Here is a 71,570-nt window from a genome sequence, read left to right as displayed (position 1 = left end):
AGATGGGCCTGGTGGCTGTGGTGAGATCGGTGGCCCTAATACTCCCACTGCCCATTCTCCTGAAAAGGTTCCAGTACTGTCGAGATAATGTCCTCTCCCATTCCTACTGCCTGCACCAGGACATCATGAAGGCGGCTTGTTCAGACACCTCAGTGAACAGCATCTATGGCTTGTTTGTTAAAGTCATGACAGATGGATTGGACTCCTTCCTCATCTTCCTCTCTTATGTGATGATCCTCAAAACAGTGCTGAGTATCGCATCCCACAGAGAGTGCCTCAGGGCCCTGAACACCTGTGTCTCCCATCTCTGCGCTGTCGTGCTCTTCTACATATCAGACATTGGCCTGTCTTTGACACACAGATTTGGAAATAGCTCTACTTACTTGCTTCAGATTATCCTGGGTTACATCTACCTGCTGGTCCCACCCCTGATGAACCCAATTGTGTACAGTGTGAAAAGCAAACACCTGCGTGAGAGGATAATCAGGGCATTTGTCAAGTGAAGGGTCAGTTCATCACCTGGCTCCAGTGCTGGTGACATGGGGGAGGAAAAAGTTGAGCGATGGGCATGGCCACGAATTCCATCCTGGATCCTCTTCCCACGAAGCCCTTTCCTCTGCCCCATCTCTTCTCCGAAGACCACACCTCTCCTATTCCCCTTTACCCGAGACTCTGCCCCCTTAGCCAGAGTCAGGCCTTGCTTAGAGTTGCACAGGGAACCAGAGTCACTGTGAATTGCCCTACACCCTCTACATTTTATCCCCCAGGATGTACAAGTCAGGGAATGTGGAGAGTCTTGGGCTCCCCACAGCAACCTTTGGACCCAGGGCAGCTCTTACAATGGCCCGACTCTGGCCTGGCTCAGAGGCAGAGCCTTGGGGAAAGTGGAGGAGCAAGAGGGTGGGCTTCGTGAGAAGATATAGGTCAGAGGATAGGGCTTCAGGGGAAAAAGGAGAGTAGGGTCTGAACCAATGCTGACTGTAGTAATCAGGACCGTGGGGGTGATCCTGAGTGCAGGAGAAGGCTGGGGCTGGAGGGTAAGAGACCTTGTGTTTTGGAGAAGACTAAATAAATGCAACCCCACAAAGGGGGCTCTTGTTTTAAGTGTCCGAGGCTGACAGTAAGTGATTGCAAGGACCATATAGGGATGGGCAGGGTTCCTTCAGGGCCACCTCAGACCCCAAGAGGCACTCTGGGAAGGTTCCATCCGCAGGGCTTGGCCATAGTGGGCTGTGCTCTTCGAAGTTGTTACCAATGGGCAGATGTCATCCCAGTCCCTAGGCTGCTCTAAACTCTGCTGATGGAGGGAGAAAACAGGCCAGTGAATAAAACCCCTGTAACTGGCCCATGGCCATCCACACTCTATACAGCGCAGGGGGGAGGTCTGCTGGTGCAGCAGAGAATGCAACCAGGCCTGTCACCACTCAGGTGTCTGAAAGGCTGGTCCTGTTCTCTGGGCACGGCTCTGCAACTCCAGACAGCTGCGTTTGATTCCCAGGCCGTGACTGTGGACAAGCCATTGGATATCTCTGCACAGGTGGATAATAGCCTTGCCCTGCCTCACAACGGTGGTGGGAGGATAAATACATTCAGTGCAGTTCGATACTCTGAGACCCTAAGATCAGGTCTGTGTCAGGGTTCCACAGAGCAACACCTCTGACATTTGTCTATAAAAGGCCTCTTACCACAACCTCCTGTGACAGCTGTCTTCTGGGAAGCCCCATGACTCCAGCCCCTTAGTATCTGTGGCAGATGTGGGGGCGACAGTGAAGGTTAAGTAGTGGATTTCTGAGGGAAATGTTGGAGTGTCCCAGGGAGGTTCAGCACAGTCACAGAACCAGTGGTTGTAAGCCATTGAGGCTAAATGGGTCTCACTACCAAACTATGGATCAATGGCCTTGGGGGCCTCCTCTTTGATTGTCTGGTTGAGAGAAAGCAGTCTGAGGGCAAAGGTCAGCTTCACACCTAGGCCCTGTAACACAGACGCGGCTGAGCACTATGGTGGCTGCGCCTAGGCTCACACAGGTTTCAGCAAAGGCTGCTTCCAACTGAAAAGGAAAGACAGATGGGACGATGCTCTAAGAGCCACAGGGAAACTAGGCTGGGTCCCAAGAGCTTCTTGTCTTCCCAAAAGAATGTAAGTTGGGCCAGTTCTGTTTGCTACTAAAGCTCCTCATTTCAAGGAGGCTGGGGGTGACTATGTAGCTCTGGTCACAAGTAAGAGTCTCAAGTGTCCATTCAGTGCTGCTGGGTGATAAGCTTTTATCATCGATGGGATGTTGTTCCTAGCTCACACAGTGGGACAATTAAAAACATCAGGATCCAAGAACAGCCATAGTGGGTCAGACAAATGTTCCATCTAACCCAGTGTCCTTTCTTCCAATAGTGGCCAATGCCAGGTGCCCCAGAGGGAATGAACAGAATAGGGAATCATCAAGTGATCCTTCTCCTGTCGTCCATTGCCAGCCTCTGGGAAACATAAGCGAGATATACCATCCCTTCCCATCCTGGCTAATAGGCATTGAAGGGCCTTTCCTCCACTAATTTATCTAGTTCTTTTTTGATCCCTGTTATAATCGTGGCCTTCACTAAATCCTCTGGCAAGGAGTTCCATAGGGTGGCTGCGTTGTATAAAGAGATACTTCCTTTTGTTGTTTTAAACCTTCTCCCTATTAGTTTCATTTGGTGACCCTAGTTCTCGTGTTATGAGAAGAAGTAAATAACATATCCCTATGTACTTTCTCCACACCTGTTATTATTACATTGTGAGATTCCTCTCATGACAGGAAAGGATCTGGTTTACAGCATAAAGAGTCCATAAGTAATGGTTTCACTGTGAAAGTCTTGAGCCTTCTAGGCCAGCATATATTCTTGTTGAGTGATTGGAAGCATTCAGAATAGCAACTTTCTTCAGTTGCATCCAAAATAGAAATTCACTCAAGACAATAAATGATAGGTTTCTAGAAGTTAAGGAAAGAAGGGACCATTAGATTATCGAATCTGACCTCCTGGAGACTTTCTCCCAGTTTACTCCCATATTGAGCCCAATGACTTGTATCTGACTAAAGCATCACTTCTGTTCCTCTAAAGCGTATCTTTTAGGAAGGCATGTAATATTGGTTTGGAGACATCAGGAGAATCCACAACGTCCTTTGAGAGTTTGTTCCCCTGGTTAATGACCAACACAGTCAAAAATATGTATGCCAGTGTGCTGCAGGAGTGAACAAAGCAAATGAGACCCTAGAATGTGTGAGGCGAGATAGGGAAGTAGTAGGTTCCTTATAACAGACACTGGTCAGACTTCCTCTGGCAAACTATGTAAAATTCTGGTCATGCGTATTACAGAAAGAAGAATTCAGACTGGAACAGGTGCAAAGAAGGGCTCCTAGGATGGTCAGGGCAATGGAGGTCCCAGCTTTTGGAGGAGACTGGAAGAATTTGGCTGGTTCAGCATAAGACAATGCAGGCTGCATGGGGATCAGATTGCTCTATAAATACATCTGGTCGGGAAAGGGGGAAACACCAGGAAGGGAGCCAAGCTCCTGAAGCTAAAGGACAGCATTCGCACAAGAACAAATGAGAAGAAACTGGCCAAAAGCAAACTGAGGCTGGAAATGAGAAGTTGGTTTCTGAGCATTAGAGTAGGGAGGTTCTGAAACAGCTGCCCAACAGAAAGGTGGGGAAACAACGTTTGAAGATAGAGTTTGACAGGTTTATGCACTGGGTTAATTGGCAGGCTCGCCTGCCATAAAAGGGGACTGGGCTCATTGACCCAGGAGGTCCCTTCCAGTCTCATGTCCCTATGGATCACATTAGCCCATTCTGAGTCCCACTGGGAGCTCCTGTGGAATTGCTTGTCCACTAAGACCCTGCTCTGTGCCCTGGCCAATGGATCTGTCCCTCAGGAGATTCAGGAGAAAGCATGACTCAGCCTTATTGTCTGGAAAAGGAATTGTTCTTGGGTTCCTGTTTAGTGTTGTCCCAGGAGTGTAATTGCGTGAGTTTCTGGTAATCGCAGCATTCTGAGCTGCCAGCTGCCCCCACTCAGTCACTTGCCCCAGAGAGGAAGGATGGTTCAGGGTTAAAGTGCGAACCTGGGGCTCCTAAGAAGTGGCTTCAGTTCCATGCTCTTACAAAAGACTTCTTCTGTGACTTTGGGCAACTCACTTAGTCCATCTGGTCCTCTGCAATATGAGTTTTAATCCGGCTCAATGTAAAGGTGTACATCTAGGAAGAAGGGATGCTACCCATCCCTCTTAGATGGGGGTTTCATAACTGGGAAGCAGTGATCCTCAAAAAGACTTGGGGGGTCACAGTGGTTAATCAGCTGAACATGAGCTCCTACTGTGACACTAAGAATGAAAAAGCTAGTGCAATCCAGGATGTACAAGCAAGGGAATCTCGAGTTTGAGCAAAGGTTATTTTTCCTCTATATTTGGCACTGTTGCAACCACTGCTGTAATGTTGTGTCCAGTTCATTTGTCTCCAGTTCAAGAAAGACATTGATAAATTGAAGACAGTTCAGAGAAGAACCATGCGAATGAACTGAAAGCAATGGCAGACAATTGTTTCACGCCTTTTTTCCTGAGTTACCTGTGCAGACGCCAGACTACGGCAAGCATGGAGCCCGCTCAGATCACTTTGGCAATTAGGAGCACATTAAACACCACGCGTATTATCCAGCAGTATATGCAGCACCAGAACCTGCCAAAGCGAAACCGGGCGAATAGGTGACATCAGCACGGTGACGAGAGTGATGCGGACATGGACACAGACTTCTCTCAAAACATGGGCCCTGGCAATGCAGTCATCACGGTGCTAATGGGGCAGGTTCATGCCCTGGAACGCCGATTCTGGGCCTGGGAAACAAGCACAGACTGGTGGGAACGCATGGGGTTGCAGGTCTGGGATGATTCCCAGTGGCTATGAAACTTTTGCATGCATAAGGCACTTTCATGGAACTTTGTGACTTGCTTTCCCCTGCGCGGAAGTGCATGAATACCAAGATGAGAGCAGCCCTCACAGTTGAGAAGCTGGAGTGGGCAAATCTACTGTGGGGTCTGCTGTGATGCAAGAAGCCAACACAATCAAAGATCTGCTGATATCAAGGGTAGTGACCATGGCAAATGTGCAGGTCATAGAGGATGGCTTTGCTGCAATGGGATTCCCTAACGGTGGTAGGGCGATAGACGGAACCCATATCCCTATCTTGGCACCAGATCACCAAGCTGGCGAGTACATGAACCACAAGGGGTACTTTTCAATGGTGCTGTAAGCACTGGTGGATCACAAGGGACGTTTCATCAACATCAACGTGGGTTGGCCGGGAAAGGTACATGACGTTTGCATCTTCAAGAACTCTGGTCTGTTTCAAAAGCTGCAGGAAGGGACTTTCTTCCCAGACCAGAAAATAACCGTTGGGGATGTTGAAATGCCTATAGTTATCCTTGGGGACCCAGCTTACCCCTTAATGCCCTGGCTCATGAAGCTGTACACAGGCAGCCTGGACAATAGTCAGGAGCTGTTCAACTACAGGCTGAGCAAGTGCAAAATGGTGGTAGAATGTTTAAAAGCGCGCTGGCGCAGTTTACTGACTGGGTTAGACCTCAGAGAAACCAATCTTCCCACTGTTACTACTGCTTACTGTGTGCTCCACAATATCTGTTAGAGTAAGGGGGAGACATTTATGGTGGAGTGGAACGTTGAGGCAAATCGTCTGGCTGCTGGTTACACGCAGCCAGACACCAGAGCGGTTCGAAGAGCACAGGAGGGTGCGGTGCACATCAGAGAAGCTTTGAAAACCAGTTTTATGACTGTCCAGGCTGTGGTGTGAAAGTTCTGTTTGTTTCTCCTTGATGAAACCCCCTGCTCCTTGGTTCACTCTTCTTCGCTGTAAGCTAACCACCCTGCCCTCCTTCGTTCGATCACCGCTTCCAGAGGCAATAAAGAAATTGTTGCTTCACTTTCATGCATTCTTTATTAATTCATCACACAAATAGGGGGAACACTGCCAAGGTAGCCTGGGATGGGTGGTGGAGGAGGGAAGGACAAGGCCACACAGCACTTTAAAAGTATAAAACTTTAAAACTTATTGAATGCCAGGCTTCTGTTGCTTGGGCAATCCTCTGGGGTGGAGTGGCTGGGTGGCCGGAGGCTCCCCCACCGCATTCTTCGGCATCTGGATGAGGAGGCTATGGAACTTGGGGAGGAGGGCGGTTGGTTACAGAGGGGCTGTAGTGGCGGTCTGTGCTCCTGCTGCCTTTCCTGCAGCTCAGCCATACGCTGGAGCATATAGGTTTGATCCTCCAGCAGCCTCAGCATTGAATCCTGCCTCCTCTCGTCATGCTGCTGCCACCTTTCAGCTTCAGCCCTCTCTTCAGGCAGCCACTTACTCTCCTCAGCCCGCCATCTCTCCTCCTGGTCATATTGTGCTTTCCTGCACTCTGACATCGTCTGCCTCCACGCATTCGTCTGTGCTCTGTCAGTGTGGAAGGACAGCATGAGCTCACAGAACATTTCATTACAAGTGTTTTTTTTTCACCTTCTACTCTTCACTAGCCTCTGGGAAGCAGAAGATCCTGTGATCCTTGAAACACATGCAGCTGGTGGAGAAAAAAAAAGGGACAGTGGTATTGAAAAAGACACATTTTATAGAACAATGGGTACACTCTTTCAGGGTAAACCTTGCTGTTAACATTACATGCACAGCACATGTGCTTCCGTTCCAAGGTCGAATTTTGCCTCCCACCAGTGCGTGGCTAGCCGCTTCCCCTGCCCCCCTCCCGTGGCTAACAGCGGGGAACATTTCTGTTCGGGCACAGGCAAACAGCCCAGCAGAAACGGGCACCTCTGAATGTCCCCTTAAGAAATGCACCCTATTTCAACCAGGTGATCATGAATGATATCACTCTCCTGAGGATAACACAGAGAGATAAAGAACGGATGTTGTTTGAAATGCCAGCAAACATACCCTGCAATGCTTTGTTCTACAATGATTCCGGAGTAGGTGCTACTGGCTTGGTGTGGTAAAGTGTCCTACCATGGTGGACGGAATAAGGCTGCCCTCCCCAGAAACCTTTTGCAAAGGCTTTGGGAGTACATCCAGGAGAGCCGAAAAGACCAGGGCAAATTAATCATTCAACATGCTTGCTTTTAAACCATGAATAGTAGTTTAAAAGGTACACTCACCAGAGGTCCCTTCTGTGCCTGGCGGCTCTGGGAGGCAGCCTTTAGTGGGTTCGGGGGCTACTGGCTCCAGGTCCAGGGTGAGAAACTGTTCCTGGCTGTCGGGAAAACCGGTTTCTCCGCTTGCTTGCTGTGAGCTATCTACAACTTCATCATCATCATCATCTTTCTTGTCCCCAAAACCCGATTTTGTGTTGCCTCCATCTCCTTTGAAGGAGTCAAACAACAAGGCTGGGGTAGTGGAGTCTGAACCCCCTAAAATGGCATGCAGCTCATCATAGAAGTGGCATGTTTGGGGCTCTGACCCTGAGCGGCTGTTTGCCTCTCTGGTTTTCTGTTAGGCTTGCCTCAGCTCCTTAAGTTTCACGCGGCACTGCTTCGGGCCCTTGTTATGTCCTCTGTCCTTCATGCCCTGGGAGATTTTGACAAATGTTTTGGCTTTTCAAAAACTGGAACGGAGTTCTGATAGCACAGATTCCTCTCCCGATACAGCAATCAGATCCCGTACCTCCCGTTCGGTCCATGCTGGAGCTCTTTTGCAATTCTGGGACTCCATCGTGGTCACCTCTGCTGATGAGCTCTGCATGGTCACCTCTGCTGATGAGCTCTGTACTCACATGCAGCTTGCCATGCTGTCCAAACCGGAAATTGAAATTCCAATGTTTGCGGGCCTTTTCCTGTCTACATGGCCAGTGCATCTGAGTTGAGAGTGCTGTCCACAGCGGACACAATGGAGCACTCTGGGGTAGCTCCCAGAGGCCAATGCCTTCTAATTGCATGCACAATATGCCAAATTCGACCCAGTAAGGCCGATTTCAGCACTAATCCCCTTGTCAGTGGTGGAGTAAGGAAATCATTTTTAAGAGCCCTTTAAGTGGAAAAAAAGGGCTTCATTGTGTGGACGGTGCAGGGTTAAATCCAATTAATGCTGCTAAATTTGACCTCAACTCCTAGTTTAGACCAGGGCTTAGAGTGATAGACTGAAGGAGCTCAATGTATTTAGCATAAGGAAGAGTAGGTTAAGGGGTGATTTAATCACCATCTGTAAGTGCCTGCATGTGGACCATATACTTAACATTGGGCTCTTCAATCTACCAGAGAAAGTTATAACAGGATCCAGTGGCTGGAAGTTGAAGCTAGACACATTCAAACTGGAACTTAGGTGTAATATTTTCTAACAATGAGAGTAGTTAAGCATTGGATGAATTTACCGAGGGCTGTAGTAGATTTGCCATCGCTGACAATTGTTACATCAAGTCAGGATGTAGTTCTAACAGCTCTGCTCAAGGACTTAGAATCATAGAATCATAGAATCATAGAATATCAGGGTTGGAAGGGACCCCTGAAGGTCATCTAGTCCAACCCCCTGCTCGAAGCAGGACCAATTCCCAGTTAAATCATCCCAGCCAGGGCTTTGTCAAGCCTGACCTTAAAAACTTCCAAGGAAGGAGATTCCACCACCTCCCTAGGCAGCGCATTCCAGTGTTTCACCACCCTCCTAGTGAAAAAGTTTTTCCTAATATCCAATCTAAACCTCCCCCACTGCAACTTGAGGCCATTACTCCTCGTTCTGTCATCTGCTACCATTGAGAACAGTCTAGAGCCATCCTCTTTGGAACCCCCTTTCAGGTAGTTGAAAGCAGCTATCAAATCCCCCCTCATTCTTCTCTTCTGCAGGCTAAACAATCCCAGCTCCCTCAGCCTCTCCTCATAAGTCATGTGTTCTAGACCCCTAATCATTTTTGTTGCCCTTCGCTGGACTCTCTCCAATTTATCCACATCCTTCTTGTAGTGTGGGGTCCAAAACTGGACACAGTACTCCAGATGAGGCCTCACCAATGTCGAATAGAGGGGGATGATCACGTCCCTCGATCTGCTCGCTATGCCCCTACTTATACATCCCAAAATGCCATTGGCCTTCTTGGCAACAAGGGCACACTGCTGACTCATATCCAGCTTCTCGTCCACTGTCACCCCTAGGTCCTTTTCCGCAGAACTGTTGCCTAGCCATTCGGTCCCTAGTCTGTAGCGGTGCATTGGATTCTTCCATCCTAAGTGCAGGACCCTGCACTTATCCTTATTGAACCTCATCAGATTTCTTTTGGCCCAATCCTCCAATTTGTCTAGGTCCTTCTGTATCCTATCCCTCCCCTCCAGCGTATCTACCACTCCTCCCAGTTTAGTATCATCCGCAAATTTGCTGAGAGTGCAATCCACACCATCCTCCAGATCATTTATGAAGATATTGAACAAAACCGGCCCCAGGACCGACCCCTGGGGCACTCCACTTGACACCGGCTGCCAACTAGACATGGAGCCATTGATCACTACCCGTTGAGCCCGACAATCTAGACAGCTTTCTACCCACCCTATAGTGCATTCATCCAGCCCATACTTCCTTAACTTGCTGACAAGAATACTGTGGGAGACCGTGTCAAAAGCTTTGCTAAAGTCAAGAAACAATACATCCACTGCTTTCCCTTCATCCACAGAACCAGTAATCTCATGATAAAAGGCGATTAGATTAGTCAGGCATGACCTTCCCTTGGTGAATCCATGCTGGCTGTTCCTGATCACTTTCCTCTCATGCAAGTACTTCAAGATTGATTCTTTGAGGACCTGCTCCATGATTTTTCCAGGGACTGAGGTGAGGCTGACTGGCCTGTAGTTCCCAGGATCCTCCTTCTTCCCTTTTTTAAAGATTGGCACTACATTAGCCTTTTTCCAGTCATCCGGGACTTCCCCGGTTCGCCACGAGTTTTCAAAGATAATGGCCAATGGCTCTGCAATCACAGCGCCAATTCCTTCAGCACTCTCGGATGCAACTCGTCCGGCCCCATGGACTTGTGCACGTTCAGCTTTTCTAAATAGTCCCTAACCACCTCTATCTCCACAGAGGGCTGGCCATCTCTTCCCCATTTTGTGATGCCCAGCGTAGCAGTCTGGGAGCTGACCTTGTTAGTGAAGACAGAGGCAAAAAAAGCATTGAGTACATTAGCTTTTTCCACATCCTCTGTCACTAGGTTGCCTCCCTCATTCAGTAAGGGGCCCACACTTTCCTTGGCTTTCTTCTTGTTGCCAACATACCTGAAGAAACCCTTCTTGTTACTCTTGACATCTCTCGCTAGCTGCAGCTCCAGGTGCAGACTTATTTTGGTACAGGTCTCTGCCATGTGCTATAAAGGCGCTCAGACTACGAGATAGCAGTGGTGCCTTCTGGCTTTGGGATCTGCCCAGTGGTGTTAGTAGCTCCGCCCTGCCGCATGGGGTGTTGTACTGATAAATATGTCACAGATTGACAGGTGCTCGGATGCTACAATAATTGGGGCCGGAGCTAAGAGGTTTAGAGAGATTTCAGCTCTATGCCTCCTAAGGACGATTTGGAGTATTGGGTGGAGAACCTGAACTCTTCCCAACACCCCGTGGTGATGAGGCCTGTCATTAGCACAGCACCTGTTGATGAGGGAGATCTGGGCCCCTCCTGCAGCTCGGCAGTAAGAGGGAGAATCAGGACGTGGTTTCAGAGAGTGAAGGATGTGGAGAGTGTTGCCTGGGCAAACAGAGCCCTGCGCGGCTGCCCCTCACTTTGTTCCTGACCCCCACCTGCTCCATGATCAGTGAGAGCCGCTCTAGTGCTGGTGATAGACCTCACACTCTGCCTCCAAATTTCCATTATCACCCAGTTTGGGGGTAGCTGGATCAGGGGGAGGGGGTTGTTTGGGTCCAACAGAGAGTTGTAGCTGGATTTGGGTCATGCCTCTTTCTATTCAGAATGTACATAGCCTTGCTTACCCAGTGTTTGTATGTCTCATGGATGAAGAAGGGGAGAGACTGAGTTGTGTATCAGGTACCAAGTGGCTCTGCGAGCTAGTCACTGTTATGTCTGGAGGTCTGTGGCGTAATGGTGGTCTCATAACTATACTTCTAAATCTCATTATTGTGAACCATGTGATGATTTTCTGGGGTGTGGCTCATAGTTTTTGAATTGGGCTCAGCAAAACTGCGCAAGTAGTTCAAAAAATGTGAAGGGAAACTTGGAAAAGTCATAAAAATTAGGAACAATTTTTTAAAGTACCTCAGAAGCAGGAAGCCTGCCAAAGAATGAGTGGGGCCACTGGATGACTGAGGTGCTAAAGGAACACTCAAGGAAGATGAGGCCATTGTGGAGAGGCTAAATGAATTCTTTGCATTGGTGTTCACTGCAGAGGATGTGAGGGAGTTTCCCACACCCGAGTCCCTCTTTTTAGGAGACAAATTGAGTCCCACATCAAGGGGTCAATAAAGGAGGTTGTGACACTACATCCCATATGATGATAGTGGTATGATTATGACATGATTATGACATAATTATGTTGCATCTGGTATAAGATATGTCTTGTGATGTGTCACTGGAAAAGTTAGGATTTGCTGAATATTATTATCCTACTTGTGTGCATGTTTCATTTTTGTACCTGAAGTTATCAACATGGACTATATATCTGTATTTCAAATACCCCCCCCACCAGGTATTAATACATAATCTGGGTTAATTAATAAGTTAACAGTGGATTTATGAAATACAGAATGTAGGATTTAAGTGGTTCCAAGTAATAACAGAGAGAACAAAGTGAATTACCAAGCAAAATATAATAAAGCACGCAAGTCTAAACCTAGTACAATAAGAAAATGATTAAGGATGAAATCTCAACCTCAGAGATATTCCAGTAAGTTTCTTTGACAGACTAGCCTCCTTCTAGTCTGGGTCCAGCCATCACTCACACCCCTGTGGTTCCTGTCCTTTGTTGCAGTTTCAGGTATTCTTTTGGGGGTGGAAAGGCTATCTCTTGAGCCAGCTGAAGACAAAATGGAGTGGTCTCCCCCAGGCTTAAATAGATTTTCTCTCGTGGGTGGAATCCCCTTCTCTCTCCTATGCAGAATCCAGCTAAAAGCTGCAGTTTTCGCGTCAAATGGGCAAGTCACATGTCCATGCATGACTCAGAACTTTACAGGTGGCAGCCATTGTTCACATGCTACCTTGAACGTCACAAGTAGACTTCTTATGTGGATTGGAGTCTTCCAAGGTTCCATTGTCAATTAAGTGTTTCTTGATTGGGCTCTTGCAAATTCCTTTCTTAAGAAGCTGACCAAATGCCTTACGAAGGCTACTTAAAATCAAACAAGTACACAGCCACTATTCATAACTTCAAACACAATAATGACACATGCACACAAATAGGATGAATATATTCAGGAGATCACAACCTTTACAGGGATATGTTTCATGTCATAGGTAAAACCAAACATATTCCAGTTATGTCATATTTACATTCATGAGCATATTTCCAAAAAGCATTATAAGGTGCAACATCAGAATGATAGGTTTCAGAGTAACAGCCTTGTTAGTCTGTATTTGCAAAAAGAAAAGGAGTACTTGCGGCACCTTAGAGACTAACCAATTTATTTGAGCATAAGCTTTCGTGAGCTACAGCTCACGTGAGCTGCAGCTCATGAAAGCTTATGCTCAAATAAATTGGTTAGGCTCTAAGGTGCCACAAGTACTCCTTTTCTTTTAAGGTCAGAATGGTGTCACCAGGCACTGTGGGATACATACTCACAATGCATCGCCCCCGACAATGGTGCCCCGAATGTGGACACAATCTGTTGACAGAGGGATCAAATGTAGACTTGCTTTGGTGACTTTGCTTTTGTCGATTTTTTCATGTTGACATAAGTTTCATTGACAAAACTTGGCAGTGTAGAAAAGCCCTTTGTAAATGCTGCTGACTGCCTTGGTCTCCATCCTGCAGTGAGCTGTCCTTCCTCAACAGCCCCTCTCCCATTGCTCCAGACCTTAAACACTGTCTGAACCTCTCTCTACAGACTGGAGATCAGTAGCTCATGTCGTCACAGATGTAAGGGTCCAACAAGGAATAGATGGCCCATGTTTTTCATCTCCCAGGTCATCAGCATGGGAGCCAGCATTGACCTTTCACTTGACGAACACTCTGATTATCCTCCCACGAAGGTGTTTGCTTGTCACACTGTACACGATTGGGTTGATCAGGGGCGGGACGAGGAGGTAGATGTAGCCCAGGACAATCTGTAGTAAGGGAGAAGAGCCCTTCCCCAATCTGTGTATCAAAGCTAAGCCAATATCTGGTGTGTAGAAGAGCAGGACGGCACAGAGGTGGGAGACACAGGTGTTCAGGGCCCTGAGGCACTCTGTGTGGGATGCAACACCCAGCACCGTTTTGAGGATCATCACATAAGAGAGGAAGATGGGCAGTGAATCCAACCCCACCATGGAGACTGTAAGAAACAAGCCATAGATGTAGTTGACTGTGATATCTGAACAAGCCAGCTTCATGACATCCTGGTGCAGGCAGTAGGAATGGGAGAGGACATTGACTCGATAGTATTGGAACCGTTTCAGGAGAAAGGGGAATGGGAATGATACGGCCACCCCTCTTAGCACGCATACCAGTCCCATCTTGAATATTCTCGGCAGGGTTAAGATGGAAGCATATCTCAGTGGGTTAGAGATTGCGACAAAGCGGTCTAACGCCATCAACAAGAGTATGGAGGATTCAATCATTGCAAATGAGTGGATGAAGAACAGCTGGGCAAAACAGGCATCGAGGCTGATCTCCCTAGAGTTAAACAAGTATATACCCAGTATTGTTGGTATGGTGGATATCGATAAGCCAAGATCTGTGACTGCCAACATAGAAAGGAAAATGTACATGGGCTCATGAAGGCTTGGATCTATTTTTATAATGAACAGAATGGTTGAATTTCCCAATATTGAAAAAACATAAATGAAGCAGAAGGGGATAGAGATCCAGAGATGGACCTCTTCCTGCCCAGGTATCCCGGTGAGAAGGAACATTGCAGAGTTGAGTTTGGTGTCATTGACAACTGACATAATGTACAGGACAGGTCCCAAGAGTTTTGGACTTTCCTTCCTGAAAGGAAAAAGAACAGGTGACAAGGTGATATTTAATGAGACATCATTCTGCTCTCTGTGCAAACCTAGAGTGTTCCAGGATCTCAAGGAAGATCATCAAAAACATAGTCTTGGATTTACACCATGGATTAGAAGATTGGCACTGCCAGACTGGACCTGCAGTCCATCTAGCTCAGTATCCAGTGACCAGTTCTCGATGCTTCAGTGGAAGGTGGAAGAAGCCCTATAATAGGCAGCTATGAGACAACCTGCTCCCAGGAAAAGGTTCCCTCAACACCCACTAGTAAGACATATTTTGTGGTATAAATCAGGAAGGTTGTGTGCCCTTCCAAGACTTTTTAAAACAATCCTCAACACTGGAATTGTATATTCTGGTTACCCATATACACACCCAGTCACTCTTTGAAAGGGTCTAAGCTCTTGGCCCCACTGATATCTTGTGGCTTTGAGTTCCACAGCCTACTTGAATGCTGTTATTTTACAATTGTGACCTTCGCAGAGACACCCTTTCTGGCTCTTAACTTCTGAGTATGGCCCATTGTATCATGACATTTGTGTAAACACATGGCAAGTGCATGGTGAAAAAGGTCATTGTATTTATCTGCCCTGCATAGAAGCCATTCATAAACGTGTTTCATTGCCTCATTATCTATCTATCTATCTATCTATCTATCTATCTATCTATCTATCTATCTATCTATGTAAGCACAGTCAGAATGAGCTCTACCCTGACATCTGGTGGCGAGTCATGGTGTGTTGTGGAAAAGAACTTCAGTGGCTGATCTCATTTGCATTGGCACACCCACCCTGCCTAGTGGTCACTTTGGCTGCTCTAAGAGCCCCAATTTCTCTGTTATTGGGGCAGGAATAAACTGTTATTATCCTGATTATGTGAATCAAGGACAGTGGAACTGTACTTGGCCTTTGGTTATGATGGAGGGACTCTCCATCAACTCAGCAGCACTCGCTAGGCAAGGGTCATGGGTTCCAAAACCCAGTGACTGGAGAGAGGATTGGGACAGGTGTTAATACTTGGTTGTATGGGTCTTCCTAGTGAGGGTATTACATGCTGATTGTGCCTCCTTTTCTGTCTATTGTGGACTATCAGAGCTAATTATGATTCTATTAGGTGTTTAGTTACAGGCTGTTAAGCTGAATTCGTTTTGGACTAATGGTGTACAAGCATTGAGGTTCCCCTACTACAAGCTGAAATCACAAAAGAGCTAAACTTACAAAGAGCTGAAATCACTGAGTGTTGCGTTAAGTAGTGGGGGAGCCTGAAAATATATCGCAAAGCAGTTTGCGGGACGGTTGGTTGGCAGAGCAGAGCAGCTGATGGAGTGGAGCAGGTTGTCAGATGCCTGGAGCAGCTCATAGGGGCGGCTGGCAGAGCGGAGCCCCATGGAGAGGTGGGGCAATCAGCTTTGGACTACTTAAGGTGCCTCTTAACCCCCCTCCCACCCACGTCTCCACCCAGGTTAGGAGGTAAAAATCTGCAGATAAACTTTCAAACTCTGGGACTGCCCTCACCAGGGACAGAGACTTTTGGGTTCTTGGACTTTTGGGACTTTGGGTGATTTTGGGTTGCTGGACTCAAGAACCAAACGGAAAGGACACGCCCCAATTTGCTTGGGGTGGGTTTTTTGTTCATGGGTTGTGTTACGAATCTTATTGGTGGTGTTTGCCCAACATAATGCCACTTTATTTCTCTCTGTTATTAAAAGGCTTTTTGCTACACTCAGACTCTGTGCTTGCTAGAGGGGGTGGTATATATTTGTCCCAGGTCACTGGGTGGGGCTTGAGCCGGTTTTGCATTGTGTTATTGGAATGGAAACCCTAGATACTGAACCTGGCCCTTGTTGTTGCCAACTCTGATTGGCAGAAGGGTGAGATTATATATAATTTTTTTTACCTCCTGAGAGTCCAAATTATGCCACTGTCTCTTAAGGTACATGGGATAAATTCTTAGGGCCAGGTTCTTAATTCAATAATAGAGACTTCAACTGCATCATTCCAGATTTAAATGTGTAAATTTGATCAGAACTGGGATCTATTAACTTTCCCTTACCAAATGCTCCCGGTGATACAATGTGAGCCCTAAGAATCCCTCCAAGAGAAGCTGAAGTGCTTTGCCTGAATAGTGTTGACTGAATCCAGAGATTTGGATCATCCTACAGCCTTCTCTTAATCCTCATAGGACCTGCATCCTCTCCCCATGCAAGGGATTGTAGTTATCTGGCAAGTTATAAGCTAACATGGACAGTTACTTCAGCTGGATGGGGGAGGAGTTGGCGTCACCCACGTCTGATGCCGTGCAAACACTAGGTTTTCCCTCATATCCAGACGAGTGTCCAAGTTACTTCTGCCATGCTCATGTAAGAGGTGATATTTTTAAATTTCATACAACCCCTATAACACTCCTCTTTCCTGCACCTCAGCTCTCTACTGCTGGAACAGAGATTTGCAGAGCCATTGTGTTCATGACCCTGAATGTAAGTGTTAGAAACATCTTTTGGTCAGTTACCAGGAGACACTGTCAGACAACTGTTCACTGAACAAGGAGTCCATAGCAGAAACCCATTGCAAACAGTATGTGGAGTATTTCCAAAATACTTTCTAAAGCAAAAGCCATTAAGCAGTAAAGTTTCCACTACTCTTTCCTGTAGAGATTCCAAAAACTCTACTGCTGGCTTTCAATACACAGGAATGTCATGAAAGTTTGATTTGTAATATTTGTATTACAATGAGAAGTTTTGGCATAACGTTTACACATCTGTACTTTCATACACACAATGTTTCACGAGGAGGGTGGTAAAGCACTGGCATGGGTTACCTAGGGAGGTGGTGGAATCTCCTTCCTTAGAGGTTTTAAAGGTCAGGCTTGACAAAGCCCTGGCTGGCATGATTTAGTTGGGGATTGGTCCGCTTTGAGGAGGGGATTGGACTAGATGACCTCCTGAGGTCTCTTCCAATCCTAATATTCTTTGATTTCTCAGGATACAGTGGGACTTAAAATGGAGCGTCTGTCATCTGGATTTCTTCAGAATCTGAAAAGATCGCAGTGTCTCAACCCTCATTCAGTCGCTTGTCAGCAAACAAAAGTCTAGTAGCTCCCCTGTCCCTAGGTTAATAGCTGACTGGGTCTCTTCAGGTTCTGTTTTGTCAGTCTGCAGCCTGTGCACGGAGAATCTGCAGCTCTGAATTCCTGCATTCACAATTGAGCCAGAGAGTAAAATCTTTGAAAATGGCACTAGAAAACCAGAGAGAGGACAGAGATGCTGCGAGCCCTGTAACTCTGAGGGGTTTCTACAGGGCAGAGATTCTATAGCCCTCAGCCATTCAGGAAACAGACATACACCCTATCGGACCTGTTACCACAGAGCAACGCAGCTCTGAATTCCGGCTTTCACAATCGAGCCAGACAATAAAACCTTTCAAAATGCATTTGCTGAATAAAATTCCAGGAGCAAAGAAACCTGAGGCGATTTGGGAACTAGTCACTGATAATCCGTGGGATTTCCTCTCGCTCAGCCACTGGCAGGATCGCGCCCAGAGCACATGGCACCTCTAGAAATAGCATCCACTGAGAAATCCTGATGCAGGGCATGGGAATTGTTATAGTCTGAGCTCACCGTGAATGTCAGATTTCTGTGTAGCTTGAACAGCCCACCGTGGAGCACGGTTCCCAAGCTGCCTAATGCTGCCTGTCTTCCAAACCCCTCACTGAGTCACCCGACAGCCCCGCTGTTTCCTCTGCCACTGCACAGAACATCTGCCAATGGTAACAGTTTCCAGCCTTTCCCCTTCACTTCACATTTTAAAGACAGTGAAACCTGCCAACGTACCCAATTCCTGCTAGAAGGGGAGCCGCTGACACCAGAGGTCTTCACCCTAAAGAACAAGGAGTCATCGGAGCGGTTGCATCAGCAGCAGGCAGTCTCTGTTCAGAGAGGGAGGCAACTGTCTTTATGAAGCCTGCCGGCACAGTCCCTCGGGGGCCTCTTGGCCATCAGGGAATGTCAGCTGCCTGGCTTTGTACGCACCAGCTTTAACCCCTGGCGTGACCAATGGCAAACTGCCGGAGGCCAATTCACAGGGGACGCCCGGTGATGCTGCCCAACTGGACGGCAGCTCCAGCCCTGCCACAGGCTCTATTCCTGGAATCCGGGCTTGTCGTTACCAGTGGGGGATTTAGAGTTAGTGGGACCCCCCATGCATCGCTTTATTTTTGGGTCCTCCCCCCCTTTGGGACCCAGCCAAGAAAAGAACATTCTCTCTTATCTGCCCCTCCCATTTTTCATTCTGTTTTTCTTCCTCCTCCTCCTCTATTATAAGTAATAGGAAGTAAATGAAAATAAAGTGAGGTACCTTGATTGGCGCAGGGAGGGGGTGAGGTACCTTGATTGGTGTGGGAGGGGGTGTGGGTGCAGGGTGAAGGCTCTGGCCTAGGGAAGGGGATTGGGGTATGGGAGGGGGTGTGGGGAGTCAGGTTCTGGGAAAAAGTTTGGGTGCAGTTTCTGGGCTGAGGCAGGGGGTTGGGGTGTGGGAAAGGGTGTGGGGGTTGAGCTCCGGGCGGGCCTTTGGGTGCGGGGTGCAGGTTCTGGGCTGAGGCAGGGGGTTGGGGTGTGGGAAGGGGTGTGGGGGTTGGGCTCCGGGAGGTCGTTTGGGTGCGGGGTGCAGTTTCTGGGCTGAGGCAGAGAGTTGGGGTGTGGGGGTTAGGCTCTGGGAGGACCTTTGGGTGCAGGGTCCAGGCTCTGACCTGGAAAGGGGGTTGGGGTGTGGGAAGGGGTGTGGGGGTTGGGCTCCGGGAGGTTGTTTGGGTGCGGGGTGCAGGCTTTGGCCTGGGGCAGAGGGTTGGGGTATGGGAGGGGTGTGAGGGGTCAGGTTCTGGGAGCACATTCCAGTGCGTAGTGCAGGCTCTGGCCTGGGGCAGGGGGTTGGGCTATGGGAGGGGTTGTGGGGAGACAGGTTCTAGGAGGAAGTTTGGGTGTGGGTTCTGGGCTGGGGCAGGGGGTTGGGGTGTGGGAGGCCGTGAGGGGGTCAGGCTCTGGGAGGAAGTTTGAGGGGGTCAGGCTCTGGGGAACGGGGTTGTGGTGTGGAATGGGGTGGGGGGACGGGCTCTGGGAGGAAGTTTGGGTGACGGGTGTGGGTTCTGGTCTGGGCCAGGGCCTTGCGGTGCCGGAGGGTGTCAGGGGCGTAGCACTTACCTCGGGTGGCGCAGCTCCCAAAGTGACTGGTATTCACACCCCTCTGGCAGCAGCTTGTAGGCCAGGCGGGGGGGGGGGCAGCTGGCGGCAGGCGCCACCCCAGTAGCTTCCACTGGCAGATGTTCCTGGCCAATAGGAGCTGTGGAGTTTGCGCTCGGGGTGAGGGCAGCACAGAGTGACACCCCCCGCAGGGGCTAGAGGGACATGCCCGCCACTTCTCGGAGTGGGGTAGAGAGAGGGAAGCAGAGTGGGGAAGGAGCCGCCATCGCCCTTTGTGATATTATTGACATAAACTGTGACCGTATAGATCATTGTTGCAACCACTGTTATATATTTGCAGCAAATATTGTCCAAAAGTTGACATATGAGGTGTCTATGAAAAGGTTATGATTTGTTGGTTAGGATTATGCTATCTGTATGTGTGTATCATTTTGTAGTTGAAGTTATGAATATTGTCTATGTACTTGTGTCTCAATGTGTCGCATAAGTGAAGCATTTGGTCAGCTTCTTGAGAAGGGACTCTGCAGATTAAGTGCCCAATCAAGAAACACTTAACTCACAATTGACTTTGAGAGACTCCGAAGCACATCTGAATTTTGCTGGGAACGTTCAAACTATCATGGAAACAATGGCATTGGCCTGCAAAGAACTGAGTCATGCATGGATATGTGTCTCCAAACTCCATCTTGCTGCTGTGATTTCCACAGTAAGAACAAAGGGGTGTCCTTCCACATGGCAGAGAATATAAAAGGCCTTGGAAGTTCCTCCATTTTGTCTTCAATCCTGCTTCTTGCCTCTGCAGGAACTGTGCTACAAACTGAAGCTCTGAAGAATGGACTGAAAGACCCATCCCAGCTGTGGATGGACTCCAGAGACTTGATGTGAACCTGCAGTTTATTCCATCACTGCTGCAAGCCTGAACCAAGAACTGTCTGTAATTGATTCCATTTAACCAATTTTAGCTCTTATCTATGAATTTCTTTCTTTTTATGCATAAATCTTTAGGTTTTAGATTCAAAAGGATTGGCAACAGCGTGGTTTGTGGGTAAGATCTGATTTGCATATTGACCTGGGTCTGGGGCTTGTTCCTTTGGGGTCGGGGGAACCTTTTTTCTTTTACTGGGGCATTGGTTTTCATAACCATTCACCCTCATAACGAGTGGCACTGGAGGTGAAACTGGGAAACTGGAGTGTCTAAGGGAATTGCTTGTGTGACTTCAGGTTAGCCAGTGGGGTAAAACCAAAGTCCTCTCTGTTTGCTGGTTTGGCGTGCCTTAGATGTAAAGGACCCCCAGATTTGGACTGTGACTGCTCTGCTCGAAGCAATTTGTCCCGAATTCACACTCTCGGTTGAGTCCCGGCAGAGACAACATCGTTACACCCCGGCCTGCTGTGCGGCTGCTGGAAATCTCTGTGTGCCCCTGGAGGGGAGCGGGGGAGTGGGTCTGTGGGGCAGGGGAGCACATAGAAATGCCTCCTGTGGCAGGTTGGATCTCAGAAACCCCCTGAGAGCTGTCACCTGATGTGCCAAGATGACTTCTGCTCCTGCTTTCCTGCCCTGGCAGCTGAGGGCTTCAGTGCCCTGCCTGGTTTGAGCCAAACCTGATAGCCAGCTGCAAACCCAGACCCAGGCCTGAACCACGTCCCCTGACAGCTGGACGCCTAACTGAATGAAGCTTACAGAAGTGTTCCTGCCTTTAACACTCAGATGCCCACCATTTATGATTTTACAGTGTAAACTCATAAATTGTTTGCCCTCTATAACACTGATAGAGAGATATGCGCATCTGTTTGCTCCCCGCCCCCCAGGTATTAATACATACTCTGGGTTAATTAATAAGTAAAAAGTGATCTTATTAAATACAGAAAGTAGGATTTAAGTGGTTCCAAGTAGTAACAGACAGAACAAAGTGAATTACCAAGCAAAATAAAATAAAATAGGCAAGTCTGTGTCGAATCAAACAGAATACAGACAAAAACCTCAGCAGTTCCCATAAGCTCTCTTTTACAGACCAGCCTCCTTCTCGTCTGGGTCCAGGAAGCTCTCACAGCCCCTGTAGTTACTGTCCTTTGTTCCAGTTTCATACAAGTATCCTTGGGGGTGGAGACGCTATGTCCTTAGCCAGCTGAATACAAAATGGAGGAGTCTCCCATGGGCTTAACTAGACTTTCTCTTGTGGGTGGAGACCCCCTCCTCTAGCATATGCACAGTCCAGCTCCAAGATGGAGTTCTGGAGTCACCTGGGCCACTCACATGTCCATGCGTGACTCTCAGTTTTTACAGGCAGTAGCCGTTGCCCACATGGCATCTTGAATATCTCCAGGAAGACTTCTTATTTGGACTGGAGCCTTCCAAGATGCATTGTTCCTTAAATGCTTCTTGATTGGGCACTTAAGTTTGCGAATTCCTTTCTCCAGGGACTGACCAAATGCTCTACTAAGGTTATTTAGAAATCAAGCCAGTACAAGGCCAATATTGATAACTTCGAATACAGAAATGAGACATGAATACAAATAGGATTAATAGATTCAGTAGATCATAACCTTTATGTAGATATATTACACGGCATACGTAGCATAGAATATATTCAAGTTATGTCATATATATTTATAAGCATATTTCCATGAAGCCTTATGGGGGGCACCGTCACACCTCCCACCCTACTTCAGGGGTGCACAGAGACGTGCCAGCAGTCGGCTGCTACTGGGCGTGGCATGGGACCACCAGCCATAGCATGCAAGCAGGCTGCCTGCCTGAGCCCTGCTACGCCACCAGCCAGGACTTGGGGACACGTTGTTAGATGAGATTTCTCCTGCATTTTGTGAGCCCCTCCTGTTGTTGGGGGACCCATGTCACCACACGGTTTGTTCCGTGGTTAATCCACTCCTGGTCATCACTCTTCATATGGTTCCGATTAGTCACATGGCTACCTCGGGGTGGCCAAGTGGCACTGATGATGCTGCCAGAGGTGTGATGGTGCTGAAATAAACTAAAATAGAATAATAATATGGGACCTGATTTCTCCCCGGCAGCCCCCTTTCCTGCATTACAAACCCAGGGTGCAGGCCATGGACGGGAGATTCCACAAGGCTCAGTACAGGGAATTTTCCCTCAGATTGGTCTGTGGAGGGTTTTCCTTCCCTTCTCCCCGAGGAATGAAAAGGAGGACCCAGCCTCCAGGGATCCCCAAAGTTAGGCACAGATCTCAGTGATCCACTGGTAGACAGGCCCACCCACCCCAGTCTCTGGGCCTCCACAACTGCTCTAGGACCCTCTTCAGCTCCCTGCTAGCACAGGTTCATCAGAGATCTGCTACCAGGCCTGTCACAGCAGCCACTGCCCACAGAATCTGCTGAAGGGGTATGGTACAGGGTGGAGGGGACTGCACAGAGATGGGTTGGCTGGGGAGAGTAGCTGAGGGGCACAATACCCCAGCCACAGACTGGTCAGAAGGTTCTGACATTTCCATACCCAGAGTGCAGCCCGAGACTCTGTCAGTGCAACCTTCATTGACGTTATAAGGACCAGGCAGATGAAAAGCCTCCAATTTCTCTTGGGGTTCCAGGAAGCTGCAGCTGGGCAGCACCATGACAGCTGAGCTTTCAGAGAAAAATGATCTGTTTCCTATGAAAACTCCTCCTGAATAAATGGGTGAAAGGGGAACATTTCAGTTTGAATCTCAGTTATTTACGGTGTCTGTTTTCCAGCCCAGCATCAGCCTCTGTCCCTTGTGCTATAGGATACACCCCTGGGTGGCAGCACTCCCACATTGGGCAGTCCTTTAGGGTGACCCTATTTCCTAAGGAGAAAACAGCAGACACCCAGCTGCTCGCCAGAGGCCACACCTGTCCCCTCCTGTGCAAGGCTGTCTCCTGTGGCTGGAACCCTGTCTCGTCAGCGGTGGCTGGAACCCTGCCTCCAGCCCTACCCATACGGGGAGCTGGCATCTCCATTCGTCTCCAACGAACATTCCTCTGCTCCCCACCGTTTTGACCGGAACGGACGTTTCTCCTGTTAGCGCTTACGAAGTCAGCAAGAGCATATGGGACAAAAGCCTCTTTTGGAAAAAAAATGTCAGGTCAGCTGTGACAGGACTTAACTAAGGGACTGTACAAGCCAGAATGGGACCAATGGGCACTCTACCACACACTCAGATGTGATATTGCAGAACTACTAACTATGGTTTGGAACCTATCACTTAGCTTCTGTACCAAAAGACTGGAGGGTAGCTAATTTTGATGGTAATTCTTAAAAAGGGCTTCAGGGGTGATCTAAGCAATTACAGGCTGGTAAGACTAATTTCAGAAGTGGGCAAACTGGTTGCAGCAGTAGTAAAGAACAAAATTTTCAAACATTTAGGTGAATATAATTTGGGGAGGAAGAGTAAACATGATTTTTGTAAAGGGAAAACATGGCTCACCAATCTGTGAGAATTATCATAGAATCACAGAATATTAGGGTTGGAAGAGATTCAGGAGTTTTGTCTTGTCCACTCCCCTGCTCAAAGCAGGACCAACACCAACTAAATCATGCCAGCCAGGGCTTTGTCAAGCCGGGCCTTAAAAACCTCCAAGGATGGAGATTCCACCACCTCCCAAGATAACCCATGCCAGTGCTTCAGCTCCCTCCTAGTGAAATAGTGTTTCCTAATATTCAACCTAGACCTCCCCCACTGCAACTTGAGGCCATTGCTCTTTGTTCTGTCAGCTGCCACCACTGAGAACAACCGAGCTCCATCCTCTTTGGAACCGCTCTTCAGGTATTCGAAGGCTGCTATCATATACCCACTCACTCTTCTCTTCTGCAGACTAAATAACCCAGTTCCCTCTGCCTCTCCTCATAAGTCATGTGCCCCAGCCCCCTAATCATTTTCATTGCCCTCCTCTGGACACTCTCCAATTTGTCCACTTCCCTTCTGTAGTGTGGGGACCAAAACTGGAGGCAATACTGCAGGTGTGGTCTCACCAGTGCCAAATAGAGGGGAATAATCACTTCCCTCAGTCTCCTCGCAATGCTCCGACTAATAAAGCCCAATAGTCAGTTGGCCTTCTTGGCTACAAGGGTACACTGTTGACTCATATCCAGCTTCTCGTCCACTGTAATCCCCAGATCCTTTTCTGCAGAATTTATGCTTAGCCAGTCGGTCCCCAGCCTGTAGCGGTGCATGGAACAGATAATCATCAAGTGACCCATCTCCTGTCTCCCAATTCCCAGCTTCTGGCAAAAGAAGGCTAGGGATACCATCTCTACCAATCCTGGTCAATATCCATTGATAGACCTATCCTCCATGAATTTATCTAGTTCTTTATTGAACCCTGTTATTGTCCTGGCCTTCACGACATCCTCTGGCAAGGAGTTCCACAGGTTGACTGTGTGTTATGTGAAAGAAAATACTTCCTTCTGTTTGTTTTAAACCTGCTGCCTATTGATTTCATTTGCTGCCACCTAGGTCTTGTGTTATGAGAAGGAGTAAATAACACTTCCTTATCTACTTTTTCCATGCCAGTCATGATTTTATAGACCTCTGTCATACCCCCCTTAGTCATCTCTTTTCCAGCTGAAAAGTCCCAACCTTATTAATCTCTCCTCACACGGCAGCGGTTCCATTCACCTATTCCTTTTTCTTGCCCTTTTCTTGCCCTTTTCCAATTCCAATATATCTTTTTTGAGATAGGGTAACCACATCTGCACACAGTATTCAAGATATGGGTATACCATGGATTTATATTTTCTGTCTTATTATCTCTCCTTTTCTTCATGAGTCTCAACATTTTGATATCATTTTTTTTGACTGCCGCTGCACATTGTGTGGGTGTTTTCACAGAACAATTACTCCAGGATCTCTTTCTATAGTGGTAACAGCTAATTTAGTCTCCAACATCTTATATGTGTAGTTGGGATTATGTTTTCCAGTGTGCATTACTTTGCATTTATCACCATTGAATTTCATCTGCCATTTTGTTGCCCAGTCATGCAATTTTGTGAAATCATTCAGAAGTGCTTCGCAGTCTGCTTGGGACTTAACTGTATTGAGCTGCTTGGTATCATCTGCAAATTTTATCACCTCACCCTTTACCCCTTTTTCCACATCATTTATGAAGATGTTCAATAGGACTGGTCCGAGGACAGACCCCTGGGGGACACCACTATTTACCTCTCTCCATTCTGAACCTATTTATTCCTACCCATTTTTTCCTATCTTTTAACCAGTTACCAATCCATGAGACGAAATTCCCTACACAAAGAATTTTCCTTCTTGTCAACTGTTGGAAATGGGCCACCCTGATTCCACTGGCCTCATTAGCATTTTTCTTCCCTTGGTATTCACCTCTTCTTGTCAACTGTTGAGAATAGAACTCTTCCACCTTAATTGAATTGGCTCGTTAGCACTGACCCCCCCACACTTGGTAAGGCAACTCCCATCTTTTCATGTGCTTTGATATATATTCTGCTTACTGTATTTTTCACTCCATGCATCTGATGAAGTAGGTTTTAGCCCATAAAAGCTTATGCCCAAATAAATTTGTTAGTCTCTAAGGTGCCACAAGGACTCCTCTTTGAGGGACCCTGGTAAAACTCAGGACACTATATCCACTGAATGCCCCTTGTCCACCAGCTTGTTGACCTCATGAAGTGGCCATTGGCCATTATCTCTGAAAATTCGTGGCGATTGGGGGAGGTCCCAGATGATTAGAAAAAGGCAAATATACTGCCATATTTAAAAAAAAAAAGTGAAGAAAGAGAACCCGGGGAAGTACAGACTGGTGAGCATCACTTCAGTCCCTGGCAAAATCATGGAGCAGGTCCTGTAGGAATCCATTTTGAAGCACTTGGAGGAGAGGAAGCTGATCAGGAATAGTCAACATGGATTCACCAAGGACAAGTCAATTCTGACCAACCTGATTGCCTTCTATGATGAGATAACTGGCTCTGTGGATATGTAGAAAGCAGTGGACGTGTTATTCCTTGACTTTAGCAAAGCTTTTGATACGTTCTCCCACAGAATTCTTGTCAGAAAGTTAAAGAAGTATGGATTGGATGAATGGACTATAAAGTGGATAGAAAGTTGGCTAGATTGTCCAGCTCAATGGATAGTGATCAACGGCTCGATGTCTAGTTGGCAGCCAGTAGGAAGCGGAATGCCCCAAGAGTTGGTCCTGGGGCAGGTTTTTTTCAACATCTTTATTAAAGATCTGGATGATGGGATGAATTGCACCCTCAGCAAAGTTGCAGATGACAATAAGCTTCGGGAGAGGTAGATACGCTGGAGGGGAGGGATAGGGCCCAGAGTGACCTAGACAAATTGGAGGATTGGGCCAAAAGAAATCTGATGAGTCTCAGCAAGGACAAGTGCAGAGTCCTGTACTTAGTAAGGAAGAATCCCCTGCACTACTACAGGCTGGGGATCGACTGGCTAAGCAGCAGTTCTGTAGACAAGTACCTGGGGGTTACAGCGGATGAGAAGCTGGATATGAGTCAGCAGTGTGCCCTTGTTGCCAAGAAGGACAACGGCATATTGGGCTGTATTAGTAGGAGCATTGCCAACAGATGGAGGTGATTATTCCTCTCTATTCATCACTGGTCAGGCCACGTCTGGAGTATTGCGTCCAGTTTTGGTTCCCCCCACTACAGAAGGGATGTGAACAAATTGGAGATAGTCCAGCGGAGAGCAACAAAAATGATTAGGGGGTTGGGGCACATGCCTTACTGAGAGAGGCTGAAGGAACTGGGGTTATTTAGTCTGCAGAAGAGAAGAGTGAGGGGGGATTTGATAGCAGCCTTCAACTACCTGAATGGGGGTTCCAAAGAGGATGGAGCTCGGCTGTTCTCAGTGGTGGCACCTGACAGAAAAAGAAGCAATGGTCTCAAGTTGAAGCTCTGAAATGGATTACCTAGGGAGGTGGTGGAATCTCCTTCCTTAGGGGTTTTTAAGGCCCGGATTGACAAAGCCCAGGCTGGGATGATTTAGTTGGTGGTGGTCCTGCTTTGAGCAGGGGATAGGACTAGATGACGTTCAGAGGTTCCTTCCAACCCGAGTCTTCTATGGTTCTGTGATTCTATGATCATTGTTACCGCTCAGCTGCCCTCGAGTGACTAATTGGTACCATAAACAGTGATGACAAGCCCGGAGTCCAGGAGCAGAGCCTGCAGCAGGGCGGGCACTGCAGTCCAGTTGGGTAGCATCTCCACAAATCCCCTGTGATTTGGCCTCCTGCAGTTTGCCATTGGCCATGACGGGGTTAAATCTGATGTGCATGAAACCAAGCAGCTGAGGTTCCCTGATGGCCAAGTGGCTCCCAGGGGATTGTGCCGCCATGCTTCATAAAGACACCTGCCTCCCCGTCTGAACAGAGACTGCCTGCTGCCTCTGCCACCTCTCCGATGACTCTGTGTCCTTTTGGGTGAAGACCTCTGGTGACAGCAGCTTCACGCCGAGCAGGAACTGGGTACGTTGGCAGGTTTCACTGTCTTTAAAACGTGAAGTGAAGGGGAAAGGCTGGAAGCTGTTTCCATTGGCAGATGTTCTGTGCAGCGGGAGAGGACTCAGCAGGGCTGTCAGGGTGACTCAGTGAGGGGGCTGAAGGGCAGGCAGTGCTAGGTAGCTTGGGAACCATACCCTACACCTGCTCATTGTTCATGGTGGACTGTTCAAGCCACAGAGAAGTCTCACATTGAAAGCAACTTCAAAGTGTTCAAACCCCGATGCCCCAAGTCAGGATTTTTCAAGGGGTCCCATTTCTAGAGGTGCCGTGTGCTCTGGGACGATTCTGCCAGGGGCTGAGTGAGAAGAAACCCCACGCAAGACCAGTGACTAGTTCCCAAATCGTCTCACTTGTAGCCTGATTTAGGGTGCACGAATAATATTAATAGAATTCATCAATTTTAATGTAATGTAATTTGATTAATAATATTAATACTTATTAATTACAAATATTAATAGTATGGATTTTAGGTTCGCCAATCTGTTTGATCAGAAGACAAAAGTTCTTGTCCCAAATCAGGCTCCACAGAATTTACAAAGGACCTTCAGGGTATGATGGGATGCTCAAGCTGAGACAGATACAGCCTTAAAGACTTTTTATGAAAATCAATAATAGTAAGTCAACGGTAAAATACTCAGAGTTTCAAAGTTACAATTAAAAAAGGAGTAGTTGTGGCACCTTAGAGACTAACCAATGCATCCAATGAAGTGAGCTGTAGCTCACGAAAGCTCATGCTCAAATAAATTGGTTAGTCTCTAAGGTGCCACAAGTACTCCTTTTCTTTTTGCGAATACAGACTTACATGGCTGTTACTCTGAAAGTTACAATTGCATTACTGCTATTCAGAAGATACATATGATAATGTGGTATTATATGCAACAAAGCTTTCGTTAATATACTCACACCCTTCCTTGATAGCCTGATGGTAAGAGACACAGGAACAGCCTTGCGGTTCAGGTTTCTCAATTCTTGAGTGAGGAATGCAGTGCGTAGAAGACACAAATGCTACGAGCTATTGAAGCAAACTTAGGGTTTACTTGACGAACTTAAACTTAAAATCAAAACCTAATAAACAAAGAATAAATACTTAGGGAAACCAAGCTTCGCCTACTTCCTTTGAAACTTAAAGTTTAAGAAGAAGAAGTATAGCCTACTAATAGTAGGAGTCATCGTAGACTGATAGAATAGATAGAGAGATATAGAGCAGAAACTGAATAAGTCAGAATAGAAAATGGAGTACTCTGTCGAGGTGGGTCACCTCTTTTTTGGGCAAATTGCTGGAAATGCTTCCTCCTGTGCCCAAATTTCATTCCTCACCCACAAAATGTTAGGGTACTCTTACCCCATAGGCTTGTATGTTTGTGTGTATTGATGACAGGTACATCTGCACATAAGTTTCCCTATGGTGTACCTGTTAAGTCTGTGGGTACAACATTGAAAAAACCCCTATGCCATTCTCCACTGTCTATAGGTCTAGATAAAAGGTCATAGACATACGCGTGGGTATTTATCTATTTAGGTAACAAAGTATAGGTCAACTTTACTTTTCTGGGTAAAAGGTCTTAATATAGATATATTAATTTTGCCTTAGCTTAACATAGAGGATATGGCTTGTAGGTCTCTTGCATTACAGCCAAACTTATTTGAATATAAATATATAAACATATTACAGTACATCAAATACTTGACCTATAAGAAAAGACATATATATATATATATATATATATATGCAAGCAAGCAGGTTAGTCCTATAAGCTACACAGGTTTACTTTTGCAGGGAAATGTAACCATCAAATGCATTTTCAAAGGTTTTATTATATTTCCATTTCCTGACTGTCTGAGGGCTCCAGCATTTCTACACTGTAGCTACCCCTCAGAGTTACAGGGCTTCCAGTATCTCTGTCCCCGCTCTGGTCTTTGAGTGCCAGGTATCAGGCCTTGTAGTCTTCCCTCTCATGGGGTGGAATCCCACGATTCTCCCACCCTCAGACTAGGCTCTGAGCTACAACACACTGCGGTTGACTGTGCTTGGCGAGCAGGTCCGAGTGTCTGTGGTTCTCCCTTCTGGGAGTCTGTGACCAGTGGTGAGATGAGAGACCAGCCAGCCTTCGAGAACCAAAATACTGTTGAATCCGAACAGCAGGAAGAAAGTGGAACATGGGAGAACCAGAGGGTTTTAAAACAGCAATCTGTACAGATCTCTGACCCCAAGCCCTTCTGCTCTGACGGGGACCCAGGCAGGCTGAGGGCCTTCAGACTTCCCAACAGTGTCTGTACCTGTCAGTCTGAAGAGATTCTCACAACAGCTGCCCCACCTCTGGACAGACTGACAGAACTGGCAAAACAAGCTGTGGAATGCGGCTGGAACTCAGAAACGGGCTCTTCCCAGCTTGTAGCTTCTGTGTTCTCTCTTGACCTCCCTGGGGTGGTGGCTGAGCAATGGCTTTTCTTGAGCTATTGCTTCCCTTCTTGCTTGTTTTCCAGCAGCCTGCTATGAAACTCGGAAGATCCATATTGGTTTCACCCAATAGAGCCATAACATAAACATCCCAAATGTTAACCCAATATTGCTCTACAGCAAACATCCCAAGAACTAAAAGAAAAGGAGTACTTGTGGCACCTTAGAGTCTAACCAATTTATTTGAGCATAAGCTTTTGTGAGCTACAGCTCACTTCATCGGATGCATAAAAGTGGAAAATGCAGTGAGGATGTTTTTATACACACAGATCATGACAAAATTGGTGTTTATCACTTCAAAAGGTTTTCTCTCCCCCCACCCCACTCTCCTGCTGGTAATAGCTTATCTAAAGTGATCACTCTTCTTACAATGTGTATGATAATCAAGGTGGGCCATTTCCAGAACAAATCCAGGGTTTTACAAGAATGTCTGAGGAAGGCAGGTTGGGGGGTAGGAAAAAACAAGGGGAAATAGATTACCTTGCATAATGACTTAGCCACTCCCAGTCTCTATTCAAGCCTAAGTTAATTGTATCCAATTTGCAAATGAATTCCAATTCAGCAGTCTCTCGCTGGAGTCTGGATTTGAAGTTTTTCTGTTGTAATATCGCAACGTTCATGTCTGTAATCACGTGAGCAGAGAAATTGAAGTGTTCTCCGATTGGTTTATGAATGTTATAATTCTTGACATCTGATTTGTGTCCATTTATTCTTTTACGTAGAGACTGTCCAGTTTGCCCAATGTACATGGCAGAGGGGCATTGCTGGCACATGATGGCATATATCACATTGGTAGATGTGCAGGTGAACGAGCCTCTGATCGTGTGGCTGATGTTATTAGGCCTTGTGATGGTGTCTGTCAGGGGGCTTATTCCTTCACCCAGTTACTTCCCTGGTCCTTCTCGCATGAACAGAGAGCAACAATGCCCGAAGTCCAAATGTGCAAACAATTTGATGTTTATTGGGGTGAACTTCCAGCAAGCATGATTCCCGTTTCCTTCCTGAGTGTCCCCCTTCCCATCTCTGACACCACAGAGTCGTACACCTGTGTCCCTGTTCCCATTCCTGCCCTTAGCCAAACATGATTCCAATTTCCTTACTCCCATTCCCTGTTCCCATTTCCCCTCTTTAGCAAAACATGATTCCAATTTCCTTACCCCCATTCCCTGTTCCCATTTCCCCTTCTCACCCCCGCCCGCACTTCCTGATTGACTGCAGACTATATAGTAAAACTTGAGTTCCTCTTAGATATACCTTAAGCAATCATTTTCCTGAAATTTAACTAACCAATCCTAACGTATTGTAACATGACCACGTAACCAATTATATCCCACCACCTTAATTAGTTTACACCCAGAAAAAGTAATTATACAGCAGACAGAAACAATCACAGAACCAGACAGAGATTATATAGACAAACAATAGCAAAGTGGGAACTATAATGACAAAACAATACCGAAGTGAGGATTTCACATCCCAGCTGTCGATAAGTGAGTTCTTGCCAGACAGGATGCTATCAAACTAAGTTTCCTTTTACATTTTCTAGGCACTTCCCTTTCTCTGGAGGTGATAGGCATTATCAGGACAGGATTGTATTCCTAACAGCCCAATAGCACCTTATTTCAATGTGACTAGTTTGGAATGTGAGGAGATGACTGGTCGCTTCCCAGCTTATGGCTGCCTCTGCTGCTTAGCCAAAGGCCTTAGCCTAAGAACAGGGCCTCAGACTGTCACAGTAAGAGAAGGCCCTTACACTGGCAGACAGTGATATTGATTCTTTCTTTTATACCTCTATAACTAGCCAAGTGATAAGAATACACCTAAATTCTTAAAGTACAGGCCTTTGCAGACAGGCCTGAATATCTATATCCTAACAGTGTCCCCGAATAGATATGTGGGCACAGTTGGCAACGGGCTTTGTTGCAAGGATAGGTTCCTGGGTTAGTGGTTCTGTTGTGTGGTATATAGTTGCTGGTGAGTATTTGCTTCAGGTTGGGGGCTGTCTGTAGGCAAGGACTGGCCTGTCTCCCAAGATTTGTGAGAGTGATGGGTCGTCCTTCAGGATAACTTGTAGATCCTTGATAATGCCTTGGAGAGGTTTTAGTTGGGGGCTGAAGGTGATGGCTAGTGGTGTTCTGTTATTTTCTTTGTTCGGCCATGCGGGTACCCCCACAGTATGCGAACATTTTTATGGCTGACTTAGAACAATGCTTCCTCAGCTCTCGTCCCCTAATAACCCTACTCTACTTGCACTATATTGATGACATCTTCATCATCTGGACCCATGGAAAAGAAGCCCTTGAGGAATTCCACCATGATTTCAACAATTTCCATCCCACCATCAACCTCAGCCTGGTCCAGTCCACACAACAGATCCACTTCCTGGACACTATAGTGCTAATAAGCGATGGTCACATAAACACCACCCTATACCAGAAACCTACTGACCGCTATTCCCACTTACATGCCGCCAGCTTTCACCCTGACCACACCACACGATCCATTGTCTACAGCCAAGCTCTACGATACAACCGCATTTGCTCCAACCCCTAAGACAGACACAAACACCTACAAGATCTCTATCAAGCATTCTTACAACTACAATACCCACCTGCTGAAGTGAAGAAACAGATTGACAGAGCCAGAAGAGTACTCAGAAGTCACCTACTACAGGACAAGCCGAACAAAGAAAATCTATCCCACATATCTATTCAGGGGACACCTTCACAGGGCCTAATAACATCAGCCACACAATCAGAGGCTCGTTCACCTGCACATCTACCAATGTGATATATACCATCATGTGCCAGCAATGCCCCTCTGCCATGTACATTGGGCAAACTGGACAGTCTCTACGTAAAAGAATAAATGGACACAAATCAGATGTCAAGAATTATAACATTCATAAACCAATCGGAGAACACTTCAATCTCTCTGTTCACGCGATTACAGACATGAACGTTGCGATATTACAACAGAAAAACTTCAAATCCAGACTCCAGCGAGAGACTGCTGAATTGGAATTCATTTGCAAATTGGATACAATTAACTTAGGCTTGAATAGAGACTGGGAGTGGCTAAGTCATTATGCAAGGTAGTCTATTTCCCCTTGTTTTTTCCTACCCCCCACCCCGCCTTCCTCAGACGTTCTTGTAAAACTCTGGATTTGTGCTGGAAATGGCCCACCTTGATTATCACACACATTGTAAGAAGAGTGATCACTTTAGATAAGCTATTACCAGCAGGAGAGTGGGGTGGGGGGAGAGAAAACCTTTAGAAGTGATAAACACTCATTTTGTCATGATCTGTGTATATAAAAACATCCTCACTGCATTTTCCACTTTTATGCATCCGATGAAGTGAGCTGTAGCTCACAAAAGCTTATGCTCAAATAAATTGGTTAGTCTCTAAGGTGCCACAAGTACTCCTTTTCTTTTTGTGAATACAGACTAACACGGCTGCTACTCTGAAACCATCCCAAGCACTGGGTTTAACATACACATTCATTATGGCAGCTCAGCTCCATGTCTGTCACAATGCTGTTCCCAGATGCCACATAGTTTATGAATACAGGACAGAGACAGTCAAAGTGCAAGTGAGAGAGAGAGCAATAGACTACTTTCATGTGGGAAATAAGTTCCATTTCCATGAATACTCATGCATTTGACTTTCAAATCCACTTCCTGCAAACACTCATCGTGGATGAATAACCGGTGCTGGGGTTATGATGTACGAGTGAGTCAGAGCTCAGGGAATAAATATTTTCTATCCTGACTCCAAGGGCTTGTTACCACTCTGGATATGGGCTACAGACAGACAGAAGAGAACCTGAGGAGAACCAGTCACTATTAACCCAGGGACAGAGGAGCTACTCGGCTTCTGTTTGCTGACAAGGGATTGAATGAGGACTGAGACACTACGATCTTTTCAGATTCTGAAGAAATCCAGTTGACAAACCGTGCATTTTAAGTCCCACTGTAAGCTGAGAAATCATCCCTGAAAGAAGATCAGAGGGGAAGGAATGGGTTGACAGGTGTGTGCTAAACTACAGATGTGTAAATGTGTATTAGTGCAAATGTAGTGTTTGCATATTCACCCATTAGTGACACCAATTCCTCTCCCACCCAGCTGAAGTAACTGCGTGTGTTAGCTTGTAACTTGCCAAGTATCTATAGAGCCGACCATGGGGAGAGGATGCAGGTCCTGTGAGGAAGATCGAATGCTCAGGCTTCAGTTAACATTGGCCAGGCAAAGCACTTCAGCTTCCCTTGGGGGGATTCTTGGGGATCAGAGTGTATCTCTGGGAGCGTATGTTAAGGGAAAGTTAACAGAGCCCGGTTCTGACTGAATTTACACATGAAATCTGGAGCAACCCAGTAGAAGTCACGATTATTGAATTAAGAACTTGGCACTAAGAATTTATCCCATGTGCTGGAAAGAGAGAGTGGAATAATTTGAAGTCTCAGGAGTGGAGAAAATAAAATGTGTATCCGTGAGGCAATGAAACACGTTTATAAATAGCTTCAATGCAGGGCAGATAAATAAAATGGCCGTCTTCACCATGCACTTGCCATGTGTTTGTGGGCATCATGATACAATGGGCCAACTCAGAAGTGCGTGGCCAGAAAGAGTCAGAATTGTAAAATCACATAGTGCTCAAGTAGGCTATGGAACTCGCAGCCACAAGATATCAATGTGGCCAACAACGTCTCAGGCTTCAAAGAGGGATGGGATGTTTAAATGGGTAATCAGGAAATCCAATTACATAAGAACATAGGAATGGCCTTACTAGGTCAGACCAAAGGTCCATCCAGCCAGTATCCTGTCTACCAACAGTGGCCAATGCCAGGTGCCCCAGAGGGAGTGAACCGAACAGGTAATGATCAAGTGATCTCTCTCCTGCCATCCATCTCCACCCTCTGACAAACAGAGGCTAGGGACACCATTCCTTACCCATCCTGGCTAATCGCCATTAATGGAGTTATCCTCCATGAATGGATACAGATCTCTTTTAAACCCTGTTATAGTCCCAGCCTTCACAAGCTCCTCAGGCAAGGAGTTCCACAGGTTGACTGAGTGAAGAAGAACTTCCTTTTCTTTGTTTTAAACCTGCTGCCCATTAATTTCATTTAGTGGCTCCTTTTTCTTATATTATGGGAGCAAGTAAATAACGTTTCCTTTTTCACTTTCTCCACAGTCTCCTCTTTTCCAAGCTGAACAGGCCTAGCCCCTTTAATCTCTTCTCATATGGGACCCATTCCAAACCCCTAATCATTTTAGTTCCCTTTTCTGAACCTTTTCTAATGCCAGTATATCTTTTTTGAGATGAGGAGACCATATCTATGCGCAGTATTCAAGATGTGGGTGCACCCGGGATTTATATAAGGGCAATAAGATATTCTCCATCTTATTCTCTATCCCTTTTTTAATGAGTCCTAACATCCCGTTTGCTTTTTTTTTGACAGCCGCTGCACACTGCGTGGACTTGGGGATATTTTTTCCAGTGTGCATTACTTTGCATTTATCCACCTTAAATTGCATTTGCCGTTTTGTTGCCCAATCACTTAGTTTTGTGAGATCATTTTGAAGTTCTTCACAGTCTGGTTTGGTCTTAACTATCTTGAGCAGTTTAGTATCATCTGCAAACTTTGCCACCTCACTGTTTACCCCTTTCTCCAGATCATTTGTGAAGAAGTTGAATAGGATTGGTCATAGGACTGACCCTTGGGGAACACCACTAGTTACCCCTCCCCATTATGAAAATTTAACATTTATAACAGTACTGAGAATTTTTGAAAAAAATGTCTTAGATTCATAGATATTTCAGTGAGAAGGGACCATTATGATGATCTAGTCTGACCTCCTGCAGAACACAGGCCACAGAAAAAACCTCTCACCTATATCTGAGCTATTGAAGTCATCAAATCGTGGTTTAAAGACTTCAAGGAGTAGAGAATCCTCCAGCAAGTGACCCATGCCCCATGCTACAGAGGAAGGTGAAAAACCTGCAGGGCCTCTTCCAATCTGACCTGGAGGAAAATTCCTTCCCGACCCCAAACATGGTGATCAGCTAAACCCTGAGGATATGGGCAAGATTCACCAGCCAGATTCTACAGAAAATTCTTTCCTGGGTATCTCAGATCCCACCCAATCTAATATCCCATCACAGGCCATTGGGTCTATTTACCATGAATATTTAATTACCAAAACCACGTTATCCCATCATACCATCTCCTCCATAAATGTATCAAGTTTAATCTTAAAGCCAGATAGATCTTTTGCCCCCACTACTTCCCTTGGAAGGCTATTCCAAAACTTTACTCCTCTGATGGTTAGAAACCTTCATCTAATTTTTGTCTAAACTGCCTGGTGGCCAGTTTATATCCATTTGTTCTTGGGTCCACATTGGTACTGAGCTTAAATAATTCCTCTCCCTCTCCGGTATTTATCCCTCTGATATATTTATAGAGAGCAATCATATCTCCCTTCAATCTTCTCTTAGTTAGGCGAAACAAGCCAAGCTCCTTGAGTCTCCTTTCATAAGACAAGTTTTCCATTCCTCAGATCACCCTAGGAGCCCTTCTCTGTACCTGTTCCAGTTTGAATTCATCCTTCTTAAACATGGGAGACCAGAACTGCACACAGTATTCCAGGTGAGGTCTCACCAGTGCCTTGTATAACGATACTAAAACCTCCTTATCCCTATTGGAAATACCTGTCCTGATGCATCCCAAGACCGCATGAGCTATTTTCACGGCCATATCACATTGGCGGCTCATAGTCATCCTATGATCAACCAATACTCCAAGGTCCTTTTCATCCTCCGTTACTTCTAATTGATGCGTCTCCAGCTTATAACGAAAATTCTTGTTATTAATCCCTAAATGCATGACCGTACACTTCTCACTATTCAATTTCATCCTATTACTATTACTCCAGTTTACAAGGTCATCCAGATCCTCCTGTAGGATATCCCTGTCCTTCTCTAAATTGGCAATACCTCCCAGCTTTCTATCATCCGCAAACTTTATTAGCACACTCCCACTTTTTGTGCCGAGGTCAGTAATAAAAAGTTTAAATAAGATTGGTCCCCAAACCCATCCTTGAGGAACTCCACTGGTAACCTCCCTCCAGCCTGACAGTTCACCTTTCAGTAGGACCCATTGTAGTCTCCCCTTTAACCAATTCCTTATCCACCTTTCAAGTTTCCTATTGATCCCCATCTTATCCGATTTAGCTAATAATTCTCTATGTGGCACGGTATCAGACGCCTTACTAAAATCTAGGTAAATTAGATCCACTGCATTTCCTTTGTCTAAAAAATATGTTACTTTCTCAAAGAAGGAGATCAGGTTGGTTTGGCACGATCTACCTTTTGTAAAACCATGTTGTATTTTGTCCCATTTACCATTGACTTCAATGTCCTTAACTATCTTCTCCTTCAAAATGTTCTCCAAAACCTTGCATACTACAGATGTAAGTATTCTAAACCTTCCTGATTTACATGACAAAATATGTCTAACTAGTGGATGTCAGGAAGAAACTTTCCCTGGGATCAGAGTATCTCTTAGTTCCCTGTTGCAGGGCTTTTTCCATCTTCCTTTGCAGCATCTCATAATGCCTACTGGAGACTTGGCTAGACAGACTGTAGGTCTGATCCAGTCTGGCAGTGCCTACCTTCCTATTGGGGGCATAAATCCAAGACAGCGTTTTTGCTGATTTTCCTTTGAGGTCCTGAGAATCTCTCGACTTGAATTGGGAGCAGAAAGATTTCTCGCTAACTATCACCTAGTCTCCTGTTCTATTTCTTTTCAGGAAGAAAAGTTCAAAAGTCCCCAGAACTGCCCAATACATTATGTCGGCTGTCAATCACACTAAATTCAACTCTGTAATGTTCCTTCTCACCGGGATACCTGGGCTGGAAGACATCCACCTCTGGATCTCTATCCCCTTCTGCTTCATGTATGTTCTTTCAATCATAGGAAATTCAGTCATTCTGTTCATTATAAAAACAGATCCAAGCCTCCATGAGCCCATGTACATTTTCCTTTCCATGTTGGCCGTCACGGACCTTGGCTTATCCATTGTCACCATACCGACGATACTGGGCATATACTTGTTTAACTCTAGGAGAATCAGCCTCGAGGCCTGTTTTGCCCAGTTGTTCTTCATCCACTCTCTTTCAAAAATTGAGTCCTTTGTCCTCTTGTTGATGGCCTTTGACCGCTTCATAGCAATTTGTAACCCACTGAGATATACCTCCATCTTAACTCCATTGAGAATAGCCATGATGGGCCTGGTGGCTGTGGTAAGATCGGTGGCCCTAATACTCCCACTCCCCATTCTCCTGAAACAGTTCCGATACTGTCGAGACAATGTCCTCTCCCATTCCTACTGCCTGCACCAGGACATCATGAAGGCGGCTTGTTCAGACTTCTCAGTGAACAGCATCTATGGCTTGTTTGTCAAAGTCATCACGGTTGGGTTGGACTCATTCCTCATCTTCCTCTCTTATGTGATGATCCTCAAAACAGTGCTGAGTATCGCATCCCACAGAGAGTGCCTCAGGGCCCTGAACACCTGCGTCTCCCATCTCTGCGCTGTCGTGCTCTTCTACATATCAGACATTGGCCTGTCTTTGATACACAGATTTGGAAATAGCTCTACTCACTTGCTTCAGATTATCCTGGGTTACATCTACCTGCTGGTCCCGCCCCTGATGAACCCAATTGTGTACAGTGTGAAAAGCAAACACCTGCGTGAGAGGATAATCAGGGCATTTGTCAAGTGAAGGGTCAGTTCATCACCTGGCTCCAGTGCTGGTGACATGGGGGAGGAAAAACACGAGCGATGGGCATGGCCACGAATTCCATCCTAGATCCTCTTCCCACGAAGCCCTTTCCTCTGCCCCATCTCTTCTCCAAAGACCACACCTCTCCTATTCCTCTTTACCCGAGACTCTGCCCCCTTAGCCAGAGTCACGCCTTGCTAAGAGTTGCACAGGGAGCCAGAGCCACTGTGAGGTGCCCTACACCCTCTACATTTTATCCCCCAGGATGTACAAGTCAGGGAATGTGGAGAGTCTTGGGCTCCCCACAGCAACCTTTGCTCCCAGGTCAGCTCTGAAAGTAGCCCGACTCTGGCTTGGCTCAGAGGCAGAGCCTTGGGGAAACTGAAGGAGCAAGAGGCTGTGCTTAGTGAGAAGATATAGGTCAGAGGATAGGGCTTCAGGGGAAAAAGGGGAGTAGGGTCTGAACCAATGCTGACTGCAGTAATCAGGACTTTGGGGGTGATCCTGAGTGCAGGAGAAGGCTGGGGCTGGAGGGTAAGAGATGTTGTGTTTTGGAGAAGACTAAAGAAATGCAACCCCACAAAGGGGGCTCTTGTTTTAAGTGTCCGAGTTTGACAGTAAGTGATTGTAAGGACCGTAGAGGGATGGGCAGGGTTCCTGCAGTGCCACCTCAGATGTCAAGGGGGAATTCTGGGGTTTTTCCATCCACAGGGACTTGGCCAAAGAGGGCTGTGCTCTTTGAAGTCATTACCAATGGGAAGATGTCATCCCAGCCCCCAGGCTGCTGTAAACTGTGCTGAGTCAGGGAGAAAACAGGCCAGTGAATCAAACCCCTGAAACAGGCCCATGGCCATGCCCACTCTATACAGCGCAGAGGGGAGGTCTGCTGGCGCAGCAGAGAATGCAACCAGGCCTGTCACCACTCAAGTGTTTGGAAGGCTGGTCCTGTTGTCTGGGCACGGCTCTGCAACTCCAGACAGCTCCGTTTGATTCCCAGGCCATGCGTGACTGTGCACAAGCCATTGGATATCTCTGCACAGGTAGATAATAGCCTTGCCCTGCCTCACAGCGGTGGTGGAAGGATATATACATTCGATGCAGTTCAATACTCTGAGACCCTAAGATCAGGTTTGTGTCAGGGTTCCACAGAGAAACACCTCTGACCTTTGTCTATAAAAGGCCTCTTACCACAACCTCCTGTGAGAGCTGGCTTCTGGGAAGCCCCATGACTCCAGCCCCTTAGTGTCTGTGGCAGATGTGGGGGTGACAGTGAAGGTTAAGTAGTGGATTTCTGAGGGAAATGTTGGAGTGTCCCAGGGAGGTTCAGCACAGTCACAGAACCAGTGATTGTAAGCCATTGAGGCTAAATGGGTCTCACTGCCAAACTGTGGATCAACGGCCACGGGGGCCTCCTCTTTGATTGTCTGGTTGAGAGAAAGCAGTCTGAGGGCAAAGGTCAGCTTCACACCTAGGCCCTGTAACACAGACGCGGCTGAGCACTATATTGGCTGCGCCTAAGCTCACACAGGTTTCAGCAAAGGCTGCTTCCAACCGAAAAGGAAAGACAGATGGGATTATTCTCTAAGAGCCACAGGGAAACTAGGCTGGGTCCCAAGAGCTTCTTGTCTTCCCAAAAGAATGTAAGTTGGGCCAGTTCTGTTTGCTACTAAAGCTCCTCATTTCAAGGAGGCTGGGGGTGACTATGTAGCTCTGGTCACAAATAAGAGTCTCAAGTGTCCATTCAGTGCTGCTGGGTGATAAGCTTTTATCATCGATGGGATGTTGTTCCCAGCTCAAACAGTGGGACAATTAAAAACATCAGAATCCAAGAAAAGCCATAGTGGGTCAGACAAATGTTCCATTTAACCCAGTATCCTGTCTTCCAATAGTGGCCAATGCCAGGTGCCCCAGAGGGAATGAACAGAATAGGGAATCATCAAGTGATCCTTCTCCTGTCGTCCACTGCTGGCTCTGGGAAACGTAAGCGAAAAAGACCATCCCTTCCCATCCTGGCTAATAGGCATTGAAGGACCTCTCCTCCACTAATTTATCTAGTTCTTTTTTGATCCCTTTTAAAATCCTAGCCTTCACTAAATCCTCTGGCAAGGAGTTTCATAGGGTGGCTGTGTATTGTGTGAAGAAATACTTCCTTTTGTTGTTTTAAACCTGCTCTCTATTAGTTTCATTTGGTGACCCTAGTTCTTGTGTTATGAGAAGGAGTAAATAACATATCCCTGTGTACTTTCTCCACACCTGTTATTATTACATTGTGAGATTCCTCTCATGACAGGAAAGGATCTGGTTTACAGCATAAAGAGTCCATAAATAATGGTTTCACTGTTACAGTCTTGAGCCTTCTAGGCCAGCATATATTCTTGTTGAGTGATTGTAAGCATTCAGAATAGCAACTTGCTTCAGTTGCATCCAAAATAGAAATTCACTCAAGACAATAAATGAAAGATTTATAGAAGTTAAGGAAAGAAGGGGCCATTAGATTATCGAGTCTGACCTCCTGGAGACTTTCTCCCAGTTTACCCCCATATTGAGGCCAATGACTTGTATCTGACTAAAGTATCACTTCTGTTCCTCTAAAGTGTATCTTTTAGGAAGGCATGTAATATTGGTTTGGAGATATCAGGAGAATCCACAACGTCCTTTGAGAGTTTGTTCCCCTGGTTAATGACCAACACAGTCAAAAATACGTGTGCCAGTGTGCTGCAGGAGTGAACAAAGCAAATGAGATAATGAAATTAAATTTGGAAATGAGACACACATATTTTTGACTGTGTTGGTCACTGTTATGTCTGGAGGTCTGTGGTGTAACGGGGCTCTCCTAAGTATATTTTTAAATCTCATTATTTTGAACCATGTGATGATTTTCTGGGTTGTGGCTCATAGTTTTTGAATTGGGCTTGGCAATACTGCGCAAGTAGTTCAAAAGATGTGAAGGGAAACTAGGAAAAGTCATAAAAATTAGGAACAATTTTTTAAAGTACCTCAGAAGCAGGAAGCCTGTCAAACAATGAGTGGGGCTGTCATAAATATAAAGGGAAGGGTAAACCCCTTTAAAATCCCTCCTGGCCACAGGAAAAATCCTCTCACCTGTAAAGGGTTAAGAAGCTAAAGGTAACCTCCCTGGTACCTGACCAAAATGACCAATGAGGAGACAAGATACTTTCAAAAGCTGGTAGGAGGGAGAAAAACAAAGGGTCTGTGTCTGTCTGTATTGTGCTTTGGCCGGGGATAGAACAGGAATGGAGTCTTCGAACTTATTACGTAATCTAGCTAGGTATGTGTTAGATTATGATTTCTTGAAATGGCTGAGAAAATAGCTGTGATGAATAGAATGAATATTCCTGTCTGTGTGTCTTTTTTGTAATTTAAGGTTTTGCCTAGAGGGATTCTCTATGTTTTGAATCTAATTACCCTGTAAGGTATTTACCATCCTGATTTTACAGAGGTGATTCTTTTCTTTTTACTTCTACTAAAAATCTTCTTGTAAGGAAACTGAATGCTTTTTCATTGTTCTCAGATCCAAGGGTTTGGGTCTGTGGTCACCTATGCAAATTGGTGAGGATTTTTACCAAACCTTCCCCAGGAAGTGGGGTGCAAGGGGTGGGAGGATTCTGGGGGGAAAGACGTTTCCAAACTAGGTTTTTTCAGGAACCCAGATAAAGTTTGATGGCGCCAGTGGAAGTCCAAGTGTAAAATAGTTTGTACCTTGGGGAAGTTTTAACCGAAGCTGGTAAAAGTAAGCTTAGGAGGCTTTCCTACAGGTCCCCACATCTGTACCCTAGAGTTCAGAGTGGGGAAGGAACCATGACCGGGGGCACTGCATGACTGAGGTGCTAAAAGAGCACTGAAGGAAGATGAGGCCATTACGGAGAGGCTAAATGAATTCTTTGCATTGGTCTTCACTGCAGAGGATGTGAGGGAGATTCCCACACCAGAGTCCCTCTTTTTAGGAGACAAATTGAGTCCCACATCGAGGTGTCAGTAAAGGAGGTTGTGATGCTACACCCCATATTGATGATAGTGGTATGATTATGACATGATTATGACATAATTATGATGCATCTGGTATAAGATAGGTCTTGTGACGTGTCACTGGAAATGTTAGGATTTGCTGAATATTATTATCCTATTTGTGTGCATGTTTCATTTTTGTACCTGAAGTTATCAACATGGACTATAAATCTGTATTTCAAATACCCGCCCCCAGCAGGTATTAATACATAATCTGGGTTAATTAGTAAGTTAACAGTGATTTTAAGAAATACAGAAAGTAGGATTTAAGTAGTTCAAAGTAATAACAGAGAGAACAAAGAGAATTACCAAGCAAAATAAAATAAAGCATGCAAGTATAAACCTAGTACAGTAAGAAAATGATTACAGATGAATTCTCACCCTCAGAGATGTTCCAGTAAGTTTCTTTGACAGACTAGCCTCCTTCTAGTCTGGGTCCAGCAATCACTCACACCTCTGTGGTTCCTGTCCTTTGTTGCAGTTTATTTCAGGTATCCTTTGGGAGTGGAAAGGCTATCTCTTGAGCCAGCTGAAGAAAAAATGGAGGGGTCTCCCCCAGCCTTAAATAGATTTTCTCTTGTGGGTGGAAACCCCTTCTCTCTCCTATGCAGAATCCAGCTGCAAGCTGCAGTGTTGGAGTCACCTGGGCCATTCACATGTCCATGCATGACTCAGAACTTTACAGGTGGCAGCCATTGTTCACATGCTACTTTGAACATCTCAAGTAGACTTCTTATGTTGATTGGAGTTTTCCAAGGTTCCATTGTCAATTAAGTGTTTCTTGATTGGGCACTTGATTTGCAAATTCCTTTCTTAAGAAGCTAACCAAATACCTTACTAATGCTACTTAAAATCAAACAAGTACACAACCACTATTCATAACTTCAAAAACAATAATGACACATGCATACAAATAGGATGAATATATTCAGTAGATCAGAACCTTTACAGGGCTGTCTTACATGGCATACATAGAATCAAACATAATCCAGTTATGCATATTTACATTCATGAGCATATTTCCAGAAATCATTATAGGGGAAACGTCAGAATGGTGCCACCAAGCACTCTGGGATACATACTCACAGTGCATCGCTCACGCTGTCGACAATGGTGCCCCATTGTGGACACAATCTGTTGACAGAGGGAGCAAATGTTGACTCACTTTGGCTACTTTGCTTTTTTCGTGTCGACATAAGTTTCATTGACAAAACTTGATAGTGTAGACAAGCCCTTTGTAAATGCTGCTGACTGTCTTGGTCTCCATCCTGCAGTGAGCTGTCCTCCATCACCAGCCCCTCTCCCATTGCTCCAGACCTTAAACACTGTCTGAACCTCTCTCTACAGACTGGAGATCAGTAGCTCATGTCTTCTCAGATGTAAGGGTCCATCAAGGAATAGGTGGCCCATGTTTTTCATCTCCTAGGTCAGCAGCATGAGAGCCAGCATTGACCTTTCACTTGACAAACACTCTGATTATCCTCCCACGAAGGTGATTGCTATTCACACTGTACACGATCGGGTTCATCAGGGGAGGGATGAGGAGGTAGATGTAGCCCAGGACAATCTGTAGTAAGGGAGAAGAGCCCATCCCCAATCTGTGTATCAAAGACAAGCCGATATCTGGTGTGTAGAAGAGCAGGATGGCACAGAGGTGGGAGACGCAGGTGTTCAGGGCCCTGAGGCACTCCGTGTGGGATGCAACACTTAGCACCGTTTTGAGGATCATCACATAAGAGAGGAAGATGAGCAGTGAATCCAACCCCACGATGGAGACCATAAGAAACAAGCCATAGATGTAGTTGACTGTGATATCCGAACAAGCCAGCTTCATGACATCCTGGTGCAGGCAGTAGGAATGGGAGAGGACATTGACTCGACAGTATTGGAACCGTTTCAGGAGAAAGGGGAATGGGGATGATATGGCCACCCCTCTTAGCACACATACCAGTCCCATCTTGAATATTCTCGGCAGGGCTAAGATGGAAGTATATCTCAGTGGGTTAGAGATTGCGACAAAGCGGTCAAACGCCATCAACAAGAGTATGGAGGATTCAATGAATACAAATGAGTGGATGAAGAACAGCTGGGCAAAACAGGCATCGAGGCTAACCTCCCTAGAGTTAAACAAGTACACACCCAGTATTGTCGGTGTGGTGGATATCGATAAGCCAAGGTCTGTGAAGGCCAACATGGAAAGGAAAATGTACATGGGCTCATGGAGGCTTGGATCTGTTTTTATAATGAACAGAATGGTTGAATTTCCCAATATTGAAAAAACATAAATGAAGCAGAAGGCGATAGAGATCCAGAGAGGGACGTCTTCCTGCCCAGGTATCCCAGTGAGAAGGAACATTGCAGAGTTGAGTTTGGTGTCATTGACAGCTGACATAATGCACAAGACAGGTCCCAGGAGTTTTGGACTTTCCTTCCTGAAAGGAAAAACAACAGTGACAAGGTGATATTTAATGAGACATCATTCTGCTCTCTGTGGAATCCTAGAGACTCCCAGGATCTCAAGGAAGATCAGCAAAAACATAGTCTTGGATTTACACCACGGATAAGAAGATAGGCACTGCCAGACTGGACTTGCAGTCCATCTAGCTCAGTATCCAGTGACAAGTTCTCGATGCTTCAGTGGAAGGTGGAAGAAGCCCTATAATAGGCAGCTATGAGATGACCTGCTCCCAGGAGAAGGTTCCCTCGACACCCACTAGTAAGACATATTTTGTGGTATAAATCAAGAAGGTTGTGGGCTCTTCCAAAACTTTTTAAAACGATTCTCAATACTGGAATTGTATTTTCTTGTTACCCATATACACACCCAGTCACTCTTTGAAAGGGTCTAAGCTCTTGGCCTCATTGATAGCTTGTGGCTATGAGTTCTGCAGCCTACTTGAACGCTGTTATTTTACAGTTGTGACCTTCGCACAGACACGCTTTCTGGCTCTTAACTTAAATGAGTATGGCCCATTGTATCATGACATGTATGGAAACACATGGCAAGTCCATGGTGAAAATGGTCATTGTATTTATCTGCCCTGCATAGAAGCTATTCATAAACGTGTTTCATTGCCTTATTATATATATGTATGTATATTGTATATATTTTTACCTCCTGAGAGTCCAAATTATGCCACTGTCTCTTAAGGTACATGGGATAAATTCTTAGGGCCAGGATCTTACTTCAGTAATAGTGACTTCAAATGTATCACTCTCGATTTAAATGTGTAAATTTGATCAGAACTGGGAACTATCAACTTTCCCTTACCAAATGCTCCCGGTGATACAATCTGAGCCGCAAGAATCCCTCCAAGAGAAGCTGAAGTGCTTTGCCTGAATAGTGTTGCCTGAATCCAGAGATGTGGATCATCCTAATGCCTTCTCTTCATCCTCATAGGACCTGCATCCTCTCCCCATGCAAGGGATTGTAGTTATCTGGCAAGTTATAAGCTAACATGGACAGTTCCTTCAGCTGGATAGGGGAGGGGTTGGCGTCAGACATGGGTGACGTGTGCAAACACTAGGATTCCCCTAATATCCAATCAAGTGTCCAAGTTACTTCTGCCATGCTCATGTAAGAGGTGATATTTGTAAATTTCATACAACCCCTATAACACTCCTCTTTCCTGCACCTCAGCTTTCTACTACTGAAAGAGAGATTTGCAGAGGGAGTGTGTACATGACCCTGAATGTAAGTGTAAGAAACAGCTTCTGGTCAGTTACCAGGAGACAGTATCATACAACTGTTCACTGAACAAAGAGTCAGTAGCAGAAACCCATTACAACCAGTATGTGGAGTATTTCCGAAATACTTTCTAATGCAAAAGCCATTAAGCAGTAAAGTTTCCACGACTCTTTCCTGTAGAGATTCCAACAACGCTACTGCTAGCTTTCAAAATACAGGCATGTCATGAAAGTTTGATTTGTAATATCTGTATTACAATGAGAAGTTTTAGCATAACATTTACACATCTGTACTTTCATACACACAGTGTTTCACGAGGAGGGTGGTGAAGCACTGGAATGAGTTACCAAGGGAGGTGGTGGAATCTCCATCCTTTGAGGTTTTTAAGGCCTGGCTTGACAAAGCCCTGGCTGGGATGATTTAGTTGGGGATTGGTCCTGCTTTGAGCAGGGATGGGACTAGATGACCTCCTGAGGTCTCTTCCAACCCTAATATTCTATGATTTCTGAGGATACAGTGGGACTTAAAATTGGGCATCTGTCATCTGGATTTCTTCAGAATCTGAAAAGATTGCAGTGTCTCAACCCTCATTCAGTCACTTGTCAGCAAATAAAAGTCTAGTAGCTCCCCTGTCCCTGGATTAATAGCTGACTGGGTCTCCTCAGGTTCAGTTCTGTCAGTCTGCAGCCTGTACCCGGGGAATCTGCAGCTCTGAATTCCTGCATTCACAAGTGAGCCAGACAATAAAACCTTTCAAAATGCATTTGCTGAATAAAATTCCAGGAGCAAATAAACCGGAGGTGATTTGGGAACTAGTCCCTGATAATTGGTGGGATCTCCTCTCGCTCAACCCCAGGCAGGATCGGGCCCAGAGCACACTGCACGTCTAGAAATTGGACCCCTTGAGAAAACCTGATGCAGGGCATGGGAATTGTCATAGTCTGAGCTCACTTTGAATGTCAGATTTCTGTGTAGCTTGAACAGCTCACCATGGAGCACGGTTCCCAAGCTGCCTAACGCTGCCTGTCTTCCAAACCCCTCACTGAGTCACCCGACAGCCCCGCTGTTTCCTCTGCCACTGCACAGAACATCTGCCAATGGAAACAGCTTCCAGCCTTTCCCCTCCACTTCACGTTTTAAAGATAGAGAAACCTGCCAACGTACCCAATTCCTCCTAGAAGGGGAGCCGCTGACACCAGAGGTCTTCACTCTAAAGGACAAGGAGTCACTGGAGCTGCTGCATCAGCAGCAGGCAGTCTCTGTTCAGATAGGGAGGCAACTGTCTTTATGAAGCCTGCCGGCACAGTCCCTCAGGGGCCTCTTGGTCATCAGGGAATGTCAGCTGCCTGGCTTTGTACGCACCAGCTTTAACCCCTGGCGTGACCAATGGCAAACTGCCGGAGGCCAATTCACAGGGGACGCCCGGTGATGCTGCCCAACTGGACGGCAGCTCCAGCCCTGCCACAGGCTCTATTCCTGGAATCCGGGCTTGTCGTTACCAGTGGGGGACATAGAGTTAGTGGCGCCCCCCATGCGTCACTTTACCTTTGGGTCCCCCCCTTTGGGACCCAGCCAAGAAAAGAACATTCTCTCTTATCTGCCCCTCCCATATTTCATTCTGTTTTTCTTCCTCCTCCTCCTCTATTATAAGTAATAGGAAGTAAATGAAAATAAAGTGAGGTACCTTGATTGGCGCAGGGGGTTGGGGTGTAGGAGGGGGTGTGGGTGCAGGGTGCAGGCTCTGGCCTGGGGCAGGGGGTTGAGGTGTCGGAGGGGATGTGGGTGCAGGGTGCAAGCTCTGGCCTGGGGCAGGGGGTTGTGGTACGGGCGGCACTTCGGGGGTCAGGTTCTGGAAGGACGTTTGGGTGCAGGGTGCAGGCTCTGGCCTCGGGAAGGGGTTTGGGGTGTGGGGGGGGTGTGGGGGTCGGGCTCCAGGAGATCATTTGGGTGCGGGGTGCAGGCTCTGGCCTGGGACAGAGGGTTGGGGTATGGGAGGTTGTGTGGGGAATCAGATTCTGGGAAGAAGATTGGGTGCGGTTTCTGGGCTGAGGCCAGGGGTTGGGGTGTGGGAAGAGGTGTGGGGGTTGGTCTCCGGGAGGATGTTTGGGTGTGGGGTCAGGCTTTGGCCTGGGGCAGGGAATTGGGGTATGGGACGGGGTGTGCAGGGTCAGGTTCTGTGAGGAAGTTTGGGTGCAGGTTCTGGGCTGGGACAGGGGGTTATGGTACAAGCTCTGGCGTGGGGCTGGGAGTTGGGGTGTGGGAGGGGTGTGAGGGGTCAGGTTCTGGGAGGACGTTTCAATGCGTAGTGCAGGTTCTGGTCTTGGGCAGGGGGTTGGGGTATGGGAGGAGGTCTGGGGGATCGGGTTCTGAGAGGAAGTTTGGGTGATGGGTGTGGGTTCTGGGCTGGGGCAGGGGGTTGGAGTGCAGTCTCTGGGCTGGGGCAGGGATTTGGGGTGTGGGAGGGGTGCGAGGGCTCAGGTTCTGGGAGGACGTTTGAGTGCGGAGTGCAGGGTCTGGCCTGGGGCAGGGGGTTGGGGTATGGGAGGGGGGGTGGGGGGTCGGGTTCTGGGAGGATGATTGGGTGCAGGATCTGGGCTGTGGCAGGGGCTGGGGGTGCAGGAGTAGGTGAGGAGTGTGGGCTCTGAAGAAGTTTGGGTGCGGTAGTGGTGCGGGCTCTGGGCTGGGGAACGGGGTTGTGGTGTGGAATGGGGTGGGGGGACAGGCTCTGGGAGGAAGTTAGGGTGACGGGTGTGGGTTCTGGGCTGGGCCAGGGCCTCGCGGTGTGGGAGGGGGTCAGGAGCGTGGCACTTACCTCTGGTGGCGCGGCTCCCAAAGTGACTGGCATTCACACCGCTCTGGCAGCAGCTTCTAGGCCGGGGCGGTTGGCGGCAGGCGCCACCCCAGTAGCTCCCAATGGCAGATGTTCCAGGCCAATAGAAGCTGTGAAGTCTGAGCTCGTGGTGAGGGCAGCACACAGTGACACCCCACCCCCACCCTCAGGGGCTGGAGGGACATGCCCGCCACTTCTGGGAGCAGGATGGATGGAAAGAGGCAGAGTGGGGAGGGAGCTGCCGTCGCCCTGTGTGATATTATTGACATAAACTGTGACCATATAGATCATTGTTGCAACCATTGTTATATATTTGCAGCAAATATTGTACAAAGGTTGTCATATGAGGGGTCTATGAAAAGGTTATGATTTGATGGTTAGGATTATGCTATCTGTATGTGTGTATCATTTTGTAGTTGAAGTTATGAATATTGGCTATGTACTTGTATCTCAATGTGTAGCATAAGTGAAGCATTTGGTCAGCTTCTTGAGAAGGGACTCTGCAGATTAAGGGCCCAATCAAGAAACACTTAACTGACAATGGACTTTGAGGGACTCCAAAGCACATCTGAGTTTTGCTGGGAACGTTCAAACTATCATGTAAACAATGGCATTGGCCTGCAAAGAACTGAGTCATGCATGGACATGTGATTCCAAACTCCATCTTGCTGCTGTGATTTCCACAGTAAGAACAAAGGGGTGTCCTTCTACATGGCAGAGAATATAAAAGGCCTTGGAAATTCCTCCATTTTGTCTTCAATCCTGCGTCTTGCCTCTGGAGGAACTGTGCTACAAACTGAAGCTCTGAAGAATGGACTGAAAGACCCATCCCAGCTGTGGATGGACTCCAGAGACTTGATTTGCACCTGCAGTTTATTCCATCACTGCTGCAAGCCTGAACCAAGAACTGTCTGTAATTGATTCCATTTTATCAACTTTAGCTCTTATCTATGAATTTCTTTTTTTTTTTATGAATAAATCTATAGGTTTTACATTCTAAAGAATTGGCAACAGCGTGGTTTGTGGGTAAGATCTGACTTGTATATTGACCTGGGTCTGAGGCTTGTTCCTTTGGGATCGGGGGAACCTTTTTTTCTTTTACGGGAGCATTGTTTTTCATAACCATTCACCCCCATAATAAGTGGCACTGGTGGTGATACTGGGAAACTGGAGTGTCTAAGGGAATTGCTTGTGTGACTTCAGGTTAGCCAGTGGGGTAAAACCAAAGTCCTCTCTGTTTGCTGGTTTGGCGTGCCTTAGATGTAAAGGACCCCCAGATTTGGGCTGTGATTGTTCTGCTCGAAGCAATTTGTCCTGAATTGACACTCTCAGTTGAGTCCTGCCAGAGACAACATCGTTACACCCCGGCCTGCTGTGTGGCTGCTGGAACATCTCTGTGTGCCCCTGGAGGGGAGCGGGGGAGTGGGTCTGCAGGGCAGGGGAGCACATAGAAATGCCTCCTGTGACGGGTTGGATCACAGAAACCCCCTGAGAGCTGCCACCTGATGTGCCAAGACGACTTCTGCTCCTGCTTTCCTGCCCTGGCAACTGAGGACTTCAGTGCCCTGCATAGTTTGAGCCAAACCTCCTAACCAGCTGCAAACCCAGACCCAGGCCTGAATTACATCCCCTAACAGCTGTAGGCTTATCTGAAAGCAATTTAAGATGTGTTCCTGCCTTTAACACTCAGATGCCCAAGTTCCAATGGGGACCAAACCCTAAAAAAATCCGCTTTACCCTGTATAAAGCTTATACAGGGTAAATTCATAGATTGTTTGCCCTCTTAAACACTGATGAACAGATATGTACAGCTGTTTGCCCCCGCCCCCAGGTATTAATACATACTCTGGCTTAATTAGTAAGTAAAAAGTGATCTTATTAAATACAGAAAGTAGGATATAAGTGGTTCCAAGTAGTAACAGACAGAACAAAGTGAATTACCAAGCAAAATAAAATAAAATAGGCAAGTCTGTGTCGAATCAAACAGAATACAGACAAAAACCTCAGCAGTTCCCATAAGCTCTCTTTTACAGACCAGCCTCCTTCTAGTCTGGGTCCAGGAAGCTCTCACAGCCCCTGTAGTTACTGTCCTTTGTTCCAGTTTCATTTAGGTATCCTTTGGGGTGGAGACGCTATGTCCTTAGCCAGCTGAAAACAAAATGGAGGAGTCTCCCATGGGCTTAACTAGACTTTCTCTTGTGTGTGGAGACCATCTCCTCTTGCATATGCACAGTCCAGCTCCAAGATGGAGTTCTGGAGTCACCTGGGCCAGTCACATGTCCATGCAATGACTCTCAGTTTTTACAGGCAGTAGCCATTGCCCACATGGCATCTTGAATATCTCCAGGAGACTTCTCATGTGGACTGGAGCCTTCAAGATGCATTGTTCCTTAAGTGCTTCTTGATTGGGCACTTACCTTTGCGAATTCCTTTCTCCAGGGACTGACCAAATGCTCTACTAAGGTTATTTAGAAATCAAGCCAGTACATGGCCAATATTGATAACTTCAAATACAGAAATGAGACATGAATACAAATAGGATTAATAGATTCAGTAGATCATAACCTTTATGTAGATATATTACACGGCATACGTAGCATAGAATATATTCAAGTTATGCCATATATATTTATAAGCATATTTCCATAAAGTCTTAAGGGGGGAACCGTCAGACCTCCCACTCCACTTCAAGGGTGCACAGAGACGTGCCAGCAGTCGGCTGCTGCTGGGCTTGCCATGGAGCCACCAACCACAGCATGCAAGCAGGCTGCCTGCCTGAGGCCTGCTGTGCCTCCAGCCAGGACTCGGGTACAGGTTGTCAGATGAGATTTCTCCTGCATTTTGTGAGCCCCTCCTGTTGTTGGGGGACCCATGTCACCACACGGTTTGTTTCATGGTTAATCCACTCCTGGTCATCACTCTTCATATGGTTCCGATTAGTCACATGGCTACCTCGGGGTGGCCAAGTGGTACTGATGATGCTGCCAGAGGTGTGATGGTGCTGAAATAAACTAAAATAGAATAATAATATGGGACCTGATTTCTCCCCGTCAGCCCCCTTTCCTGCATTACAAACCCAGGGTGCAGGCCATGGAAGGGAGATTCCAAACAAGGCTCCGTACAGGGAAATTTCCCTCGGATTGGTCTGTGGAGGGCTTTCCTTCCCTTCTTCCTGTGCTACCAGGGCGTGTCAGAGCAGCCACTGCCCGCAGGATCCACTGAAGGGGGTTGTACAGGGTGGAGGGGGCTGCACAGAGATGGGAGGGCTGGGGAGAATAGCTGAGGGGCACAATACCCCAGCCATAGACTGGTCAGGAGGTTCTGACATTTCCATACCCACTGTGCAGCCATAGACTCCGTCAGTGCAACCTTCATTGACATTATAAGGACCAGGCAGATGAAAAGCCTCCAATTTCTCTTGGGGTTCCAGGAAGCTGCAGCTGGGCAGCATCATGGCAGCTGAGCTTTTTCATAGAAAAATGATCCATTTCCTATGAAAACTCCTCCCGAATAAATGGATGAAAGGGGAACATTTCAGTTTGAATCTCAGTTATTTACGGTGTCTGTTTTCCAGCCCAGCATCAGCCTCTCTCCCTTGTGCTATAGGACACACCCCTGGGTGGCAGCACTCCCACATTGGGCAGTCCTTTAGGGTGACCATATTTCCTAAGGAGAAAACAGCAGACACCCAGCTGCTCGCCAGAGGCCACCCCCGTCCCCTCCTGTGCAAGGCTGTCTCCTGTGGCTGGAACCCTGCCTCCCTGCCTCCAACTCTGCCTTCCCCATGCGGGGAGCTGGCGTCTCCTTCGTCTCCAACGAACATTCCTCTGCTCCCCACCGTTTTGACAGGAACAGATGTTTCTCCAGTTAGCACTTACGAAGTCAGCAAGAGCATACGGGACAAAAGCCACTTTGGGAAAAAAAGTGTCAGGTCAGCTGTGACAGGACTTAACTAAGGGACTGTACAAGCCAAAACGGGACCAATGGGCACCCTACCACACACTCAGATGTGAAATTGCAGAACTACTAACTATGGTTTGGAACCTATCACTTAGCTTCTGTACCAAAAGACTGAAGGGTAGCTAATTTTGATGGCAATTTTTAAAAAGGGCTGCAGGGGTGATCTAAGCAATTACAGGCTGGTAAGACTAATTTCAGAAGTGGGCAAACTGGTTGAAACTGTAGTAAAGAACAAAATTGTCAGACATTTAGATGAATATAATTTGGGGAGGAAGAGTCAATATGTGTTTTGTAAAGGGAAATCATGCCTCACCAATCTATGAGAATTATCATAGACTCATAGAATATTAGGGTTGAAAGAGACTCAGGAGGTTGTCTAGACAATCCCCTGCTCAAAGCTGGACCAACACCAACTAAATCATGCCAGCCAGGGCTTTGTCAAGCCAGGCCTTAAAAACCTCCAAGGATGGAGATTCCACCACCTCTCTAGGTAACCCATGCCAGTGCTTCACCTCCCTCCGAGTGAAATAGTGTTTACTAATATCCAACCTAGACCTCCCCAACTGCAACTTGAGACCATTCCTTCTTGTTCTGTCAGCTGCTACCACTGAGAACAGCCGAGTTCCATCCTATTTGGAACCCCCCTTCAGGTAGTTGAAGGCTGCTGTCAAATCCCCCCTCACTCTTCTCTTCTCTTCTGTAGACTAAATAACCCCAGTTCCCTCTGCCTCTCCTCATAAGTCATGTGCCCCAGCCCCCTGATCATTTTCATTGCCCTCCTCTGGACACTCTTCAATTTGTCCACATCCCTTCTGTAGTGGGGGGACCAAAACTGGAGGCCGTACTCCAGGTGCGGTCTCACCAGTGCCGAATAGAGGGGAATAATCACTTCCCTCGATCTCCTCGCAATGCTCTGACTAATAAAGCCCAATAGTCCGTTGGCCTTCTTGGCTAAAAGGGCACAATACACCAGGTGTGGCCTCACCAGGGCTGAGTACTCAGCACTCAGGGATAAACAGTGATGACAAGCCCGGACTCCAGGAGCAGAGCCTGCGGCAGGGCGGGCACTGCAGTCCAGTTGGGTAGCATCTCCCCAAATCCCCTGTGATTTGGCCTCCTGCAGTTTGCCATTGGCCATGACGGGGTTAAAGCTGATGCGCATGAAACCAAGCAGCTGAGGTTCCCTGATGGCCAAGTGGCTCCCAGGGGACTGTGCTGCCATGCTTCATAAAGACACCTGCTTCCCTGAGACTGCCTGCCGCCTCTGCCACCTCTCCGATGACTCCGTGTCCTTTTGGGTGAAGACCTCTGGTGTCAGCAGCTCCACGCCGTGCAGGAACTGGGTGCGTTGGCAGGTTTCACTGTCTTTAAAATGTGAAGTGAAGGGGAAAGGCTGGAAGCTGTTTCCATTGGCGGATGTTCTGTGCAGCGGCAGAGAACTCAGGGGGGCTGTTGGGGTGACTCAGTGAGGGGGCTGAAGGGCAGGCAGCGCTAGGTAGCTTGGGAACCCCTCCCCTACACCTGCCCATTGTTCATGGTGGACTGTCAAGCAACACAGAAGTCTCACATTGAAAGCAACTTCAAAGTGTTCAAACCCCGATGCCCCAAGTCAGGATTTTTAAAGGGGTCCCATTTCTAGAGGTGTCGTGTGCTCTGGGACAATTCTGCCAGGGGCTGAGTGAGAAGAAACCCCATGCAATACCAGTGACTAGTTCCCAAATCATCTCACTTGTAGCCTGATTTAGGGTGCATGAATAATAATAATATAATTCATCAATTTTAATTTAATGTAATTTAACTGAATTTGATTAATAGTGTTACTACTAATTAATTATGAATATTAATAGGATGGATTTTAGGCTTGTGAATCTGTTTGATGAAAAGATAAAAGTTCTTGTCCCAAATCAGGCTCCACAGAATTTACAAAGGACCCTCGGGGTATGACGGGAAAATCACCCTGAGGCAAATATAGCCTTAAAGACTTTTTCTTATAATCAATAATATAAGTAAATGGTAAAATACTCATAGTTTCAAAGTTACAATTGCATTACTGCTATTCAGAAGATACATATGATAATATGGTATTAAATGCAACAAAGCTTTGCTTAATATACTCACACCCTTCCTTGATAACCTGGTGGTAAGAGACACAGGAACAGCCTTGCGGTTCAGGTTTCTCAATTCTTGAGTGAGGGATGCAGTGCGTAGAAGACACAAATGCTACGAGCTATTGAAGCGAACTTAGGGTTTACTTGACTAACTGAAACTTAAAATCAAAACCTAATCAACAAAAAATAAAAACTTAGGGAAACCAAGCTTCGCCTATTTCCTTTGAAACTTAAAGTTTAAGAAGAACAAGTATAGCCTACCCCTCAGAGTTACAGGGCTTCCAGTATCTCTGTCCCCGCTTTGGTCTTTGAGTGCCATATGTCAGGCCTTGTAGTCTTCCCTCTCATGGGGTGGAATCCCAAGATTCTCCCAGCCTCAGACTAGGCTCTGGGCTACAACACACTGCGATCCACTGTGCTTGGCGAGCAGGTCCGAGTGTCTGTGGTTCTCCCTTCTGGGAGTCTGTGACCAGTGGTGAGTCAAGTGACCAGCCAGCTTTCGAGAACCAAAATACTGTTGAATCCGAACAGCAGGAAGAAAGTGGAACATGGGAGAATCAGAGGGTTTTAAAACAGCAATCTGTACAGATCATTGATCCCAAACCCTTCTGCTCCGACAGGGACCCAGGCAGGCTGAGGGCCTTCAGACTTCCCAACAGTGTCTGTACCTGTCAGTCTGAAGAGATTCTCACAACAGCTGCCCCACCTCTGGACAGACTGACAGAACTGGCAAAACAAGCTGTTGAATGCTGCTGGGCTCTTCCCAGTTTGTAGCTTTTTTGTTTTTCTTGACCTCCCTGGGGTGGGGACTGAGTGATGGCTTTTCCTGAGCTATTGCTTCCCTTCTTGCTTGTTTTCCAGCAGCCTGCTATGAAACTAGGAAGATCCATATTGGTTTCACCCAATAGAGCCATAATATAAACATCACAAATGTTAACTCAGTATAGCTCTACAGCAAACATCCCAAGAACTGGGTTTAACATACACATTCATTATGGCAGCTCAGCTTCATGTCTGTCACAATGCTGTTCCCAGATGCCACCTATTTTATGAATACAGGACAGAGACAATCAAAGTGCAAGCGAGAGAGAGAGCAATAGACTACTTTCATGTGGGAAATGAAGTTCCATTTCCATGAATACTCATGCATTTGTCTTTGAAATCCACTTCCTGCAAACCCTCATCTTGGATGAATAACCCTTGCTGGGGTTACTATGTACGAGTGAGTCAGAGCTCAGGGAATGAATATTTTCTATCCTGACTCCAAGAGTTTTTACCACTCTGGATACAGGCTACAGACTGACAGAAGAGAACCTGAGGAGAATCAGTCAGCTATTAACCCAGGGACAGAGGAGCTATTAGACTTCTGTTTCCTGACAAGGGACTGAATGAGGGCTGAGACACTGCGATCTTTTCAGATTCTGAAGAAATCCAGATGACTAACCCACATTTTAAGTCCCACTGTAAACTGAGAAATCATCCCTGAAAGAAGATCAGAGGGGAAGGAATGGGTATTAGTGCAAACGTAGTGTTTGGATATTCACCCATTTGTGACGCCAATTCCTTTCCCGCCCAGCTGAAGTAACTGCCTATGTTAGCTTGTAATTTGCCAAGTATCTATAGACCCGTGCCTGGGAAGAGGATGCAGGTCCTGTGAGGAAGATCGAATACTCAGGCTTCAGTTACATTGGCCAGGCAAAGCACTTCAGGTTCCCTTGCGGGGATTCTTGGGGGTCAGAGTCTATCACTGGGAGCATATGGTAAGGGAAAATTAACAGAGCCCGGTTCTGACTGAATTTACACATGTAAATCTGGAGCAACCCAGTAGAAGTCACGATTATTGAATTAAGAACCTGGCACTAAGAATTTATCCCATGTGCTGGAAATAGAGAGTGGAATAATATGAAGTCTCAGGAGTGGAGAAAATAAAATGTATATCTGTGAGTCAATGAAACACGCTTATAAATAGCTTCAATGCAGGGCAGATAAATAAAATGGCCATGTTCACCATGCACTTGCCATGTGTTTAAGGGCATCATGATACAATGGGTCAACTCAGAATTGCATGGCCAGAAAGAGTCAGAATTGTAAAATCACATAGTGCTCAAGTAGGCTATGGAACTCGCAGCCACAAGATATCAATGTGGCCAAGAACGTCTCAGGCTTCAAAGAGGGATGGGATGTTTAAATGGGTAATCAGGAAATCCAATTACATAAGAACATAGGAATGACCTTCCTGGGTCAGACCAAAGGTCCATCCAGCCCAGTATCTTATCTACCAACAGTGGCCAATGCCAGGTTCTCCAGAGGGAGTGAACCGAACAGGTAACGATCAAGTGATCTCTCTCCTGCCAGCCATCTCCACCCTCTGACAAACAGAGGCTAGGGACACCATTCCTTACCCATCCTGGCTAATCGCCATTAATGGAGATAACCTCCATGAATGGATCCAGTTGTCTTTTAAACCCTGTTATAGTCCCAGCCTTCACAAGCTCCTCAGGCAAGGAGTTCCACAGGTTGACTGAGTGAAGAAGAACTTCCTTTTCTTTGTTTTAAACCTGCCACCCATTAATTTCATTTGGTGGCTCCTTGTTCTTAAATTATGGGAGCAAGTAAATAACGTTTCCTTTTTCACTTTCTCCACAGTCTCCTCTTTTCCAAGCTGAACAGGCCTAGCCCCTTTAATCTCTTCTCATACGGGACCCGTTCCAAACCCCTAATCCTTTTAGTTTTCTGAACCTTTTCTAATGCCAGTATATCTTTTTTGAGATGAGGGGGCCATATCTGTTTGTAGTATTCAAGATGTGGGTGAACCAGGGTTTTATATAAGGGCAATAAGATATTCTCCATCTTATTCTCTATCCCTTTTTTAATGAGTCCTAACATCCCGTTGGCTTTTTTTCACTGCCGCTGCACACTGCGTGGACTTGGGGATATTTTTTCCAATGTGCATTACTTTGCATTTATCCACCTTAAATTTCAGTTGCCTTTTTGTTGCCCATTCACTTAGTTTTGTGAGATCTTTTTGAAGTTCTTCACAGTCTGGTTTGGTCTTAACTATCTTGAGCAGTTTAGTATCATCTGCAAACTTTGCCACCTCACTGTTTACCCCTTTCTCCAGATCATTTATGAAGAAGTTGAATAGGATTGGTCGTAGGACTGACCCTTGGGGAACACCACTCGTTACCCCTCTCCATTCTGAAAATTTAACATTTATTACAGTACTGAGTATTTTTGAAAAAAATGTCTTAGATTCATAGATATTAGGTCAGAATGGACAATTATGATCATCTCGTCTGACCTCCTGGATAACGCAGGCCACAGAATTTCACCCACCACTCCTGCATAAAACCTCTCACCTATGTCTGAGCTATTGAAGTCCTCAAATTGTGCTTTAAAGACTTCGAGGAGCAGAGAATCCTCCAGCAAGTGACCCTTGCCCCATGCTACAGAGAAAGGCGAAAAACCTCCAGGGCTTCTTCCAATCTGACCTGGAGGAAAATTCCTTCCCGACCCCAAACATGGTGATCAGCTAAACCCTGAGGATATGGGCAAGATTCACCAGCCAGATACAACAGAAATTTCTTTCTCGGGTAACTCGGATCTCACCCAATCTAGTATCCCATCACAGGCCATTGGGCCTATTTACCATGAATATTTAATGACCAAAACCATGTTATCCCATCATACCATCTCCTCCATAAACTTATCGAGTTTAATCTTAAAGCCAGACAGATCTTTTGCCCCCACTGCGTCCTTTGGAAGGCTCTTCCAAAACTTTACTCCTCTGATGGTTAGAAACCTTTGTCTAATTTCAAGTCTAAACTTCCTCGTGACCAGTTTATATCCATTTTTTCCTGGGTCCACATTGGTACTGAGCTTAAATAATTCCTCTCCCTCTCCGGTATTTATCCCTCTGATATATTTATAGAGAGCAATCATATCTCCCCTCAACCTTCTTTTAGTTCGGCGAAACTAGCCAAGCTCCTTGAGTCTCCTTTCATAAGACAAGTTTTCCATTCCTCGGATCATCCTAGGAGCCCTTCTTTGTACCTGTTCCAGTTTGAATTCATCCTTCTTAAACATGGGAGACCAGAACTGCACACAGTATTCCAGGTGAGGTCTCACCAGTGCCTTGTATAACGATACTAAAACCTCCTTATCCCTACTGAAAAAACCTCTCCTGATGCATCCCAAGACCGCATGAGCTTTTTTCACGGCTATATCACATTGGCGGCTCATAGTCCTCCTATGATCAACCAGTACTCCAAGGTCCTTCTCCTCCTCCGTTACTTCTAATTGATGCGTCTCCAGCTTATAATGAAAATTCTTGTTATTAATCCCTAAATGCATGACCTTACACTTCTCACTATTCAATTTCATCTTATTACTATTACTCCAGTTTACAAGGTCATCCAGATCCTCCTGCAGGATATCCTGGGCTACATCTACTTTCTGGTCCCGCCCCCGATGAACCCACTTGTGTACAGTGTGAAAAGCAAACACCTGCGTGAGCGGATAATCAGGGCATTTGTCAAGTGAAGGGTCAGTTCATCACCTGGCTCCAGTGCTGGTGACATGGGGGAGGAAAAAGTTGAGCGATGGGCATGGCCACGAATTCCATCCTGGATCCTCTTCCCACGAAGCCCTTTCCTCTGCCCCATCTCTTCTCCAAAGACCACCCCTCTCCTATTCCCCTTTACCCGAGACTCTGCCCCCTTAGCCAGAGTCAGGCCTTGCTTAGAGGTGCACAGGGAACCAGAGCCACTGTGAGGTGCCCTACACCCTCTACATTTTATCCCCCAGGATGTACAAGTCAGGGAATGTGGAGAGTCTTGGGCTCCCCACAGCAACCTTTGCTCCCAGGACAGCTCTGAAAGTAGCCCGACTCTGGCTTGGCTCAGAGGCAGAGCCTTGGGGAAAGTGGAGGAGCAAGAGGCTGGGCTTCATGAAAAGACATAGGGCAGAGGACAGGGCTTCAGGGGAAAAGGGGAATAGGGTCTGAACCAACGCTGTCTGCAGTAATCAGGACCGTGGGGATGATCCTGAGTGCAGGAGAAGGCTGGGGCTAGAGGGTAAGAGACCTTGTGTTTTGGAGAAGACTAAAGAAATGCAACCCCACAAAGGGGGCTCTTGTTTTAAGTATCTGAGGTTGACAGTAAGTGATTGCAAGGACCGTAAAGGGATGGGCAGTGTTCCTGCAGGGCCACCTCAGACCCCAAGGGGGCATTCTGGGGTGATTCCTTCTGCAGGGACTTGGCTAAAGTGGGCTGTGCTCTTCGAAGTCATTACTGATGGGCAGATGTCATCCCAGCCCCCAGGCTGCTCTAAACTCTGCTGAGGGAGGGAGAAAACAGGCCAGTGAATCAAACCCTTGTAACTGGCATATGGCCATGCCCACTCTATACAGTGAAGGGGGGAGGTCTGCTGGCGCAGCAGAGAATGCAACCAGGCCTGTCACCGCTCAGGTGTCTGGAAGGCTAGTTCTGTTGTCTGGGCACGGCTCTGCAACTCCAGACAGCTGTGTTTGACTCCCAGGCCATGCGTGACTGTGGACAAGCCATTGGATATCTCTGCACAGGTGGATAATAGCCTTGCCCTGCCTCCCAGCGGTGGTGGGAGGATAAATACATTCAATGAACTTAGATACTCTGAGACCCTAAGATCAGGTCTGTCTCAGGGTTCCACAGAGCAACACCTCTGACATTTGTCTATAAAAGGCCTCTTACCACGGCCTCCTGTGACAGCTGGTTTCTGGGAAGCCCCATGACTCCAGCCCCTTAGTGTCTGTGGCAGATGTGGGGGTGACAGTGAAGGTTAAGCAGTGGATTTCTGAGGGTAATGTTGTGGTGTAACAGGGAGGTTCAGCACAGTCACAGAACCAGTGATTGTAAGCCTTTGAGGCTAAATGGGTCCCACTGCCAAACTATGGATCAATGGCCTCGGGGGCCTCCTCTTTGATTGTCTGGTTGAGAGAAAGTAGTCTGAGGGCAAAGGTCAGCTTCACACCTAGGCCCTGTAACACAGACGCGGCTGAGCACTATGGTGGTTGCGCCTAGGCTCACACAGGTTTCAGCAAAGGCTGCTTCCAACCGAAAAGGAAAGACAGATGGGATTATTCTCTAAGAGCCACAGGGAAACTAGGCTGGGTCCCAAGAGCTTCTTGTCTTCCCAAAAGAATGTAAGTTGGGCCAGTTCTGTTTGCTACTAAAGCTCCTCATTTCAAGGAGGCTGGGGGTGACTATGTAGCTCTGGTCACAAGTAAGAGTCTCAAGTGTCCATTCAGTGCTGCTGGGTGATAAGCTTTTATCATCGATGGGATGTTGTTCCCAGCTCAAACAGTGGGACAATTAAAAACATCAGAATCCAAGAACAGCCATAGTGGTTCAGACAAATGTTCCATTTAACCCAGTATCCTGTCTTCCAATAGTGGCCAATGCCAGGTGCCCCAGAGGGAATGAACAGAACAGTGAATCATCAATGATCCTTCTCCTGTTGTCCACTGCCATCTTCTGGGAAACGTAAGCGAGAAATACCATCCCTGCCCATCCTGGCTAATAGGCATTGAAGGGCCTTTCCTCCACTAATTTATCGAGTTCTTCTTTGATCCCTCTTATAATCCTGGCCTTCACTAAATCCTCTGGCAAGGAGTTCCATATGGTAGCTGTGCATTGTGTGAAGAGATACTTCCCTTTGTTGTTTTAAACCTGCTGCCTATTAGTTTCATTTGGTGACCCTAGCTCTTGTGTTATGAGAAGGAGTAAATAACACTTCCCTATGTACTTTATGCACACCTGTCATGATTAAATTGTGAGACTCCTCTCATGACAGAAAATCATCTGGTTTACAGGGTGAAGAGACTATATATCCTTGTTTCACTGTGACAGTCTTAAGTCTTCTAGGCCAGCATATATTCTTGTTGTGTGATAGTTGCTATTCTGAATGCTTACATTCTCCAGTTGCATCCAAAATAGAAATTCACTCAAGACAATAAATGAAAGATTTATAGAAGTTGAGGAAAGAAGGGACCATTAGATTATCGAGTCTAACCTCCTGGACACTTTCTCCCAGTTTACCCCAATATTGACTTGTAGCTGACTAAGTATCACTTCTGTTCCTCTAAAGCGTATCTTTTAGGAAGGCATGTAATATTGGTTTGGAGATATCAGGAGAATCCATAAAGTCCTTTGAGAGTTTGTTCCCCTGGTTAATGACCAACACAGTCAAAATATGTGCGTCTCATTTCCAAATTTAATTTCTCTGGCTTCAGTTTCCAGCCATTGGTCCTTGTTATACCTTTCCCGGCAAGGTTAAAGAGGCCATTAGTACCTGGTATTTCATTCCTGTAAAAGGGCTTGCACACTCTTGTCAAGTCAGTTCTGAATCTTCCCAGGTTCAACTCACTACAGGCGAGTTTATACAGCCAAGGGTAAGTTGGAAGTGACCGAGGAGGATGTATTCGTCAGTCCCAGGATGACTGTAAGCCACCAGTGTGCTGCAGGTGTGAACAAAGCAAATGAGATCCTAGAATGTGTGAGGCGAGATAGAGAAGTAGTAAGATCCTTATAACAGACACTGGTCAGACTTCCTCTGGCAAACTATGTAAAATTCTGGTCACGCGTATTACAGAAAGAAGAATTCAGACTGGAACAGGTGCAAAGAAGGGCTCCTAGGATGGTCACGGCAATGGAGGGCCTGGCTTTTGGAGGAGACTGGAAGAATTTGGCTGGTTCAGCATAAGACAATGCAGGCTGCATGGGGATCAGATTGCTCTATAAATACATCAGGTCAGGGAAGGGGGAAACACCAGGGAGGTAGCCAAGCTCCTGGAGCTAAAGGACAGCATTGGCACAAGAACAAATGAGGAAAACCTGGCTAAGAGCAAACTGAGGCTGGAAATGAGAAGTTGGTTTCTGAGCATTAGAGTAGGGAGGTTTTGGAACAGCTGCCCAACAGAAAGGGGGAAAACAACGTTTGAAGATAGAGCTTGACAGGTTTATGCACTGGTGATATGCTGGGGTCGCCTGCCATAAAAGGGGACTGGACTCATTGACCCAGGAGGTCCCTTCCAGTCTCATGTCCCTATGGATCACATTAGGCCATTCTGAGTCACACTGGGAGCTCCTGTGGAATTGCTTGTCCACTATGACCCTGCTCTGTGCCCTGGCCGATGGATCTGTCCCTCAGGAGATTCAGGAGAAAGCATGACTCAGCCTCATTGTCTGAAAAAGGAATTGTTCTTGGGTTCTTGTTTAGTGTTGTCACAGGAGTGTAATTCCATGAGTTTCTGAACACTCCATGCTGAGCTGCCAGCTGCCCCCACTCAGTCACTTGCCCCAGAGAGGAAGGGTGGTTCAGCGTTAAAGTGCTAACCCGGGGCTCAGTGCCTCTATATTTGGCACTGGTGCAACCACTGCTGTAATATTGTGTGCAGTTCTTTTGTCTACAGTTCAAGAAAGACGTTGATAAATTGAAGACAGTTCAGAGAAGAGCCATGAGAATGATTAAAGGATTAGAAAACCAGCCTTAGAGTTATAGACTGAAGGAGCTCGATGTATTTAGCATAAGGAAGAGAAGGTTAAGGGGTGATTTAATCACAGTCTGTAAGTACCTGCATGTGGACCAAACATTGAACAATGGGCTCTTCAATCTACCCGAGAAGGTTATAACAGGATCCAGTGGCTGGAGCCGAAGGAAGACACATTCAGACTGGAACTAAGGTGTAATATTTTCTAACTATGAGGGTAATTAAGCATTGGAACAATTTACCAAGGCCCGTAGTAGATTTGCCTTCACTGACAATTGTTACATCAAGTCAGGATGTAGTTCTAACAGCTCTGCTCTAGAGCTTATTTTGATACAGGTGTCTGCCATGTTCTATAAAGGCGCTCAGACTACGAGATAGCAATTGCGCCTTCTGGCTTTGGGATCTGCCCAGTGGTGTTAGTAGCTCTGCCCTACCGCACGGGGTGTTGTACTGATAAATATGTCACAGATTGACAGGCGCTCGGATGCTACAATAATTGGGGCCGGAGCTAAGAGCTTTAGAGAGATTTCAGCTGTATGCCTCATAAGGATGATTTGGGGTATTGGGTGGAGAACCTGAACTCTTCCCAACAAACCGTGGTGATGAGGCCTGTCATTAGCACAGCACCTTTTGATGAGGGAGTTCTGGGCCCCTCCTGCAGCTCAGCAGTAAGAGGGAGAATCAGCACATGGTTTCTGGAGAGTGTTGCCTGGGCAAACAGAGCCCTGCGGAGCTGCCCCTCACTTTGTTCCTGACCCCCACCTGCTCCATGATCAGTGAGAGCCGCTCTAGTGCTGGTGATAGACCTCACACTCTGCATCCAAATTTCCATTATCACCCAGTTTGGGGGTAGCTGGATCAGGGGGAGGGGATTGTTTGGGTCCAACAAAGAGTTGTGGCTGAATTTGGGTCATTCCTCTTCTGTTAAGAATGTACATAGCCTTACTTACCCAGTGTCTGTATGTCTCATGGCTGAAGAAGGGGAGTACAAAGTGAATTACCAAGCAAAATAAAATAAAGCACGCAAGTTTAAACCTAGTACAGTAAGAAAATGATTACAGATGAAATCTCACCCTCAGAGATGTTCCAGTAAGTTTCTTTGACAGACTAGCCTCCTTGTAGTCTGGGTCTAGCAATCACTCACACCCCTGTGGTTCCTGTCCTTTGTTGCAGTTTCTTTCAGGTATTCTTTTGGGGGTGGAAAGGCTATTTCTTGACCCAGCTGAAGACAAAATGGAGGGGTCTCTCCCAGGCTTAAATAGATTTTCTCTTGTGGGTGGAATCCCCTTCTCTCTCCTATGCAGAATCCAGCTACAAGCTGCAGTTTTCGAGTCACATGGGCAAGTCACATGTGCATGCATGACTCAGAACTTTACAGGTGGCAGCCATTGTTCACATGCTACCTTGAACATCTCAAGTAGACTTCTTATGTTGATTGGAGTTTTCCAAGGTTCCATTGTCAATTAAGTGTTTCTTGATTGGGCACTTAACTTGCAAATTCCTTTCTTAAGAAGTTAACCAAATGCCTTACTAATGCTACTTAAAATCAAACAAGTACACAACCACTATTCATAACTTCAAACACAATAATGACACATGCATACAAATAGGATGAATATATTCAGTAGATCAGAACCTTTACAGGGCTGTCTTACATGGCATACATAGAATCAAACATAATCCAGTTATGCATATTTACATTCATGAGCATATTTCCAGAAATCATTATAGGGGAAACGTCAGAATGGTGCCACCAAGCACTCTGGGATACATAGTCACAATGCATCGTTCATGCTGTCGATAATGGTGCCCTGAATGTGGACACAATCTGTTGACAGAGGGAGCAAATGTAGACTCGCTTTGGCAACTTTGCTTTTGTCGATTGTTTTCGGGTCAACATAAGTTTCATTGACAAAACTTGCTAGTGTAGACAAGCCCTTTGTAAATGCTGCTGACTGTCTTGTTCTCCATCCCCCAGTGAGCTGTCCTCCCTCACCAGCCCCTCTCCCATTGCTCCAGACCTTAAACACTATCTGAACCTTTCTCTACAGACTGGAGATCAGTAGCTCATGTCTTCTCAGATGTAAGGGTCCAGCAAGGAATAGGTGGCCCATGTTTCTCATCTCCCAGGTCAGCAGCATGAGAGCCAGCACTCACCTTTCACTTGACAAACACCCTGATTATCCTCCCACGAAAGTGTCTGCTTTTCACACTGTACACGATTGGGTTCATCAGGGGCGGGATGAGGAGGTAGATGTAGCCCAGGACAATCTGTAGTAAGGGAGAAGAGCCCTTCCCCAATCTGTGTGTCAAAGACAAGCCGACATCTGGTGTGTAGAAGAGCAGGACGGCACAGAGGTGGGAGACGCAGGTGTTCAGGGCCCTGAAGCCCTCCGTGTGGGATGCAACATTCAGCACCGTTTTGAGGATCATCACATAAGAGAGGAAGATGAGCAGTGAATCTAACCCATCCATGGAAATGGTAAGAAACAAGCCATAGATGTAGTTGACTGTGATATCCGAACAAGCCAGCTTCATGACATCCTGGTGTAGGCAGTAGGAATGAGAGAGGACATTGACTCGACAGTACTGGAACCGTTTCAGGAGAAAGGGGAATGGGAATGATACGGCCACCCCTCTTAGCACACATACCAGTCCCATCTTGAATATTCTCGGCAGGGTTAAGATGGAAGCATATCTCAGTGGGTTAGAGATTGCGACAAAGCGGTCAAATGCCATCAGCAAGAGTATGGAGGATTCAATGATTGCAAATGAGTGGATGAAGAACAGCTGGGCAAAACAGGCGTCGAGGCTGATCTCCCTAGAGTTAAACAAATATATACCCAGTATTGTCGGTATGGTGGATATCGATAAGCCAAGATCTGTGATGGCCAACATGGAAAGGAAAATGTACATGGGCTCATGGAGGCTTGGATCTGTTTTTATAATGAACAGAATGGTTGAATTTCCCAATATTGAAAAAACATAAATGAAGCAGAAGGGGATAGAGATCCAGAGATGGACCTCTTCCTGCCCAGGTATCCCAGTGAGAAGGAACATTGCAGAGTTGAGTTTGGTGTCATTGACAGCTGACATAATGTACACGGCAGGTCCCAAGAATTTTGGATTTTCCTTCCTGAAAGGAAAAAGAACAGGTGACAAGGTGACATTTAATGAGATATCATTCTGCTCTCTGTGCAATTCTAGAGACTCCCTGGAGCTCAAGGAAGATCAGCAAAAACATAGTCTTGGATTTACGCCACGGGTAAAAGATTGGCACTGCCAGACTGGACCTGCAGTCCATCTAGCTCAGTATCCAGTGACCAGTTCTCGATGCTTCAGTGGAAGGTGGAAGAAGCCCTATAATAGGCAGCTATGAGATGACCTGCTCCCAGGAAAAGTTTCCCTCGACACCCACAAGTAAGACGTATTTTGTGGTATAAATCAGGAAGGTTGTGTGCCCTTCCAAGACTTTTTAAAACAATCCTCAATACTGGAATTGTGTATTCTAGTTACCCATATACACACCCAGTCACTCTTTGCAAGGTTCTAAGCTCTTGGCCCCACTGATATCTTGTGGCTTTGAGTTCCGCAGCCTACTTGAACACTGTTATTTTACAATTTTGACCTTCACACAGACACCCTTTCTGGCTCTTAACTTCTGAGTATGTCCCATTGCATCATGACTTGTGTGTAAACACATGGCAAGTGCATGGTGAAAATGGTCATTGTATTTATCTGCCCTGCATAGAAGCCATTCATAAACATGTTTCATTGCCTCATTTTATATATATATATTTATGTAAGCAGAGTCAGGATGAGCTTTACCCTGACATCTGGTGGCGAGTCATGGTGTGTTGTGGAAAAGAACTTCAAGGGCTGATCTCATTTGCATAGGCACACGCACCCTGCCTAGTGGTCACTTTGGCTACTCTAAGAGCCCCAGTTTCTCTGTTATTGGGGCAGGAATAAACTGTTATTATCCTGATTATATGACTCAAGGACAGTGGAACTGTACTTGGCCTTTTGTTATGATGGAGGGACTCATCATCAACTAAGCAGCACTTGCTAGGCAAGGGTCATGGGTTCCAAAACCCAGTGACTAGAGAGAGGATGGGGATAGGTATTAATGCTTGTTGGTATGGGCCCCCTAGTGAGGGTATCACTTGCTGATTGTGCTTCCTTTTCTCTCTACTGTAGGTTTTCAGAGCTAATTATGATTCTATTAGGGGTTTAGTTACAGGCTCTTAAGCTGAATTTGCTTTGGGATAATAGTGCACGAGCACTGGGGTTCCCCTACTACAAGCTGAAATCACAAAAGAGCTAAAGTTACTAATAGCTGAAATCACTGAGTGTTGCGTTAAGTAGTGGGGGAGCCCAAAAATCTATTGCAAAGCAGTTTGCGTGACAGCTAGCAGAGCAGAGTGGCTGGTGGAGCAGAGCAGTTTGTTGGATGCCTGGAGCAGCTCATGGGGGTGGCTGGCAGAGCGGAGCCCCATGGAGAGGTAGAGCAATCAGCTTTGGACTACTTAAGGTGCCCTTTAACCCCCCTTCCCACCCACGTCTCCACCCAGGTTGGGAGGTAAAACTCTGCAGATAAACTTTCGAACTCTGGGGTTGCCTTGACCAGGGACAGAGACTTTTGGGTTCTTGGACTTTTGGGACTTTGGGTGATTTTGGGTTGCTGGACTCAAGAACCAAAGGGAAAGGACACACCCCAATTTGCTTGGGGTGGGTTTTTTGCTCATGGGTTGTGTTACGAATCCTATTGGTGGTTTTTGCCCAACATAATACCACTTTATTTCTCTTTGTTATTAAAAGGCTTTTTGATCCACTCAGACTCTGTGCTTGCGAGAGGGGAAGTATTACCTCTTGGAGGCGCCCAGCGGGGGTGGTATCTATTTGTGCCAGGTTACTGGGTGGGGGCTTGAGCCGATTTTGCATTGTGTTATTGGAATGGAACCCCTAGATACTGAACCCAGCCCTTGTTGCTGCCAACTCTGATTGGCAGAAGGTTTACATTATATATAATTTTTTTACCTCCTGAGAGTCCAGATTATGCCACTGTCTCTTAAGGTACATGGGATAAATTCTTAGGGCCAGGTCTTAATTCAATAATAAAGACTTCAACTACATAACTCTAGATTTAAATGTGTAAATTTGATCAGAACTGGGATCTATTAACTTTCCCTTAACAAGTGCTCCCGGTGATACAATCTGAGCCCCAAGAATCCCTCCGAGAGAAATGCTTTGCCTGAATAGTGTTGCCTGAATCCAGAGAGTTGGATCATCCTACAGCCTTCTCTTCATCCTCATAGGAACTACATCCTCTCCCCGTGCAAGGGATTGTAGTTATCTGGCAAGTTATAAGCTAACATGGACAGTTCCTTCAGCTGGATGGGGGAGGGGTTGGCGTCAGACATGGGTGACATGTGTAAACACGAGGATTCTCCTAATATCCAGTCGAGTGTCCAAGTTACTTCTGCCATGCTCATGTAAGAGGTGATATTTGTAAATTTCATACAACTTCTATAACACTTCTCTTTCCTGCACCTCAGCTCTCTACTGCTGAAACAGAGATTTGCATTGGGATTGTCTACATGACCCTGAATGTAAGTGACAGAAACAGCTTCTGGTCAGTTACCAGGACCTGTTACCACAGAGCAACGCAGCTCTGAATTCCTGCGTTCACAATTGAGCCAGACAATAAAACCTTTCAAAATGCATTTGCTGAATAAAATTCCAGGAGCAAATAAACCGGAGGTGATTTGGGAACTAGTCCCTGATAATTGGTGGGATCTCCTCTCGCTCAACCCCAGGCAGGATCGGGCCCAGAGCACACGGCACCTCTAGAAATAGGACCCCTTGAGAAAACCTGTTGCAGGGCATGGGAATTGTCATAGTCTGAGCTCACTTTGAATGTCAGATTTCTGTGTAGCTTGAACAGCTCACCATGGAGCACGGTTCCCAAGCTGCCTAACGCTGCCTGTCTTCCAAACCCCTCACTGAGTCACCCGACAGCCCTGCTGTGTCCTCTGCCACTGCACAGAACATCTGCCAATGGAAACAGCTTCCAGCCTTTCCCCTCCACTTCACGTTTTAAAGATAGAGAAACCTGCCAACGTACCCAATTCCTCCTAGAAGGGGAGCCGCTGACACCAGAGGTCTTCACTCTAAAGGACAAGGAGTCACTGGAGCTGTTGCATCAGCAGCAGGCAGTCTCTGTTCAGATAGGGAGGCAACTGACTTTGTGAAGCCTGCCGGCACAGTCCCTCAGGGGCCTCTTGGTCATCAGGGAATGTCAGCTGCCTGGCTTTGTACGCACCAGCTTTAACCCCTGGCGTGACCAATGGCAAACTGCCGGAGGCCAATTCACAGGGGACGCCCGGTGATGCTGCCCAACTGGACGGCAGCTCCAGCCCTGCCACAGGCTCTATTCCTGGAATCCGGGCTTGTCGTTACCAGTGGGGGATTTACAGTTAGTGGGGCCCCCCATGCGTCGCTTTATCTTTGGGTCCTCCCCCCCTTTGGGACCCAGCCAAGAAAAGAACATTCTCTCTTTTCTGCCCCTCCCATTTTTCATTCTGTTTTCCTTCCTCCTCCTCCTATATTATAAGTAATAGGAAGTAAATGAAAATAAAGTGAGGTACCTTGATTGGCGCAGGGGGTAGGGGTGTGGGAAGGGGTGTGGGTGCAGGGTTCAGGCTCTGGCCTGGGGCAGGGGGTTGGGGTACGGGCGGCGCTTCGGGGGTCAGGTTCTGGGAGGATGTTTGGGTGCAGGGTGCAGGCTCTGACCTGGGGCAGGGGGTTGGGGTGTGGGAGGGGGTGTGGGGGTCGGGCTCCGGGAGATCGTTTGGGTGCGGGGTGCAGGTTCTGGCCTGGGGCAGGGTTTTGGGGTATAGGAGGTTGTGTGAGGAATCGGGTTCTGGGAAGAAGATTGGGTGCGGTTTCTGGGCTGGGGAAGGGGGTTCAGGTTCTGGGAGGACGTTTCAGTGCATAGTGCAGACTTTGGCCTGGGGCAGAGGGTTGGGGTATGGGAGGGGGTGTGGGGGGTCGGGTTCTGGGAGAAAGTTTGGGTGTGGGTTCTGGGCTGGGGCAGGGGGTTGGAGTGCAGGGTCTAGCCTGAGACATGGGGTTGGGGAATGGGAGGCCATGAAGGGGTCGGGCTCTGAGAGGATGTTTGGGTGACGGGTGTGGGTTCTGGGCTGGGCCAGGGCCTTCCAGTGCAGGAGGGGGTCAGGGGCATGGCACTTACCTAGGGTGGCGTGGCTCCCAAAGTGACTGGCATTTACACCGCTCTGGCAGCAGCTTCTAGGCGGAGTGGGGGGCGGCGGGGTGGTTGGCGGCAGGCACCACCCGA

At 46.7% G+C, this 71,570-nt stretch overlaps 4 protein-coding genes and 1 pseudogene across 4 annotated transcripts; 2 read left to right on the top strand and 3 right to left on the bottom strand.

The window, feature by feature from the left end:
• The window catches only part of LOC144279474 (olfactory receptor 51G2-like), a 938-nt pseudogene extending 435 nt beyond the window's left edge, over positions 1–503 (top strand).
• A 12,650-nt stretch (positions 504–13,153) lies between these two features.
• On the bottom strand, positions 13,154–14,089 carry LOC144279464 (olfactory receptor 51G2-like). Its single transcript, XM_077840983.1, has one exon. It carries the CDS (start codon positions 14,087–14,089, stop codon positions 13,154–13,156), a length of 936 nt encoding a protein of 311 aa, XP_077697109.1.
• Positions 14,090–38,135: 24,046 nt separating this feature from the next.
• LOC144279455 (olfactory receptor 51G2-like) lies at positions 38,136–39,071 on the top strand. Its single transcript, XM_077840972.1, has one exon. It carries the CDS (start codon positions 38,136–38,138, stop codon positions 39,069–39,071), a length of 936 nt encoding a protein of 311 aa, XP_077697098.1.
• A 5,482-nt stretch (positions 39,072–44,553) lies between these two features.
• LOC144279448 (olfactory receptor 51G2-like) lies at positions 44,554–45,489 on the bottom strand. Its single transcript, XM_077840959.1, has one exon. It carries the CDS (start codon positions 45,487–45,489, stop codon positions 44,554–44,556), a length of 936 nt encoding a protein of 311 aa, XP_077697085.1.
• Positions 45,490–66,370: 20,881 nt separating this feature from the next.
• Positions 66,371–67,306, bottom strand: LOC144279440 (olfactory receptor 51G2-like). The gene has a single exon (XM_077840948.1). The coding sequence runs from the start codon at positions 67,304–67,306 to the stop codon at positions 66,371–66,373; it is 936 nt and encodes a 311-aa protein (XP_077697074.1).
• Positions 67,307–71,570: the final 4,264 nt, after the last annotated feature.

This window comes from Eretmochelys imbricata, chromosome 1, assembly GCF_965152235.1.
Source record: "Eretmochelys imbricata isolate rEreImb1 chromosome 1, rEreImb1.hap1, whole genome shotgun sequence".
NCBI classification, from domain to species: domain Eukaryota; kingdom Metazoa; phylum Chordata; order Testudines; family Cheloniidae; genus Eretmochelys; species Eretmochelys imbricata.
The sequence above is the reverse complement of the archived record's forward strand: the minus strand, read 5'-3'. Positions and strand labels throughout refer to the sequence as shown.

Bases quoted from the DNA above. Each gene is read 5' to 3' on its own strand.
- LOC144279464 (XM_077840983.1), bottom strand. From the start codon at position 14,089: ATGTCAGTTGTCAATGACACCAAACTCAACTCTGCAATGTTCCTTCTC.
- LOC144279455 (XM_077840972.1), top strand. From the start codon at position 38,136: ATGTCGGCTGTCAATCACACTAAATTCAACTCTGTAATGTTCCTTCTC.
- LOC144279448 (XM_077840959.1), bottom strand. From the start codon at position 45,489: ATGTCAGCTGTCAATGACACCAAACTCAACTCTGCAATGTTCCTTCTC.
- LOC144279440 (XM_077840948.1), bottom strand. From the start codon at position 67,306: ATGTCAGCTGTCAATGACACCAAACTCAACTCTGCAATGTTCCTTCTC.